Below are 67,673 nucleotides of genomic sequence, written 5' to 3' on the forward strand. Positions count from 1 at the left end.
GGGTTTGGTGGAGTTCCAATGTGGCAGAAAAAAATGAGGATGTCGTCTACATAGACAATGACAAAGTTGTCAAGGAATTATTGAAAGATGTCGTTTACCAGGTGTTGGAAGGTAGCTAGAGCGTTGTATAGTCCGAATGGCATAAAAAGGTATTCAAAATGACTAAACTGTGATCTGAAAGCCTTCTTCCACTCATCTCCCTCTCAAATTCGAACAAGATTGTAGGCTCCACGTAGATCCAGCTTAGTAAAGATCTGAGCAGTTCAGAATCTCTGGAAGAGTTCTGGGACAATAGGGAGCGGGTAATGATTTTTAATGGTGATCTTATTAAGAGCTCTATAATCTACACAAGGTCTGAGAGTACCATCTTTCTTCTCAACGAAGAATATATCAGCTCCAGCTGTGGAAGAAGAAGGGCATATGAACCCTTTTTTCACTGATATATTCTTGTAAGGCCTCCAGCTCGATTTCTGATATAGGGAATATCCGGCCAAACGGAATCTCAGTTTCTGGTAGCAGTTCAATTGGACAGTCATAAGCTCGATGGGGTGGAAGATTGTCGGCTTTTTTCTCATCAAAAACGTCCATAAATTCTTGGTAAGCTGTGGGGACATTCTGATGAGTATTTGGTATTGACTGAACAGTCAAACAGTTGGCTGAGTTGCTGTAAACAATAGACAGAGCAAAAGGATATTTCTTTCTTGATCCAATTTATTTGAGGACTATGGGCCTGTAGCCATGGAAGTCCCAGAATGATGGGGAAGATGGGTGAGCATATAACATCAAAACAGATGAACTCTTGGTTACCAGAATCTGTTATGGTGAGGATGGGTCTGGTTTCCTGAGTAACGGGTCCAGAACAGGGTAAGGAACCATTGGCTAAATGGACTTGAAAGCTTTGCTTCTTGCCTTGGAGGGGGATTCAAAGTCTTTTGGCCAGGGAAAAGTCCAAGAAGCAGCTGCATGCCCCTGAATCAACGATGGCCAAGAGCCGGACCTCCTCTTCCGCCACCTGTAGGGAGATAGGGAGGATAAGGTGAGAAGAGGAAGGACCAGCAACCTGAAAGTTCATAGGAAGTGGGTGGTGCGACTTACTAGGCCTCACAGGACAGTTACATAGAAAGTGGCCGGCTTCTCTGCAGTATAGACAAAGAATGGCCTGTCGACAGCGTTGCTTCTCATTGGGCGTGAGTGGAGAACAGACCAGATACAACTGCATAGGTTCATCTTCTGAGACAGGAGTGGAAGAAGAACTAGGCTGAAGAGAAGGAACAGGTGGAATCCTGGGTAACATCCAAGTACGACAAGAGGTTTGAGAGCATTCAGGCCGTCGCTCCTGCAGGCGCCTGTCAAGTTTTATGGCAAGTTGAATTAGGCCTTCTAGGGTGGCGGGTGTCTGGACTCCAGCCAGTTTGTTTTTGAGAGTTTCTGAGAGGCCTTGTCGGTAATAGTATTTGAGATCAGCCTCGTTGCTGAGCGCTGTGGATCATCATAGAGCTGTGCCATTGCTTCGAAAAAGGTGTCTATAGTGTATAATACAGGACTCTTTTGTTCAATCAAGTTATGGGCCCATGCTTGGGGTTACTCGGATAGCAGAGGGATGACGAACTCCACTTTCATAGACTCAGAGAAGAAGGTTCTGGGCTGGAGGGCTAGAAACAACAAGCAAGCATTTTTGAAGGCTCTGAATTTCTTCTGATTCCCTAGGAAGTGTTCAGGTGTAGGAACTCTTGGTTAAGGGGGGGTGCCACTGTTACTGCGGAAGTTGAGCTTGCCCAGTCTTGTGGAGAAGAGGATGATGCTGTATTGGAAGATGATGGACCTGAATGTATAGGAGCAGGCGAGACCGTCAGGTGCCTCAGACGACCCTCTAATTAAAAGTAGCCTTCCTGGAGTCTCTGTACTGCCTGAGTGAGGGCGGTGACCTGCTAGCACAGAGCCTCAAGTGGCATCTGTGCTCTGACATGGCTGGATTGTTCTATCAGGTACCTTTTCCGAGGCCAAGATGCTGAGAGAGGCTCCCCTTGCGGCTAAGTGCAATATATCCCTGAAGTGGTACAGGAGGTATAGGGCACAAAGAAGCATGGGTTGTCAGCAGGTTGAGAAGGCTTGAGCTGATGATCACTTGGAGACTTTGCTTGAGAAGATGACAAGGATTATTCTAGACACTTAGTAAAAGCCTGGCTGAGGGTAGAACACAGGAGAGCAGTTTGGAGGCTGTGGCGAGGCCAGCTGAGGGTCAATTACAGGTAAGTGATAAGCAAAGTCCGTGAACCAAGCCGGGGGGGGTCAAAGCATGGTAATCAGGCAGGTGCAGGTATAGCAAAGTCCATGAGCTAAGCCGGGGGTCAAACACTGGAGAGGAGATCAGAGCATGTCAGGAGGCAAGCTGAGGTCACAACAGGAATCACTTGGAAGTATAACACAGGTTCAGGAACAGGGAAGAGCTGGAGACAATCCAGCAACTGGGGTCAGACAGAGGCAGCCTTATATAGGCCAACAGGGGGAACCATCTGTCACATGATGCACCTATGACACCCATTTCTTCTCCTGGCAAGATTGCCAGTACTTCCATGGACTATTCTCTGACACTATTTCTCTGACAACAGGTTTACAAGATCTTCTAAGGCAGTGGTCATCAACCCTGTCCTCAGGGCCCACTAACAGGCCAGGTTTGCAAGATAACTGAAATACATCACAGGTGATATCTGCTGCTCAGTGATTGCAGTATTCTAGTCTGCATCTCCCCAAGGTAATGCATAAAACCTGGCCTGTTAGTGGGCCCTGAGGACAGGGTTGATGACCACTGTTCTAAGGCAGGCCAGACGAGTCTGTTGTCATTTCAGGCGGTCATACACAGCCAGTGTACGGTTGGCTGAAATTCAGCAGGAATTCCACCTGCCCGTAAACCTCCTGATTTGTGACATGCCCACCAGGTGGAACTCAACTTTGGCAATTCCGCAGTGGTTGCATATGCAGCAGAGGGCCGTCAACAAGTACATGTGTGAGTATGGCTCAAGGACAGGCTCAGGGCAGCTCAGCTTTTTTATCCCAAGCCAATAGCTGCTGATAAAGGATGCATGCACTGTACTGTCACTATTTGAGGAGGCGACAAGGATGGGGAGCCGTGACAATGCATGCATCAGTGACACAATCCCTCTTGTGTTCCTGCTGGAGCATACTCTGCGTGGCATTATGGACAGGGCACTTGTGACCCTGAAGACTCTGCTTCTCATGCCTCTGCAAACTTGCAGTGCATGGGCTCCCTTATGCCGCGTACACACGAGCGGACTTTACGGCAGACTTTGCCCGGCGGACTTTTCAACGGACTTTGTCTGCTAGGTGCGCTGGACTTAAAAACGGACGGACTTGGACACACACGATCACTCCAAAAGTCCGCTGGTTTTGAACGCAGTGACGTACAGCACGTACAACGGGACTAGAAAAAGGAAGTTCAAGCCCCACTATGACACCCTTTGGGCTCCTTCTGCTAATCTCGTGTTTATCTCATGTTAGTAGAAGTTTGGTTAGAGACGATTCGCGCTTTTCACACTTCAGCTTATTTCGATCGTTTTCTGCGGTTCAGTTTGTGCTTGTGAGGTTTGTATCTGCTTTTCAGTGCGTGTTGGTCAGTTCGTAACCTGCCTAAAAGGCCGTTCTGGTCCGCTCGTTCCTGATTTTCAGGTCGCTCTTCATAGGCCTTGCTGTTCTTCAGTGTGTTTGTTATAAGTTTGTTTGTTTGACCAGCCGACCGCTTTGAAGCCATGTCGCGTGGACGTACTCGTTCTCGAGTTCGTGCTGCGTGGGGACTTGGTGTTGGGGTTAATACTTTGACCCGAGTCCAGTCTATGAACAGGGCGAGGAGGAGTTCATGGACGAAGAATTGGTTGCGCCAGCGTGACCAATTCTCGCACATGCCTTTGCTCCGTGAGATCCGTGAGAATAATCCTGAGGATTTCAGGAATTATCTCAGGATGACGGACCCTGTTTTTGAGCGTCTGCTGGCTATGCTGACCCCCTATATCAGCAGGCAGGATACCTGCATGAGGCAAGCCATCACTGCGGAGCAGAGGCTAGTTGCCACTTTACGTTACTTGGTGACTGGGAGAAGTCTTCAGGACTTGAAGTTCTCGACAGGCATCTCCCCCCAGGCTCTGGGGATCATAATCCCAGATACTTGCACTGCCATCATTCAGGTCCTGCAGAAGGACTATATGAAGGTAAGTTTTATCCTTTAACATTACATGATATGTATTAAATGTTTGCTAATGTATTGTCTAAATGTCCTCCTTACCTAATTACCATGCTTGGAATATGCTTTGAATGTCCCCTTTATCTTCATGCATGCCTGTTTTTTTACATTAATCATTTTTTGCCCTACATGCATATTTACCTTCAATAACCTCCCCACCATGCAATCCTGGGTCCATTTATATCTCTAGCCTATAGTCCCATGAACAATGTATATTGTCAGCTCCATTGTACTGTTTGACCCTCCCCCACCCCCTCAAATGTTTGCAACTGTCAGGTGTGCTTTTAATCCAAATTAGAACCCCTCCCCCACCCCCTCAAATGTTTGCAACTGTCAGGTTTTTTTTTATCCAAATTAGAACCCCTCCCCCACCCCCTCAAATGTTTGCAAATGTCAGGTGTGTTTTTTATCCAAATTAGAACCCCTCCCCCACCCCCTCAAATGTTTGCAACTGTCAGGTGTGTTTTATCCAAATTAGAACCCCTCCCCCACCCCCTCAAATGTTTGCAACTGTCAGGTGTTTTTTTTATCCAAATTAGAACCCCTCCCCCACCCCCTCAAATATTTGCAACTGTCAGGTGTGTTTTTTATCCAAATTAGAACCCCTCCCCCCAGATTCAAATTGATCTAGTAATCTAGTAATCTTATAAGTGGGCCTTATGTTTTTTAGAATTAAAAGAAAAAAAAAACACATATTAATAATGTTTGACTGCTGTTGTTCATGAATGTTTTTGTATAATCTGATATCCAAGTTATGTTTAAAAGTACTTATCTTATTTTTTTTATTGTTTCACTCCACAGTTTCCTTCCAGTACACAGGAATGGCAGACTGTGGCCTCCCAGTTCGCTGACCGTTGGGACTTTCCCAACTGTGTCGGGGCGATCGATGGGAAGCATGTCCGTATTGTGCCACCACCCCAATCGGGGTCTTATTTCTACAACTATAAGGGGTTTCATAGTGTAGTTTTGATGGCGGTGGTCTCGGCACAATTGGAATTTATGTTCGTGGACGTGGACGTGGGGAAGAATGGCCGGATGTCAGACGGAGGAGTCTTTGCACAGACCAAGCTGTGCCAGCGTCTCCAGACTGGTGGCCTGGGATTGCCACCTGATGACCAGAATGTGGATGGACTCCCCTCAGTTTTTATCGCTGATTTTGCTCTCGGCGAGCACTTGATGAGGCCGTTCCCCCAAAGGACACTCACCCCTGAGAGGAGGGTATTTAATTACCGGCTGGCCAGAGCAAGAAGAGTTGTGGAGAATGCCTTTGGGATTCTGGCCAGCCGGTTCTGTTTGTTCCTCTCGGCCATAAATCTGGCGGACTATAAAATAAATCATGTGATACTGGCTTGCGGCATTCTCCATAATTATTTGAGAAGACATTCTGCTACATATATGACCTCTGTTGGGCCTGAGGCCGGACTTGTAGTTGACCAAACACTCACAGGCCTGGAAATTGACCATATTGGCTTGGCCCCCCAAACTGCACGTCAAGTGCGTGACCGATATGTTAATTATTTTAATGGTCGGGGGGCCATTGCTATTCAGTAAGAGCTATAATTTCTTACAAAAATAAAGAAAATAATTTTTTTTTTTAAATATCTTGTTTTTATTCTGGTTTGCATTTAGTTTTGTCTGTCTCCTAGTGCACTTGTAGTGGCAAGTGCATTTCCCTTTAGTTAATAAGGCCCTGTGTCACTGTAACCACACAAAAATTAGCAAAACATCTTATTGATAAATAATCAGTCACACACATTGTAGTAGTAAAAAAAAATTTCTGTGTGCACATTGAAAGGTGCATTTTTTGGAAAGGTGTTTTTTTAAATTTTTAATTTATTTATTTATTTATTTTTTTGTAAAAAAAATTTTTTTTTGTTATTTTAGGGATATTTCAACAAAAATAGACCTTGTTTACAAAATTACAATTAACAACAGTGTTTTTAAAAACATACAAAAAAAGAACTTACAAAGTTCAACATAACGGTGCTGGTGATGTCACCCTTGTAAAGCCTACAATTTGCAGATGATCAAAATTGGGTATTAACCACTTGACAACTGGGCACTTAAACCCCCCTTGTGACCAGACCAATTTTCAGCTTTCAGCGCTCTCACACTTTGAATGACAATTACTCAGTCATGTAATACTGTACCCAAATGAATTTTTTGTCCTTTTTTTTCATACAAATAGAGCTTTCTTTTGGTGGTATTTGATCACCTCTGGGTTTTTTATTTTTTGCGCTATAAATGAAAAAAGACCGCAAATTTTGAAAAAAAACGCATTTTTCTTAGTTTCTGTGATAAAATTTTGCAAATTAGTAATTTTGCTTCATAAATTTTGGCCACAATTTATACTGCTACATATCTTTGGTAAAAATAACCCAAATTAGTGGATATTATTTGGTCTTTGTGAAAGTTAGAGAGTCTACAAGTTATGGTGCAAATCATAAAAAATTGATCACACCTGATGTACTGACGGCCTATCTCATTTCTTGCGACCCGAACAAGTCAGGAAAGTACAAATACCCCCCAAATGACCCCTTTTTTGAAAGTAGACAATCCAAGGTATTTAGTAAGATGCATGGTGAGGTTTTTGATGTTGTCATTTTTTTCCCACAATTCTTTGCAAAATGAAGATTTTTTTTTTTTTTCCCCCCACAAAATTGTCATTGTAATGGTTATTTCTCTCACATGCCATGTATATACCACAAATGACGCCCCAAAATACATTCTGCTACTCCTCCTGAGTATTACGATACCACATGTGTGGGACTTTTTCGCAGCCTGGCCACATAGAGAGCCCCAACATGCAGGGAGCGCCATCAGGTGTTCTAGGAGCATAAATTACACATCTAATTTGTTGACTACCTATTACACTTTTGAAGGCCCTGGAGAACCAGGACAATGACACGTGACACTGACGTGGCACTGATGACAAATGGCACTGATACGTGGCACTGATACGTGGCACTGATGACAGATGGCACTGATACCTGGCACTGACACTGATGTGGCACTGATGACAGATGGCACTAATGACAGATGGCACTAATACATGGCACTGATGACAGATGGCACTAATACGTGGCACTGACAGATGGCACTAATACATGGCACTGACGGATGGCACTAATATGTGGCACTGATGACATGTGGCGCTGATGACAAATGGCACTGATATGTGGCACTGATGACACGTGGCACTGATGAAAGATGGCACTAATACATGGCACTAATACGTGGCCCTGATGACAGATGGCACTAATACGTGGCACTGATGACACTGATGACAGATGGCACTGATACGTGGCACTGATGACACTGATGACAGGTGGCACTGATGACAGATGGCACGTGACACTGACAGATGGCACTGATGACAGATGGCACTGATGACAGATGGCACTATGTGGCACTGATGACAGATGGCACTGATGACAGATGGCACTATGTGGCACTGATGACAGATGGCACTTATACGTGGCAGTGGGGACAGATGGCACTGGGGACAGATGGCAGGGCAGATGGCAGGGGCAGATGGCAGGGCAGGGCAGATGGCAGGGGCAGATGGCAGGGGCAGATGGCAGGGCAGATGGCAGGGGCAGATGGCAGGGCAGATGGCAGGGGCAGATAGCAGGGCAGATGGCAGGGGCAGATAGCAGGGCAGATGGCAGGGCAGATGGCAGGGACCGTTAACAGCGGGACACCTTTTTTTTCCTTTTTTTTTTTTTCTTTTACACTTACCGCCGCAGCTGTCTCTGTGTGAGGAGGGAGAGCCGGCGATGAGAGATGATCTCATATGTTTACATATGAGATCCTCTCTCATTGGCACCGCCGATCGCACTGTAAACGGCCGCTGTCATTGGCCGTTTACGGTGATCTGTGACTGGCTGTGTCCGAGGGACACGGCCAGCACAAAACTTCCGCGATGCGCGCCCGCGGGAGCGCGCAATGCGGAAGTAAACAGGAGGACGTCCAGGGACGCCCTCCCGGCAATTGAAGTCCGCGCTGTAGCCGTCTTTCGGCTATAGCGCGGACGCCTAGTGGTTAAAAAAGGTTCAAGTCAACATGTGCTATCTCCCATCATGGGGGAGCAATGTACGTGTTTTGTGTGTGCAATCCCTTTCTTCCTCTCACAAACAAACATTTTTATGATGAAGGGGTTGCAAACACAAAACAAGTACATTGATAGCCCCTGATGGAAGATAGCACATGATGACACACCGTGTGCATCTGCAAATTGTTTTTATTTTTTTGGAAAAAACTTAAAAAATTGAAGAATACACAAACTTGACAATGAAATGAAGAACATGATTGATGTTTTTAGGCAAAACGTTATTATATTCTGCCCAAAACATCAATCATGTTCTTCATTTCCTGTTGCATGGTGTCCAGCCGATTCCTCATGCTGTCAATTTGGTCACGCATTCGATCAATTTGGCCATTCCACAACATTATCTGGTCAATAAGTCTTTGTGCACTGTCTGTGCTAAACGGCTCTGCCGCTTGGCCTTCCACAACCAGAACCTCACCTAAAATGTGTGGATAAAAAAATGGGTTAAAATATGCACGCCTAAATAGATTTCCTTAAGCTGGGGTGTCAGTCACTCACTTGGTGGGGTTGAAATGTCGCACACTTCCTCCACCTCTCCTTCCTCCAGCTCGTCGGTTGGGCGTGGTCTTGGGCTGGGGCTTGGGGTAATGTCAGCTTCAGGCTGGTGACTTGGGGGGTCCTGGGATCCTTGGACTGTTGTCTGAGTCTTTTCTCCCCTATGATAATTAAACAAAAGGTATAGTTAAAACACAGTGATATTTCTTTTCTTAAAAATTAATATGAAACGTTGGTTATGAGTTAGGGACAATTGTCATTTTTTGGCCACAAAAATTTAGAAGACAGGATGAAAGTTCCCTCTGAACAACAATTAAAAATAATACACATTTTCATGCAAGTTTCACAGATGCAGACACCTCAATGATCTCCTATGTGTATTACCCCTCAAAAATGTATTTATGGTCACATAGTACACTAGCGCTTGTGAGTCCAGATGTGGAAACAGCTGCTGTGTCCTGTCCTTACATTACACTGAATCATTTTTGAAGAAGCATTATATTTTCAAACACATCTACACCACATCACCACATTTTTGGAATACGACAAATTCTCAAGACCTAAATGTATGTCCAACCCTGTACCATCGTTTTTGACGAAAAAAACCCGTCATTTTCATAGTATCATATGTATTTTACAAAGAACGGTCTTTACGAACGATGCTGTATAAATGAAAAAAATATGGATCAGCATGCAAGTTAAGTATCTCAATAGGAACACACAAGTACTTAATTTTTTAAGCAGCTTCTTTATTCGCCAATATTGTTCCAGCTCCCTACTTTTGATGTCAGACCACCGCTTCCTCAATTGTTCTTTCGACCGTTTAGTGCCAAATTTTGCTTCTAGAGCAGTGACAACTGAGGCCATTATTTTGTCCTTACGCATATTCGGTCGTGTATAAGGGCCTTTTTTCTCATCGTAGTCCTCCCTTCTCAATATGGACACCATCTCCACCATCTCTTCAAAAGCCATGTTGGTGGCCTTATATCTCCTCCTGGATGTGGATGGTTGTGGCTCCGAGCTTTCCTCCGCGCTACTTCCACTTAATCTCTCAGCCATCTTTCTCTATATACTCCCACTGCGCAACGAAGAGTGAAGGGGCAGGAACAAATCACACTAAAGAACGTCAGGGGCGCACGACGCAGGCGGAGCATGACACATGCGCAGTGTATATAAAGCTATTACGATGGCCTACGTATGTCCGTGCGGAAGTAGCGAGCGTCAGAAACGAAGGTAAGATTTAACGTGACGAAGGTAGGATTTAACGTGGGTGTGTGTGTGTGTGTGTGTGTGTGTGTGTGTGTATGTGTCCCCTAGATTCTGCCAAATATAATCCTGGGAGTTCTGACTGACATTACAGTTTTTATGTTGTGTCTTGTCTTTCAGCAAAAATGAATCCCTTTTAAGGAGGCTGATTTTTTGTCAAGATTCATTGATTTGTATCAGGAAAACAAAAACCTGTGGGAGGTCAAACACCCATTATATTTCAATAGAGATGTAAGGAAGGCAACACTGGGCACACTTTTGGAATTTGTGAAGACTCGAGTCCCCCAGGCAGACCTCAAGTTTGTGGACAAGAAAATTGGTATCTTGCGCAACATGTACAAGCGGGAACACAATAAGATCCAGGAGTCACTCAGATCAGGAGCAGCAGCCGACCAGGTTTATGTACCCAAGCTGTGGTACTACCAAAAACTGCGATTTCTAGATGACCAGACAGAAGCAAGGCAATCACTTTCGACCCTTCCCCCCACCCTTCCCTCCAGCCTTCCCTCCACCTCCACCCCAGCTGAGGAGTCCCAGGAAGAACTGGGCCCTTTCATCCTTGATGAAGTGGATTCGCCCAGCTTCAGCCAGGTATCCTTTTTTGTTGACTTTGTGATTGTGTAAATATTAATGATGTAAACGTCTCAAATTTTTAAGTGCTTCCAAAAAAATGACTTCATCACAAATATTAATATGTAGACATATCACTAGACAGGAGTGGCCAAAAATATACTTAACTTCAGATATTGGTGAGCAGCTGGAATAATGGTGGGGTCAAATAAATAGCCTTGACTATTTGTTTCAAATTAGATTTGCAAGTCATGAGCTGAAAATTGTGTGTGATTGCGTAACCCAAAATTACAACTATGTCCCTTTTTTTTACCCAGGATGAGCTCAGCCAGGAGGAGGCCTTGCCCAGTGGGAGAGAGGAGGAGGCCATGGCTAGGCCCAGTAGAAGCCGCACAGAGTGTCAGGTGCCTCCCCTCCGCATTATCACCACAAGGCCCAGAAAAATGACCCAAACTGAGGAGGAATCACTAGCCCTCATTCGTGAAGCCAGCAAAATCATCAGCACACCACCCAATGCAGAAGAGGCGTATGGGACACATATGGCCAGCAGATTGCTGGAACTCGAAAAGGGGCAACGCCTCCTATGTGAGGGTCTGATTTTTGAGGCCTATCAGAAGGGCTTAAGAGGGGAGCTTACTGCTAAAACATATCTAGCAAATGAAGCCACTCCTCCTCCTCCTCCTCTTGCCCCAAGTACACCACCAGAGGCACAGCCTCCGAGGAAGGCTGCAGAGAAGCATAGAGGGAAGGCTGCAGAGAAGCGTGCAAGGAAGGCTCCACGGAAGAGTCGAAAGTGATTGCCTGGCTTCTGTCTGGTCTGACTGTGCTCCCTGTGCTCCCTAGTCGCAAGATACCAATTTTCTTGTCCTAAAACTTGATGTGTGTCCTGGGGGACGAAAGGTTTCACAGATTCCAAAAGTGTCTCCAGTGTTGCCTTCCTCATGTTTTTTTTCCAAAAATAAATGGATTTTTTCCTTACCTTACATTATTGACTATGTGTTTTGATTCCAAAACGACATTTGGTTTGGGAGTAGGCAGGTACAGGTCAAAAAGACTATGTGCGTTTTTTCCAAAAGGCTAAATCATTTTGAAAATCAAGTGCAAAGTACTGGTGAAAAGTGCACTTTAGAAATTGCACTGCAAGTGCACTTGTTGGAAGTGCAGTCGCTGTAAATCTGAGGGGAAGAGCTGAAATGAGGGGAAGCTCTGCTGATTTTATCATACAATCATGTGCAAGAGAGGTTTTTTATTTTTTGTGGTTCCTTGCATGTGCCCCTCGGATCCACAGCGAATGCACTTCAAAATGCTCTTTCTGTGCAATTCCAAGTATAATTTGCACTTCTAGTGAAAAATGAATTTGCCTTTGGAAAATAAACCACCCTATGTCTAATTAACAAGGGACACCAACCTCATTAAGGTTCATTAAAACAACACAAAATATTAAGGTTATTGTGGTAACTTGAAACTCCAAAACTAAAAAAAAAAAATAAAAAAAAATTTGTATAATTTAGCACATATTGTAAAATAGATAGTGTTTAAATCTAAAAAAAAGAAAGATGAGTCCAAAATCTAATTTAATACTTCATTTATGGAGATCTGGCTTTTTAAATATATCATATTAGTCATGGCATGAGGATAAATCATGAAAAAAGTAGTTTGTGAGAACTCTGTGTGAATATAAAGCAGCAAAACAACTTCATTCTTCTCGCATTATAAAGAAAAAAAAAAGTGCTGTATTAAAAGATCACAGAAGAGGAATGTGCTAGCTTCAATACGAAGGCTAGTTTTACCAGACCGAGCGCTTCCATCTTGTACTTACTTCAGAGCATGCGTGAGTTTTGGTCCGTTTGACTAGCACACAGACGACCAATTTGTCCGCTAGAAAGCAGAGTCCATCGGATAGATTTGAAACATGTTTCAAATCTAAGTCCGTCCAACTTTTGATAAAACAAAGTCCGCTGGAGCCCACACACGATCGAATTGTCAGACGAAATCCGGTACGCTGGACCAAGTCTGCCGTAAAGTTCGCTCATGTGTGCGCGGCATTATTCTTCAAAGCCTGCAAAAGAACCTGAAATTTGTGGCATGAAGGAGAAGGATCATTATTGGTTGGCAACCCTCCTTGACCGCCGTTACAAGGGGAAAGTCTCGGAACTCATTCTGCCCTCGCAGAAGAAGTACAGGATGAAATATCTTGAGAACACCCTCAAGAGAAGTTTATGTAACACCTTTCCAGACTCTGGTAGGTTACAGTCTTATGGAAAAGCTAGTTTTGAGGCTTCTGTTGGTCAAAAGAGGAGCGGTGGAGAAGGGGGCTGCCTCAGTGATGCATTTCAACATTCTTTTAAGTCCTTGGCTGTTAGCTTCAACATCCCATCAGCAGAGGAGCGGCGGAGAAGGGGGCTGCCTCAGTGATGCATTTCAACATTCTTTTAAGTCCTTGGCTGTTAGCTTCAACATCCCATCAGCAGCGTCTGCATCATATTGTGGAAGATTATCTAGGGGCAAAAACAGACATGGAGAGCTTTCCAATAAACGATCCACTGGGTTTCTGGGTCATGAGAATAGACTACTGGCCAGAACTTGCCCAGTATGCAATTGAACTGCTGGGCTGCCCTGCATCCAGCGTGCTTTCAAATAGGCATTCAGTGCTGCCGGAGATTTTGTGACAGATAACAGAACGTGTCTTTCCACAGACTCCGTTGACCGACTGACATTTGTGAAAATTAATTAGTCCTGGGTTGGCAGCACCTATCAAGCCCCTGATGCGATGTTGCTGATTAAGTTTTATTGGGATCTCGAATCTCTGCAACACTGGCTAGGCTGCCTAGCTTTGTGGGTGTTGATTTTATCTTGAAGTAAATTTTTATTTTATAGGTCTCATGGGCACAATTAACACCCAAGGACCAATTTTTCCACACCTGTTTGACAGGTGCATCAAATAGAATTTTTTACAGCAAGGCCAGTGAAGGCACCACCAACAACCAAATTTTTCTGCAACTGTGTGACAGGGGGATCAAATTACTATTTTTTACAGCAAGGCCAATTCTGGCTTTTATCAAGAGTACTTCTAGAAGGTTATAGGGGTGAAGGTACCACCAACACCCAAAAACCAATTTTTCCACAACTGTGTGACAGGAGTAGGGATGAGCTTCGAGTTCGAGTCGAACTCATGTTCGAGTCGAACATCGGCTGTTCGCAAGTTCGCCGAACAGCGAATAATTTGGGGTGTTCGCGGCAAATTCGAATGCCGCGGAACACCCTTTAAAAGTCTATGGGAGAAATCAAAAGTGCTAATTTTAAAGGCTTATATGCAAGCTATTGTCATAAAAAGTGTTTGAGGACCCGGGTCCTGCCCCAGGGGACATGGATCAATGCAAAAAGAAGTTTTAAAAACGGCCGTTTTTTCAGGAGCAGTGATTTTAATAATGCTTAAAGTCAAACAATAAAAGTGTAATATCCCTTTAAATTTCATAGCTGGGGGGTGTCTATAGTATGCCTGTAAAGGGGCGCATGTTTCCCGTGTTTAGAACAGTCTGACAGCAAAATGACATTTCGAAGGACAAAACCCATTTAAAACTACTCGCGGCTATTGCATTGCCGACAATACACATAGAAGTTCATTGATAAAAACGGTATGGGAATTCCCCACAGGGGAACCCCAAACCAAAATTAAAAAAAAAAAAATGACGTGGGGGTCCCCCTAAATTCCATACCAGGCCCTTCAGGTCTGGTATGGATATTAAGGGGAACCTAGCGCTAAAAAAAAAAAAAAAAAAAACGGCATGGGGTCCCCCCAAAAATCCATACCAGACCCTTATCCGAGCACGCAACCTGGCAGGCCGCAGGAAAAAAGGGGGGACGAGAGTGCGGCCCCCCCTCCTGAACCGTACCAGGCCACATGCCCTCAACATTGGGAGGGTGCTTTGGGGTAGCCCCCCAAAACACCTTGTCCCCATGTTGATGAGGACAAGGGCCTCATCCCCACAACCCTGGCCGGTGGTTGTGGGGGTCTGCGGGCGGGGGGCTTATCGGAATCTGGAAGCCCCCTTTAACAAGGGGACCCCCAGATCCCGGCCCCCCCCTGTGGGAAATGGTAAGGGGGTACTTACCCCTACCATTTCACTAAAAAACTGTCAAAAATGTTAAAAATGACAAGAGACAGTTTTTGACATTTCCTTTATTTAAATGCTTCTTCTTTCTTCTATCTTCCTTCATCTTCTTCTTCTGGTTCTTCTGACTCTTCTGGTTCTTCCTCCGGCGTTCTCGTCCAGCATCTCCTCCGCGGCGTCTTCTATCTTCTTCTCCTCGGGCCGCTCCGCACCCATGGCATGGGGGAAGGCTCCCACTCTTCCCTTCATCTTCTTCTCTTCTTCTTTTCTTCTCTTCTTCTCTTCTTCTCTTCTTCATTTTCTTCTCCGGGCCGCTCCGCACCCATGCTGGCACGGAGGGAGGCTCCCGCTGTGTGACGGCGTCTCCTCGTCTGACAGTTCTTAAATAACGGGGGGCGGGGCCACCCGGTGACTCCGCCCCCCTCTGACGCACGGGACATGACGGGACTTCCCTGTGGCATTCCCCGTGACTCACTTGTCTCACTTCCTGTTGTCTCCCTCAGTTTGAAAGTAGGAGTCGTTTGTAAGTCGGATGTTTGAAAATAGAGGACCATCTGTATATACTATACAGCCTGCCCTATACACTCTGTATAAAATTGGGCCTTAGGTGTTGGTACCAGAACACTGTAAGCCCTCACGGTTACTCTTGGTGGGCGCTGGAACAGGCCCTGCTGCAAAATATTATATCAAGAATTGTAATTACACGCCCCTGTTAAACAGGGGCAGAAAAATTGGGTCTTAGGCAGTGGTGGTGGTGGTGGTGGTGGTGGCACAACACTGTAACCCCTCACATATACTCTTGTTGGGTGCAGGAACGGGCCCTGCTGTGAAATATTGGATCAAAAATTGTAATTACAATACAGTGTAGCCGTAGTGCAGTTGCTACTACTTTTCTGGTGGTGTACACAGTACACAATACAGTGTAGTGCGGTGTTGCAAAACAAAATATACATCATGCCCAGAAGGCCACCAAGGAGAGGCAGATGCTCACAGCAGGCCACTAAAAGAGGGCAAGCAGGTTCTGTGTTTACAGTCAACAGTGCTGGTCATGGACATGGTGCATCCTCTGCCGGTGGCCGTGGGGCACACTTGTCCTTTTTTTCTGCTGCTGGCCCGTTATTGAGCCAGAACATACAGAAGAGTTGGTGAGTTGATAACAAAGCCGTCCTCATCCTCCCCATCCTCTGTCACCCAGGCTCAGAGTAGTTTTCCTTCCTATGCAGCCAACAAAGCGGCCTATTCCACCAGCTCCTTGTCCACAGTCACTCCTTCAGTAGGCCAACCATCATACATGGAGGAGTCCCCCGAACTATTCGGCTACAGTGTCGGGTACATGCTGCTGGAGGATGCGCAGCGATTTGAAGGCTCCGATGTTGGTTCCCAGGTTGAGGAAGGGAGTAACGTGAGCCTAGAGAGAGGGGGTGCCCAAGAAGGACAAGAAACAGGTAGTCATGTTCCCCCTGCTGCAGCATAGTGCCAAGTTTGCTCCAGTGATGAGGAGGTAGGGGATGATGAGGTCACTGACTCTACTTGGGTGCCTGATAGAATAGAGGAGGAGGAGGAAGCACAACTCCAACAAGGCAGGGTGTCCTCTAGGGGGCAGCTTAGGGGCAGCTTAAGGGCAGCCACCCTACTGCATCACACCGCAGAGCTCTGCAGGTGCAGGGCGCTGCTGACTCCCCACTGATTTTGAAAAGTTCCTTGGTGTGGGCCTTTTTGGACACATGTGCAGCAGATCGCACTGTTGCTGTTTGCAACCTATGTCTGAAGCGGATCAAGCGTGGCCACAACAGCAGCCGCTTGGGCACCACATGCTTGACCAGACATATGTCGACCTCCCATGCAGTCTTTTTCCCGTATATTATATTTGAGCTTTAATATCTCTCAGATATGATTTGTGTTAAATGAGAGTTCTTTGACCATGAATGAAAGCTTTAACACAATAACAACATTTCTTGGTGAGTAGTTGAAAGTCTATCTAATACACAACCATCCAGAGGCGGCTCTCTAATTAGGCAAATTAGGCGGCCGCCTAAGGCCTCGCACTCACAGGGGCCTCGCGGCCGCCTAATTTGCCTCTGCTCGATCACTGGCCTGACCAACAGGCTCCAGGTGCCATCTGTAAAAGCCGTGCGGGCAGCCATAGGGCACACTGGGCGGGCCGCAAATCCATGTCCAAATCCAGTGTGGGCTGCTCCTGCCCACGCCGCTCATTTGGCCTCTCCGCGTCTGACCGGCTGCCTGTTCGGGTCAGGAGTCTGGCCAGGCGGCGGAAACTATTCCTGCCCTATGACTGTCTGTGAAGGGGAAGGAGGAGCTCCGGTGGATGGATCCCATTCCAGCGCCTGCTGCAGCGCAGCCTGGACGACCGCCCAGAGAGACTGTGAGAGTGCCCGGCCGTGCCGCCCTCCTGTGTGCCTGGATAGGAGGAGCGGGGGGGGGACAGCTGCATATAGAGGAATTGATCTTTTCATGTTCCTCCTGCAGCCGCTGAATGACCACTTCTTCTGCGGGCGTTCATTGGCTGCAAAAAGAATATGGAAAGATGAATTCTTCCATATGCAGCTGTCCCCACCGCTCCTCCTATCCAGGCACACAGGAGGGCGGCACGGCTGGGCACTCACGTTCTCTCTGGGCGGTCGGCCAGGCTGCAGCAGGCGCTGGAATGGGATCCATCCACTGGAGCTCCTCCTATCCAACTCTTTTACTGCCCCATGCTCCCTGGCTCCTCCCAGTTCTCCCTGCATATCCCCTCTGCTCCCTGGCTCCTCCCCCCAGTGCTCTCTGGTCCCCTGTGCTGCCTGGCTCCCCCACTGTGCTGTCCAGTCCCCCCCCCCACTGCTCCTCAGCTCCCCCCCATGCTCTCCCCCTCACTGTGCTGTCCAGTCCCCCATTCCTGTGCTCCCTAGCTCCCCCACAGTGCTTTCTAGTCCCCCCCACTGCTCCCCAGCTGCCCCCCAGTGTTCTCTGGTCCTCTTTGTGCTCCCTGGCTCCCCCACAGTGCTCTCTGGTCCCCTCTGTGCTCCCTGGATCCCCCCATGCTCCACCCCCCCCACTGTGCTGTCCAGTTGCCCCCCACTGCTCTCCACCTCCCCCCAGTGCTCTGTGCTCTCTGGCTCCCCCCAAACTGATATCCCCCCACAGTGCTCTCTGGTCCTCACTGTCTCACCCCATACTCTCCCCCCAGTGCTCTCCGACCCCCCGTGCTCCCTGGCTCCCCCTACAGTGCTCTCTGCTCCCCCCAGAGCTCTCTGCTCCCCCCGTGCTCCCTAACCCCTCCCAGTTCTACCTGCACCCCTCAGTGCTCTCTGCGCCCTGTGCTCCCTGGCTCCCGCTGTGCTTTAAACTTCCCCCCGTGCTCTCCAGCTCCCCCCTTGTGCTTTCCAGACCCCACTTTTCTCCCTGGCTCCCCCCATGCTCTCCACCCCACTATGCTATCCAGCTCCCCCCCAGTTCTTTCCAACTCCCCCATCCCCCCTATGCTCCCTGGCTCCCTCCATGCTCTCCACCACACTGTCCTATCCAGCTCCCCCAGTGCTCTCCACCCCCCACCCTCCCTATGCTCTTCTGCCCCTCCCCCAGTACTCTGGCCCCTATGCTCTCCATCACCCCCCCATGCTCTCTGCCCCTGCCAGGCCCTTCACTCCCGCCAGTGCACCCCCCTAGTGCTCTCCAGCTCCCCCAGTACTCTCTGCCCCCCTGCTCTCCACTCCCCCAGTGCTCTTGCCCCCCACACTCTCGCCCCCCCCTCCCTCTGCTGCTTTCAGCCTCACTCCCATGCTCCCTGCCACCCCTGTTCTCTTTTCTGGCCCCCTCACCCCAGGGCAGCTCTGCTAGGTTCCCCCCTCTTTTCACTCCGGCTGCTGCGGGGGTCTCTCAGGCTGGGGAGCGGGGAAGGGACTGCTATCATGGGCTGCTCAGTCTATTTTATGTCCCAGTCCGGGCCTGGCGGGCAAGTTGAGCAGCGAGGCTTGCAAGGATCGATAGTCCTGGAGGGAGAAGAGCTCTAAAGACCTCCCAGGACTGGAGGACAGGCTGACTGGGGTTGGAAAACGAGGACGTGTGGAAGGTAAAGGTGACCAGGGACCACTCCATCTCACAGCAAACAGATCCTCTGGAAGGAGCAGGATACTATCCCCACCCAAAATGAGAATGGACCCTGCCTGCTGCTGGCCGTCGTGAACATCCTGCTGGCATGGAAGGTACCGTACCAAGCATCACACACAGCTTCCCACAGACAGGCACTGCAGACTGGGACATGGTACACAGGAGGGGCTGCAGACAGGAATTGGGCTAGAGATCTCTCTCTCCCCCTTCCTCCCTCTCTCCCCCTCCCTCTCCCTCATCCTCCCTCTCTCTCCCCCTCCCCTCTCTCTCTCTCTTCCTCACCCTTCCTCTCTCCCTCCTTCTCACCCTCCCTCTCCCCCTCCCTCCCCCTCCCTCTCTCCCTCCCTCTCTCCCTCCCCCTACCTCCCTCTCTCCCCCTCCCTCTCTTCCTCTCCCTCCCTCTCTTCCTCTCCCCCTCCCTCCCCCTCTCTCCCTCCCTCCCTCCCTCTTTCCCTCCCTCTCTCTCTCCCTCCCTCCCTCTCTCCCTGCCTCTCCCTCACTCTCTTCCTCTCTCCCTCCCCCTCTCTCTCTCCCTCCCCCTCCCTCACTCTCTCTTCCTCTCTCTCTCCCTCCCTCTCTCCCTCCCTCACCCTCCCTCTCTCCCCCCTCACTGTCTCTTCCTCTCTCTCTCCCTCCCTCTCGCTCTCCCTCTCTACCTGCCTCTCCCTCACTCTCTTCCTCTCTCCCTCCTTCACCCTCCGTCTCTCCCTCTCTCTCTCTCGCTCCCTCTCCCTCCCTTTCCTCCTCCCTATTTCCCCCCTCCCTCTCTCTCTCCCTCGATCCCTTTCTCCTCCTCCCTCTCTCTCCCCCTCCCTCTCTCTCTCCCTCACTCCCTCTCCCCTCCCTCTCTCTCCCCTCCCTCCCCCTCCCTCCCCCTCCCTCTCTCTCTCTCCTCCTCTCTCTCCCTCCCCCTCTCTCTCCCTCTCTCTCTCTCCATCTCCCCTCTCTCTCCCTCCCCGTCTATCCCCCTCTCTCTCTCTCTCCCTCTCTCCCTCCCTCACCATCTCCCCTCTCTCTCCCTTCCCATCTCCCCTCCCTCCCCCTCCCTCTCTCCCTCCCTCACCATCTCCCCTCTCTCTCCCTTCCCATCTCCCCTCCCTCCCCATCTCTCTCTCTCTCTCCCTCTCCCCCCTCTCTCTCCCGCCCTCTCTCTCCCCCTCCCTGTCCCTCTCTCCCCCTCCCTCTCTATCTCTCTCGCTCTCTCTCCCTCCCCATCTCCCCTCTCTCTCCCTCCACATCTCCCCTCTCTCTCCCTCCCCATCTCTCTTGCTCTCTCTCTCTCTCCCTCTTTCACCCTCCCCTCTCTCCCCTTCCCCCTCTCTCTCCCCCTCCCTCCTTCTCTCTCTCCCCCTCCCTCCTTCTCTCTCTCCCCCTCCTTCCCTCTCTCTCTCCTCCCTCCTTCTCTCTCTCACACCCTCCCTCTCTCTCCCCTACCCCTCTCCCTCTCCTCCTCTCTCTCTCCCTCCCTCTCACCCTCCCTCACCCCCATCTCCTTCTCTCTCTCTCCCCTCCCCTCTCCCTATTTTCCTCTCTCCCTCCCTCTCACACTCCCTCACCCCCCCCTCTCTCTCTCTCTCTCTCTCTCTCTCTATCTGCGTTGGGATACCCCCACTCTCGTTCCTCTGTGGATGTGGAATGATTCAGTGACACCCACTTCCCACTCTCCAAAGGCACAGGGGAAAATCCTAGAGGGGTTGTCACCTTGCTGGGTCCCAGATGTTTTATTGGCTGCATATGTCTGATGGGTGAGGAGGGTGCCCTGGAAGTGGTGCTGATCGCCTGTGTGCTAGATCCACGCATCTTTCTGCAGTCATTTTTACTTGCTTGAATTTTTTTATCCATTATGAGCGTGAGTGGGGCCTCATGTCTAAATTTTGCCTAAGGCCTCACAAAGCCTAGAGCCGCCTCTGCAACCATCTATCTATAGTCTACAGCAAGAAAGAAAATATTAGGTTAAAACAAGAGGAATTACATGAAGGAATACAGAATATATTCCTGAAAACATTAATCTGCAAACATATCTAGTTACATACAAGTAAAATGCAGACCTTTCCCATAATTACCCTTTGCACCAAGGTTCCATCCATTCTGATGGTTGCTCTCCTATAAACGTGTATGTTTCCCTCCCATCTAGTCTGTGTATATCATTACATGCCGATGCCTCATTGGTTGGCATAGCGTGGCTCTGATAGGTTTGGATCCCATTGTTTGTATACACAAGCCTAGGCACTGACTTGTCTGCTCTACCAGAGATTTTGGTGAAGATAATATGTTCCGCCCTACATAGCTACAAGCTAAATTAAATATATTAATTAAATATAAATAAATTAAATATATTAATTAAATATAAATAAATTAAATATTAATTTAATAGTGTAGTGTAGTGTATTTTAATATTATAAAATACACTACAGCTAACTGAATAATCTGCCTGCCTGCCTGCTCATTCTAAATGACACTCTCTCTCCATCCACGCCAGCAACAACACACTACACAAGGCTGACGTGCAGGCAGCCTTAAATAGTGTGGGCGTGGACTTAGTCCCCCTGAGCCATGATTGGCGAAAGTCACCCTGCCTTTGGCCAATTATGGCTCTCTTAGCTGAGGGTGCTGTGATTGGCCAAAGAATGCAGGTCATGGTGCATGCTCTGGCCAATCATCATACAGCAATGCACTGCGTTCCCGCAGTGTATTATGGGCCATTATGAGCCACTTGAATTTGACGCGAATGGTCCATAATGTTCAGTGTTCGACGAAGGGGTGAACAGCTAATGTTCAAGTCGAACTCATTTTCAACCCGAACAGAAAGCTCATCCCTAGTGCTGAGTCTGCTGACCATGCTGTATAAATATTATCTATTGATTTATTTTGCTGTCTCATAGAGGTGAGCGCTGCACATATTTTGCTCGGTTAGATTAATGAGATTTATATTAGAGTTACAACCGCTTTTGTTTTTAGTTATAGTAATAGTTAGAACCTAGTACTTTGGGAAAAGTCCCCTTATATTTATCTATATTAGTGGGAGGACAGTTGCCCCTAGAATTGGTGGTCAGTGGGGGTAAGAGTACCTGTAAGGAAAGTCGGCCTGCACATATCACTACATGACTGTACACATTGAGTTGTGACCAGATGTGGGCCTCTGCATAAGCATGAGTATACAGGTGTGTCCTTCACACCATTCATGCATACAATTGTGTAGGCCTGGCATCCATGTGTGCTTGTATACATTTGGCATGAAATATTCTTGTCTTGTCCAAATAGTAATGTAGTTTTCAGCTGTTTGATCTGACCTGTGTGTCTGTGGATATGCATTACTGACCTGGATTTTGTTCCTACTTTAGAACTACTTTTCTGTTACTTCCTTGATTTCTACTGCTAATCTGGCTTTGCTTCCTGACCATGCATCTGCCTGCCATATTTTTACCTCGCTCCTCACCTTCTACTGACTCTGGATTCCTTCTTGACATCACCACTGCCTGCTGGCTTGCATCCTGCTCTGCCATTTTGTTCTGACTTTGGTCACACCTTGAAAACAGTACTTGTCTGTTGTACTAACGTCTTCTGTTCCCTACAGTCTTCTGTATTTCCCATAACAAAGCAACATTGCACCTAGATCCAGCATCAGAGTCCCAGCCAGTCTGCCACTATCAGCACTCATGCCCCTCTGTTGTCCTTGTGTGATCTTTTGCCACTTCCAGGTTCACTTGGGCTGGAGAAGCAACCAACTCATTCTTCAATCAGGTACAGTGCCCCTAACATTGTTGGTTAGTGGGAAGAAGAATATCCTCTGGTGCCATTAAAAGGAAGAGTGACTTTGAGATTGGTGGCCATTGGGAAGAAGGCTGCTGACAATGGCTCCGCCAAGTAGTGTTAGAGCTAGAACCATACAGACACTGTTGGATGGGCGATCAATCCACTCAACACTGCAGGAACTATACATGTACTGTCAGATAAAAGATGAATCCGACAGGTGACAGATTTAAGCTGCGGTTTAAACCTGAACCCCTTTCTCCCTGTGCTTATGCTCGATATCTAACACCATCCTCCTCAGTATGGCTAGCTTTATTAAGTTATAACTCAAGGTAATTTTTTTTGTTCAATTTTAGATTAGAAGTGGAGAAGAATTAGAACACCTGTGACATTTTTAATGTTACCCCTGTTAAAGAGATTCACCCCCCTCTATTTGAGGCTACAGCGAAACGCTCCAGTTCTGAAAGGGCATCCATGAACATCCTCCCAGAACCACGCCTCCTGCGTGCCCTCTGCATAGCGCATCGGGTGTGCTCTGTGACCGCTGTGTCTTTTGGACACACCTGATCACAGATCGAGGTAAGGGGCCAATCACAGCAGCCCTTTGCCATGTGATCTGCTGTGTCCAATCACAGCTGGTCACATGTAAACAGACTTGCCGGTTATTGGCAGTCCTTTCCTCACATACTGTCTCTGTGTGAGGAAAGGAGAGCCGATAACTGGCAAGACGGACAGTACATTATTTACACTGATAATCAGGGCACTGATCATCAGTGCAGCCCCATCAGTGCAGATCAGTGCAGCTTATCAGTGCCCATCAGTGCAGCTTATCAGTGCCACCTATCAGTGCCCATCAGTGCCGCCTCCTCATCAGTGCAGCCATATCAGTACTTCCTCATTTGTGCCCAACAGTGCAACTTATCAGTGCCTATCTGTGCAGCTTCATCAGTGCCCAACAGTGCTGACTCATCAGTGGCCATCAGTGCAGTCTATCAGTGCCCATCAGGGCAGCCTCATCAGTGCACATTAGCGAAGAAGAGAAATGACTTATTTGCAAAATGTTATAACAAAAACCTTTTTTTTCAAAATTTTCAGTCATTTTTTCATTTGTTTAGTAAAAAATAAAAAACCCAGTGGTAATTAAATACAACCAAAAGAAAGCTTTATCTTGAAAAAATGTCTTAAAAAAAATGATAAAAATTAAATTTGGGTAGAGGGTTTGCATGCCTGCGCAATTGTCATTCAAATTGTGAAGGCATGAAAATTGGCCTGGGCAGTGAAAGTGCTTGGAATTGAAGTAGTTAACAGAGCGGACACTGGAGCTTGATTTGGCTGCTCAGCATGCGCTTGTGTACCCAAGTGCTTCCATGTGTAAGGGTAACCTGAAGGGAAAACCTTTTTTCTTTTCTCTTTGGGGCTGGTGCTTCAGCTGAGCATTAAGAGAGCCCGACACTCCCCTTTCCTGACAAACACCCAATCTATGCTCGTCACACTGGAAGGTCTCAGCAAGTAGTAGGAGATGAACAGCGCAACATTAGAAACATTAAAAGTTTAGGTTGCCATAAAGCCCCTTTCATTAGTAAAAACCCCAGACATTCCTAAAAGCACCTCTGCCTAATAAAAAACATCAACCCTTCATATTTTCCATCCTGGCAAAGCCATTTCAAGGTTTAAAGGGAAATAGATCCATTGAAAATCCCTCAGTAGTATTATAACTGAATGAGACAGTTGTTTAATTTTTATTAAAATGATAAAATAAAAGCCATAAATTATTCTTAGGTAAATTGTGGCTTTTAATGTAAAAATTAGACAACTGTCTTAATGATAATGCTAATGAATGAGACATTTTTTATCACATTTTCAAGGGATGAATGTCCTTAAATCGTGTCCCTAATGCATGATTTCCTGAAAGGTGACTGTGTGCATGTATGGTTAAATGTGTGCATGTACTGTATGGATATGTGACTGTAGGTGACTGTGTGCATGTATGAGTAAGTAACTGTATGCATGTGTGCTTATATGACTGTGTGTGTGAATGTGTGCATGTTTGGGTAAATGACGATGTATGTGACTGTGTGCAGCTTTGGGTAAGTATTTGGGTAAGAATATTATATAGATATAAGCATAAATGGTAAAGAAAACAGATATATTATCCTCTAATGTCCACGTCTGAATTTGCAGAAAAGGGAGTGAATATGCATAAAGAGAACTCCAGTAGTGCCTTTCTTGTAATGATGCTGAATCTTCTATATAAAAAAAAACAGTGTTGGGGTAAAGCTATTGTTCAATGATTAATGCTAAAAAGTAAATGGATGAATAAAAAAAACACCCTTTGGCAGCTGGTTGACAATATAAATCTGTCTGAATTGTGTTACACCCTCTGGCAGCCGATTGACAATGTAATTTCAGCAACCAGAAAGGGTAATCCAGCTTACCCAACTTACTCCTATAGTTGATATAGTTGATTGGACGCTCCTGTTGACGTCCAATGGCGAAACGTGTAGGGCGGGGCCACGAACATCTTACGTCACCTCCGGTTTGACTAATAAAGTCTACTGACGGCATCCATCCACCCATATTTTCATGCTTATAAAATTTACATAAAATGTGAGTACAACTTTTTAAACTAATAAACAAAGGTTTTAAAAAACGGTTTTACCCTATGGGCATCCCTTCTCTACTACATGATGAACATACAAAACGCTGCTAACAACATTTAAAGCACAGACCAGGACTGCCAGGGATTGCTACACAGTGGCAGATACTGTGGCTGTGCAGTACCCCTGTGGGGGTGTGAGGCTATTTGGTGAGTGCATGCACATTAGGAGCACGAATAAGGAGCACCATCACTAGCTGGCACCTGAACAAGTAGTTTTTCCTTTTTTTTATTTTTTTTGGGAACTACAATACTGTTTTTCAGTAAACACTGGACTATTTTTCTAGAGCACATGTCACTTTGTTAAACAGCTTATTTGGCAGCACTGGACACTTTTTGAGCACTAAGCACTTTTTGAAATATGCACTTCTATTAAGATTTTCAAATGTTAATTATACTAACTGTGCAGAATGCATTATTAATTAATGACATCATTGTTGAACAGTATAGGTCTCAGTTTGTACATATCTTTTTACTGATTAGACAGCCAGGGGGTGTAACACATTTTTGGACACTTTATTTAAATCACTTAAACCACTTTGAATATCAACTATAGGAGTAAGTTGGGTAAGCTGGATTACCCTTTCTGGTTGCTGAAATTACATTGTCAATCAGCTGCCAGAGGGTGTAACACAATTCAGACAGATTTATATTGTCAACCAGCTGCCAAAGGGTGTAACACAATTCAGACGGATTTATTTTATTCATCCATTTACTTTTTAGCATTAATCATTGAACATGAGCTTTACCCCAACACTGTTTTTTTTTTATATAGAAGATTCAGCATCATTACAAGAAAGACACTACTGGAGTTCTCTTTATGCATATTCACTCCCCTTTCTGCAAATTCAGACATGGACATTAGAGGATAATACATCTGTTTTCTTTACCATTTATGCGTATATAATATTCCCTCTTTTTAGGTGAGTTTAGCCATTAGAGTATAACATACTTGCACATTGGTTTATGGTATCATACCCTGTCAGGAGTGTATACACACAGGCATCTACAATTTTTTGACATTTTCTCACCAATCACATTTTGCTTCGAAGCACTGCAGAGGGTGTAACACATTAGTTTTTATAAAACACTTTCTTTTTTAGAACAGCACCACACCTACACTTCCCTTTATATCCACCATAGTACACTCCACCTAGGTGGAGGTGCACTTGTAGAGGCAGCAGTTCCTTTTTTTCTTTATATTTATTTTTCTCCTTGCACGGATTTACTTATATATTACTTCAATATTTTAGTATGGATTCATGAAGAATTGTTCTTGCCAAACCAATCTATTAACCTTCTATGAGGAGGTGAGTTGCCATCCAGATAAAGGAAGGCCCGTAAACGTGGTGTATCTGGATTTTGCAAAAGCCTTTGACACAGTTCCCCATAAATGTTTACTGTACAAAGTAAGGTCCGTTGGCATGGACCATAGGGTGAGTACATGGATTGAAAACTGGCTACAAGGGCGAGTTCAGAGGGTGGTGATAAATGGTGAATACTCGGAATGGTCAGAGGTGGGTAGTGGGGTCCCCCAGGGTTCTGTGCTGGGACCAATCCTATTTTATTTGTTCATAAATGACCTGGAGGATGGGATAAACAGTTCAATCTCTGTATTTGCAGATGACATTAAGCTAAGCAGGGCAATAACTTCTCTGCAGGATGTGGAAACCTTGCAAGAAGATCTGAACAAACTAATGGAGTGGGCAACTACATGGCAAATGAGGTTTAATGAAGAAAAATGTAAAATAATGCATTTGGGTGGCAAAAATATGAATGTAATCTATACACTGGGGGGAGAACCTCTGGGGGAATCTAGGATGGAAAAGGACCTGGGGGTCCTAGTAGATGATAATTCTCCCACTCTACAAGACTCTGGTCCGGCCGCACCTGGGTTATGCTGTCTAGTTCTGGGCATCAGTCCTCAGGAAGAATGTACTGGAAATGGTACAAAGAAGGGCAACAAAGCTAATAAAGGGTCTGGAGGACATTAGTTATGAGTAGGGATGAGCCGAACACCCCCCGGTTCGGTTCGTACCAGAACCTGCGAACGGACCGAAAGTTCGCACGAACGTTAGAACCCCATTGACGTCTATGGGACTCGAACGTTCGAAATCAAAAGTGCTCATTTTAAAGGCTAATTTGCATGGTATTGTCTTAAAAAGGGTTTGGGGACCCGGGTCCTACCCCAGGGGACATGTATCAATGCAAAAAAAACGTTTAAAAACGGCCGTTTTTTTCGGGAGCAGTGATTTTAATGATGCTTCAAGTTAAAAAAAAAGTGAAATATTCCTTTAAATATCGTACCTGGGGGGTGTCTATAGTATACCTGTAAAGTGGCGCGTGTTTCCCGTGTTTAGAACAGTCCCTGCACCAAATGTCATTTTTAAAGGAAAAAAATCTCATTTAAAACTGCTTGCGGGTTTAATGTAATGTCGGGTCCTGGCAATATGGATGAAAATCAGTGAGACAAACGGTACCCCCCAGTCCATTACCAGGCCCTTTGGGTCTTGTATGGATATTAAGGGGAACCCCGCACCCAAATTAAAATAAGGAAAGGTGTGGGGCCACCAGGCCCTATATACTCTGAACAGCAGTATACAGGCGGTGCAAACAAGACAGGGACTGTAGGTTTGTTGTTAAGTAGAATCTGTTTGTCATTTTGAACGGGTACATTTTTAACGTGTTTAGCTCCAGCCAAAATATCTTTTTTAAGCTTTTTGGAAAACATAGGGAAGGGTTATCACCCCTGTGACATTTGTTTTGCTGTCTTTCCTCCTCTTTAGAAGATTTCACCTCACTTTTTGTCCCAATGACAAATGTTTTTTGAGAATTTGGGGTTTTTTGTGGAACAAGGATTGGAAAGCATCAGTGGAAAGGAGAAATGTTTTTCCCATATTAACTCTTACAGGAGAGAATTTCCCTTCCTAGGGGTAGATTTCATCTCACTTCCTGTTGTCTCCTTCCGTTTGCAAGTAGGAGTCGTTTGAAAGTTAGATGTTTGAAAGTAGGGGCCTGCCCTATATACTCAGCAGAAATTTGGGTCTTAGGTGTTGTTGTGGCCACAACAACGTAAGCCCTCACAGGGCCCTGCTGTAAAATATTAGATCAAGAATTGTAATTACATGCCCCTGTTGAACAGGGTCAGAAAAACTGGGCCTTTGGTGGTGGTGGTGCTGGCGCCACAACACTGTAAGTCCTCACTCGCTCTTGGTGGGTGCAGAAATGGGCCCTGCTGTGAAATATTAGATCAAGAATTGTAATTACATGCCCCTGTTGAACAGGGGCAGAAAAATTGGGCCTTTGGTGGTGGTGCTGGTGCCACAACACTGCAACCCCTCACAGACACTCTAGTTGGAACACAGGAACGAGCCCTGCTGCAAAGTATTGCATCAAAAATTGTAATTACACGCCCCTGTTAAACAGGGGCAGAAAAATTAGGCCTTAGGCACTGGTGCTGGTGCCACAACACTGCAACCCCTCACAGACACTCTAGTTGGAACGCAGGAACAAGCCCTGCTGCAAAGTATTGCATCAAAAATTGTAATTACACGCCCCTGTTAAACAGGGGCAGACAAATTGGGCCTTAGGCACTGGTGCTGGTGCCACAACACTGCAACCCCTCACAGACACTCTAGTTGGAACGCAGGAACGAGCCCTGCTGCAAAGTATTGCATCAAAAATTGTAATTACACGCCCCTGTTAAACAGGGGCAGAAAAATTGGGCCTTAGGCACTGGTGCTGGTGCCACAACACTGCAACCCCTCACAGACACTCTAGTTGGAACGCAGGAATGAGCCCTGCTGCAAAGTATTGCATCAAAAATTGTAATTACACGCCCCTGTTAAACAGGGGCTGAAAAATTGTGCCTTAGGCACTGGTGGTGGCGCCCAGAACCAAAAATGTTCTTACAAGCTATCAGCGTGATGATTGAGGAGGAAGAGGATAATTACTCAGGGATAGTCACTCAGCATCAGCAAAGGCAGTCTTTGAAGGGATCTGAGATTTCAAAAAAAATTATTCCGTTACATCAGCATCAGGTGCTTGGTAGCTGGTGGTGATCCAAGACTGATTCATTTTTATGAAGGTCAGTCGATCGACCAAGTCGGTGGACAGACGCATCCTGTGATCGGTTACCACGCCTCCAGCAGCACTGAATGTGCGTTCCGAAAGAACACTGGATGCAGGACAGGCCAGTAGCTCAATTGCATACTTTGCAAGCTCTGGCCAGTGATCCATCCTCAAGACCCAGTAACCCAGAGGATTTTCGGTGGGAAAGGTGTCCAAGTCTGATCTTGCCCCTAGGTATTCCTGCACCATGTAAAACAGACGCTGGTAATGGTTGCTGGAACCGATCATACCTTGGGGCTGCGGACCAAAAAATTGTCTGAACGCATCGGCCAGACGGCCACCTTCTCCACCACTCCTTCTTTGACTGACCGAAGCCTCAGCAACACGTTGTCCAGAAACAGGAGTTTGTAACCTCCCAGTCTCTGGGAACGCGTTGCACAGACCTTTCTGCAAGGCCTCCCGAAGATGTTTCATCCTCTGCTCCCTCTGCGATGGCAAGATAAGGTCCGCAACCTTACCCTTGTAACGTGGATCAAGGAGGGTTGCCAGCCAGTATTGGTCCTTCTCCTTGATACCATGAATACGAGGCTTTGCAGGATCAGGGAGGCCATGCAGCGTAGGTTTGCTGAGGCATTCGGTCCGGAGTCCTCTGGGTCACTAAGGACGACATGGTCCGCAGCCACCTCCTCCCAGCCATGTACAAGTCCATGTGTTTCTTGGGACTGATCCCTTAAAGACTGCTGCTGATGCTGAGTGCCAGGCTCCACCTCCATACTGACACAATCTTCCTCCTCCTCCTCCTCCTCCTCCTCCTCGTCCTCTTCCTGTGTGATCGGCGGGCAAGCAGGAACACTGTCTGGATAAAGGGGGCCTTGAGAGCTAAGAAAGTCTTCCTCTTCCTGCCTCTGTTCTGCCTCAAGTGCCCTGTCCATTATTCCACGCAGCGTGTGCTCCAACAGGTGGACAAGGGGGACAGTGTCACTGATGCATGCACTGTCACTGCTCACCATCCTCGTGGCCCCCTCAAATGGTGACAGGACAGTGCATGCATTCCTGATCCTGAACAAGTTCCCCTGACCCTGTCCTGGTGCCATAGTCGCACAGGTACTCATTGATGGCCCTCTGCTGCATGTGCAGCCGCTGCAGCATGGCCAACGTTGAGTTCCACCTGGTGGGCATGTCACAGATTAGGCAGTTCTTGGGCAGGTTAAACTCCTTTTGGAGGTCCGTCAGCCGAGCACTGGCATTATATGACCGGCGGAAATGCACACAGACTTTCCTGGCCTGCCTCAGGACATCCTGTAAGCCCGGGTACCTGCCCAAGAACCGCTGCACCACCAAGTTAAAGACGTGAGCCAAACAGGGCACATGGGTCATTTGTCCCTGTCGGAGGGCAGAGAGGAGGTTGGTGCCATTGTTGCAAACCACCATTCCTGCCTTAAGTTGGCGTGGCGTCAACCACCTCTGAACCTGCCCCTGCAGAGCTGACAGAACCTCTGCCCCAGTGTGGCTCCTGTCCCCCAAGCACACCAGCTCAAGCACCGCATAGTATCTTTTGGCCTGCGTACTTGCGTAGCCCCTTGAACGGCTACGGAGCACCGCTGGTTCCGAGGACAAAGCACAGGAAGAGGCCATGGAGGAAGAAGAAGAGGAGGGGGTGGAGGAGAGAGGTGTGTCACAATCATTAGCATTTTGGAGGCGTGGTGGCGGAACAACCTCCAACACTACTGCACCTTGTCCTGCATCCTTCCCAGCTGCCAACAGAGTCACCCAATGCGCTGTGAAACTTAGGTAACGTCCCTGTCCATGCCTGCTGGACCATGAGTCAGCGGTAATATGCACCTTACCGCTGACCGCCCTGTCCAGCGTGGCATGGACATTGCCTTCCACCTGCCGGTAGAGAGCCGGAATCGCGTTCCGTGAGAAAAAGTGGCGTTTGGGTACCTGCCACTGAGGAACCGCACATTCCACAAACTCACGGAAGGGGGCAGAGTCTACCAACTGAAAAGGCAGCAGTTGAAGTGCTAGCAATTTTGCCAAGCTAGCATTCAACCGCTGGGCATGTGGATGGCTGGGAGCAAACTTCTTTCGGCGGTGCAGCAGCTGGGGCAGGGAAATTTGCCTGGTGCAATCTGACGTCGGTGTACCAAAAGCAGATTGCCCACAAGTACTTGGCTGTGACACACCTAATTCTACATCTTCATTCCTCTCATTGCAGGTCTCAGAGAGGACTGAAGGTATAGTGGGGTTGGAAATCTCAGCTAATGAGGAGCAAGGAGAGGTCCTCTTTGTTCTTTGGTGTGGGTCTTTTAGATACGCTTGCCAACGAACTGCATGGCAGGTCAACATATGTCTGGTCAAGCATGTGGTACCCAAGCGGGAGATGTTTTGGCCACGCGAGATACGCTTGAGACATATGTTGCAAATAGCAGCGGTGCGATCTGATGCACTCGTCTCAAAAAAGGCCCACACCAAAGAACTTTTTGAATAACGCGCAGAGACTGCAGCGCCCTGCACATGTGGAGCTTTGGGGTGTGATGCAGTCAATGTGCTGCCCTTATGATGTGCCACCTCCTCCTCCTCCTCCTCTCTCCTATCAGGCACCCACGTTGAGTCAGTGACCTCATCATCCCCTCCCTCCTCATCACTGGAGCAAACCTGGCAGTATGCTGCAGCAGAGGCTTGTGACTGTCTGCCTCTCCTTCTTGGCCTTCCAGACATACTAATGGCCTGTAGCTTCACTAAGCTGGGATATATATATATATATATATATATATATATATATATATATGTACTGATACTGCAGCTAGCAAAATCAGCTGCCTGCCTGTAGTATGAGAACACCACCAACCTTCTACAGGTAGCTTTAGCTGAACACTGTGAGGTGGACGCACCCCACTAACTTGTAGGTTTAGCTGAACACTGTGAACAGGACTCACCCCACTAACTTGTAGGTTTAGCTGAACACTGTGAACAGGACGCACCCCACTAACTTGTAGGTTTAGCTGAACACTGTGAGCAGGACGCACTGCACTAACTGTAAATAGTCTAGCTGCCTGACTGTGGTACTAATAGGATCAAAAAAACACCAGTAATTTTCTTCAGGTAGCTGTATATACTGTAACAAGACAAGCCTGCCTGTCAGTAAGAAGATAAAAGGAACGGATCTAGTTGAACACTGTGAGCAGGATGCACCCCACTAACTTGTAGGTTTAGCTGAACACTGTGAGCAGGACGCACCCCACTAACTTGTAGGTTTAGCTGAACACTGTGAGCAGGACGCACTGCACTAACTGTAAATAGTCTAGATGCCTGACTGTGGTACTAATAGGATCAAAAGAACACCAGCAATTTTCTTCAGGTAGCTGTAAATACTGTAACAAGACAAGCCTGCCTGTCAGTAAGAAGATAACAGGAACGGATCTAGCTGAACACTGTGAGCAGGACGCACTGCACTAACTTGTAGGTTTAGCTGAACACTCTGAGCAGGACGCACCCCACTAACTTGTAGGTTTAGCTGAACACTGTGAGGTGGACGCACCACACTAACTTGTAGGTTTAGCTGAACACTGTGAGCAGGATGCACCCCACTAACTTGTAGGTTTAGCTGAACACTCTGAGCAGGACGCACCCCACTAACTTGTAGGTTTAGCTCAACACTGTGAGGTGGACGCACCCCACTAACTTGTAGGTTTAGTTGAACACTCTGATCCTTCTTCCAACATATGGTCCTAGATAACGAAGAATAAATCTCCCTATTGGAATCTTACCAGATCAAGCTGTGACACAAGCATATATCAATGGATCATCTGTGGCTCCGGATCTCCCCACGGGATACAACACACTGGATCTGTTTGCTGGTGGGATGGTCGGATGTGTAATGTAAACAAGCATCTCCCCGTTCTGCCTAATGACACTGTCACTGATCACACTCCCTGTAATCAGGAGCGGTGATCAGTGATGTGTCACACACAGCCCCTTCCCCCCACAGTTGGAATCACTCCCTAGGACACACGTAACCCCTACAGCGCTACCTAGTGGTTACCCCTTCACTGCCAGTGACATTTTTACAGTAATCAATGCAATTTTTTAGCATTGATCGCTGTATTAATGCCAATGGTCCCAAAAATGTGTCAAAATTGTCCGATGTGTCCACCATAATGTCGCAGTCATGATAAAAATCGCTGATCGCCGCCATTACTAGTAAAAAAAAATATTAATAAAAATGCAATAAAACTATCCTCTATTTTGTAGACGCTATAACTTTTGCGCAAACCAATCAATAAACGCTTATTGCGATTTTTTTTTACCATAAATATGTAGAAGAATACGTATCAGCCTAAACTAAGGAAAAAAAAATGTTTTTTTTATATATTTTTTGGGGATATTTATTATAGCAAAAAGTAAAAAATAATGCATTTTTTTTTCAAAATTGTCGTTATTTTATTGTTTATAGCACAAAAAATAAAAACCGCAGAGGTGATCAAATACCACCAAAAGAAAGCTCTATTTGTGGGAAAAAAAGGACGTCACTTTTGTTTGGGAGCCACTTTTATTCCTAATGCAAGGAATGTAAACATCCCTTGTAATAGAAAAAAATCATGACAGGACCTCTTAAATATGAAATCTGGGGTCAAAAAGACCTCAGATCTCATATTTACACTAAAATGCAATAAAAAAATAAAAAAATACATCTGTCATTTGAAAAATGAAAAAAAAATGGCCCTTTAAGAGCTATGGGTGGAAGAGATGTTTTGACGTCACTTCCGCCCTGCAATGATATGGAGACAGGTGGGGCTATCTTCCCCTCACTCGCCTTAATGTCTAGCCAGGAGAAGGACCCGATCGTCTCCGCCGCTACCAACGGCTCCGGTAAGTGGCGGAGGGCCCCGGAGCTCGACGGGAGAGGGGCCCTTTCTCCCGCCGCCGATAAAAGGGATCTCGAGGTGAATCCACCGCAGAGACCACTTATATCTGAAAGAGGACCAGCTAGCTGCTGCCATAACAATGATATTTCTCTTCAAAATACCGACGTAAAACTCCGTAAGTGGTTAAGCTGCGTAGAGGGTTATTTGCTGTAAGAGCGGCAAGGATGCGGAATTTCCTTCCACAGGTGGTGGTCTCAGTGGGAGCATCGATAGTTTCAAAAAACTATTAGATAAGCACCTGAACGACCGCAACATACATGGATATATGTGCAATACATATATTATACAATGTAATACATATAATCACACACATAGGTTGGACTTGTGTCCTTTTTCAGCCTCACCTACTATGTAACTATATCTAGAACAGACAGCTAGAAGAGGCGGCAAACTATTACCTGATTCTGGTAGCAGATCTATAATGGCTGAATTGTATCTACGCAGTATGCTCTTCCACCAACGAAAATGCCAAAACAGGACAAGTAATCCTTTTTGTGGATCCCTTTGGAGTGCTACAGAAGTAAACTGTGGGCCTGACCTTCTACACTAGCTTGGTATGACCCACTTTGTGAATTTTGTGAAATCTAGAAAGTGATGCTGGTCCTTCATTGCCTAATTAAAGGCTAGAGCTAGCCCTGGACCAAGCTGTGTTGACTTATGGACCGCCCACTGTATATATACGTCATTACTTTAACGTTATATACCGTGGTTATGGCAGCAGCTGCATAACCCTAGTTTTTTTTAAACAGTGGGTGATCCTCTTTTACATAAAAGTGGTCCCAGCGGCGGATTCGCCACAGCGTCGGTAGTGGCGAAAACTATCCAATCCCGTGAAACGATAGGCAGGACGTTGAGTGAGGGCAAGATGGCTACCACTCAACCATATGCCCTTGGAGGACTGGAGTAATGTCTGACGTCACTTCTGCCTAATGGCCTTAAAGGGCCAATTTTTTTTATTGGTGAATGTAAAATTACATTTGCTTTTTTTGTGTAATGTAAATGTGAGATCTGAGGTTTATTTGACGTCAGATCTCACAATAAAGAGGACCTGTCATGCTTATTTCTATTAAATGTGATTTTTACATTCCTTGTAATAGGACTAAAAGTGATAACATTTTTTTTTAAAGGGACAGTGTAAAAATAAAAAAAATTAAATTAAAACAAATAAGAAAAAAGAAAAAAATTGAAAGCAACCCATCCCTCTGAGCTTGCGTGCAGAAGCGAATGCATACATAAGTCACACCTACATATGTAAACGGTGTTCAAATCATATGTGAGGTATTACCATGATCATTAGAGCGAGAGAAATAATTCTAGCAATAGACCTCCTCTGTAACTCTAAACAGGTAACCTATAAAAAAATTGAAAGCGTCGCCTATGGAGATTTTTAGGTACCATAGATTGTCACCATTCCACGAGCATGCGCAATTTTGAAGCATTACATGTTAAGTATCTAGGGTAACATCATCTTTCACATTCTGCAAAAAAATTGGGCTAACTTTTTTTAAATTAATGAAAGTGTATTTTTTTCCCAAAAAATTAAGTTTAAACACTGCTAAATACAGTGCGACATAAAATATTGCAACAACCTCTATTTTATTCTCTAAGGTCTCTGCTAAAAATGTATATATAATGTTTGTGGGTTCTAAGTAGTTTTCTAGCAAAAAAATACTAATTTAACTTGTAAACAACAAATGTCAGAAAAAGGCCTGGTCTGCAACTCAACTGCAGTGATTTCCAGTGAGGTTTCCAGTGAGGTTGCAGACCTAGCTGTGTGTCCTGCTACAGTTCAAAAGACTGGCTGATTTCAAATACAATTCTCTTACAGTTCAACTGTGTACTGTCTGCCTGGAATACAGCTTTAAAAAGACTTGCCTCCCTAACCCACACTGAATTAAGTGTTTCAGCTTGACGTATCTTAGAAATTTTAAGTGCCTAATTTGAATGCAAGTGAGAATTTCTCCCATTGCCAATCTAGCCTAACCAAGACAACACAATTCTTTTCTAGGGTTTATGACAAGATGAAGTCTTTGTGGAGCCGTAAATTTACCCTAATTTTCCTATTCCTAAACATTATCATTATAAGCGCCATTACTCATTATCGAAATCTAATGGTTGTGGTAAGTCTTTTGGTTCTATAGGTTCTTAATAGAAATGTATGTGTACTTGCCAATTACCATTATGTAGCGCATGCTCCGTAGGAACCGCTGGTGAAAGGGATTCCCCACCCTGCACAGTCAGGCACACCAAATTTTTCACAGGCTTGCTTGAGACAGGAAACAGTTCATGTAGCTTTGTTTTGTTTTTTTATTTAGTGTTTTTTTATGGGGATAGGGCTATTATGGGATGCCCACTTGACTGGAACAAAGTCTCTTCAGGGACACTTTAACTATATACACTCAACATATACTCCTCTTCCCCCAGCACATTACTTGCTTGCAGAACAACTCAAATCCAGCTGGAACACCATTTGCAAGGCACTCAGCCAGATCAAGCAAAGACCCTTTTACAGGCAGGGACTGCGGACCACTTTGGTGTGTAGAAAAAGTCCCAGTGTCCAGCTACATTCAGTGTCCAGCTACGTTCCTGTGGCTACTGATCCCAGCACCACCTCTTCAGGCACTGCCAGCCCATCTGGCTGCAGCTATCCCTTTCACTAGCCACCTGGCTACTTCCCACAGTCCTCCCAGACTGTCTCACTCACCAGCCACCGACTGTCTTCTCCTTGGAGATCTCCCGGATGTGCTCGCTGGCTCCTGCTATCCTCACTCTTGCTTCTGTGCCTCTGGACAGGACTCCTCCATGTGTCTTGAGAGGATCCCTCCAGTACCCGAGTCCCAGTCCCGAGGTCACCCCCCCAGACTAGGGGGCTACCTCAAGTTCCTCCAACAGCCTCCTCAGCACTCTATCTCCAGCTCCGACCCGAACTCCACACTGCCCCTGCTGGCCTGACTCTGAGTATTTAAGAGAGGCCTACCCCCTGCCAGCCCATTGCTGGGGATTGGCTGGGGCCCTCCTTAATACTCCAGGCAGCTCCTCCTAACCTCCCTCCCATTCTTCTGGAAACTTTTCCAAGGTTCCAGCAAGTAAGGGGGGCTGCCAGCCAAGCCAAACAATTCACCTACATTACAAAAAACCTATGTTATGTACAACCTAGCACTCTACACTAGAGGGTGCTACAATTACTTTACAGAGACCCTGGTTTTGAAGATTCATACCTAGATTTATTTATTGTGCATAGATTTACCTGTCCTATGAAAATCCAAGGGTTGATATAGAGAAGCCACTGACTGCCTTTGCATCCTTCGAGCCATGGTGTTGGTCAAAGCAGAGGACATCATTGTTTTTTTTTTAAAAAGTGTCTCTACCTACTCCTCCTGAAAGACATCACACTGTGCAAATGCAGTAAGAGGACTGTAAACTTGCACGCATCTTCTCTGTTGATTACATTTCACTTACCCTTCAGCAATGAGCAGGTGCTTCAAGAGGGGGACCCTAAAATGTGCCCTGAGTTCCTTAGTACCACTGGAAGCCAAAAGGAGGTACATATTATTTGCACCCTACCCTGAATTTAACAAAAAAGAAGACTCATCACACCTATCCCCCTCCCCTATTCACCTGTGTCCTGGTTTGCTTGGAAAGGAGCTCTGAAAAGCTTGATCACTGATCACTGTAAAATAAGATGATCTCAGCGAATGTTGGATTGTTGCGTCCGAGTTGTTTTTAAAGTGTAAAGGTGAAGTAATGACACCCTGCCAATATTACCCAGACTCAGACAAAGATTAAAAGACAGGATAGGAATGAAAGTGGGAGTTCACTTATTAAGGGATGTTCCAAATGGGCTTTGGTGGCTTTGGCCATTCTCCACCCAGCGGTACCTTTTTTTTTTTTTTTTTTGAGCTAGAGATTACACAAGCAGGTATCAGCAATATCTTTTTTATCCACCCAGTAAAGGACAATTTTGTCTGCCATGCTTGAGGAAGGTTTTCATTATCTGAAATCCAGTCCAGTGAATACTTGACCAGGTTCCGAGAGATGTTTGTATACTTCTTCTCTTGGGCTGCTGGATCCCTTAAGGAAGCACACACTCTAGTCTGTAACTGCAAATTACTTTATGCTGAGGGGTTGTACTATGCTGAAGCATCTACATAACCACAAAAAGTTAGTTTAATACTTGACTTTTGCTTTATAGATTGTCCCAGCTAAGCCTACTGAAACTGTACAGAAAACATTCTTTAATGGCACGGCCCCAACAGAAGATGAGATTAGGATTTTTAACAAAATATCTGCTATTATCCCTACCATTACAGTTACAAACTTTGACAAAACAACAAGTGGCAAGAAGAGCAGAGCCTTTCTGTATAATACAAGACAGAAATATTGTGTTGGGGAGACATTGATTGTGCAAATAGAGATGTTTGACCATTTAGGTAACAAAAAAACCTACGGAGGAGACTTTATAAAAGCAAAAATATTTTCAACAAATCTTAATGCTGGAGCAACAGGCAAAGTTGAAGATTTTAATAATGGAACATACCATGTCTATTTCACTTTATTTTGGGAAGGGAGAGTTTACGTATCTTTAGCTCTTCACCACCCCAGTGAAGCTGTTTCGGCACTGTGGAGGGCAAGAAACCAGGGCTATGGCCTTGTTTACTTCATAGGAACCTTTATAAATGGAACGCAACAAGTCAAGACCGAATGTGGATTTCAACTAAATGGAACAAAAGATGTGTGTGAATATAGATACGAAAAAGAGAATGAATCATACTTTTGTACCAAACCAAAGAATTTTGATTGTCAATCAATAGCAATTCTTCAGTCATTCAACAGGGATTTTTCATTTCTCAACAGCCTAGAGAAGACCCTTGTTAAAAGGTAACTTTTACGTTTTGAAATGTGTTTCTTTTTTAATATTTGGATTCAAACCCTTTAGAAATGCTCTTTTGAATTTTAGAGCTTACAACAATGAAGAGAAACATGTCTCGAGCATTCTTTACAGGATTTAGCTTACTTTAGGATGTACACTTAGCATTTCATGCTTGCAAAAGTTTTACTAATTGTACTGTTGGTTTTGAAAGTACTGGTTGGTCCTTATTCTGAACTAGTGCAGAGATAAAGCTTACCATATGCTATACAATCCAATTATACAATCTTCTTTGGATCTATACCCTACAGTGTACAAATAGGTAATGTAAATGACTGCCTCACTGGATAAAAATTGGATGAATTGTTTAGGTTTGTCCTTATATTACATAGTTTTGGTAAATTTAAGGAGACTGTGCGAACTCTGTACAATAAGATTGTAGTGGGTACACCATAAGGCCTAAAAATGGCCGTTAACGAATGTATATGATATTGCATATGTTTTCTTAAAGAACATTTTTTTTTAAAATGTTAAAGTACAACAAAAGGCAAAAATTTTTCGTTTTAGATTCAAATAGGGAGGGTTATAACTCATCTGTGTTCCATTGGGGAGATTTCCCTTCACTTCCAGTCCCATAGCCAAAACAGGAAGTGAGAGGAAATCCTTCCAAATTAAGGGATTCCCTGGTGATCATTAGAGCTATTGTTCCCAATGGAAGATTTCCCCTCTATTCCTGTTTTGGGGAAAGCCTGAAATTTGGGATTTTCTTTCACTTTCTGTGATAATGGTGTACAGGTAAAATAGAAAGAGTAAATCTGGAAACTGGAAACATTGCATATACATTTTCATTTCAAAGTAGCAGGTGGGGCTCTAGGCTTCTTGTCATGTGTTTACCACACTAAAATTACCTGCTTTTCTGAAAAAAAAAAAACAGATTTCTCTTCACAGAGCTCAGTAGGTCAAGCTGAAATTAGCATTTATCAAGGAGAAGCAGTTACACAACACACAGGAGACTAGAAGGATCACCAAGCATCTTGAGATTTTTGTGTGTGACATTCTATAAAAAAAAGAACATATGTTTTAGGTAATTTTCATATACTTTAAGTTTGTGATCTCCCAGAACACCCAGCTCCTTCTCCATCATTGACTAATCCAGATGTAGATTAGATTGTAAAATACATACATGTTGTAAGCCCCCAAGTTTAAGTAGCACTTACTCCGAAGGAGCAGATGTTGCTTGGGTCCCCTGATTCTGGGTGACAACAACCATTCAGGCAATGCCATACCCTTTGGCACACCAAGGCTAAATTAGTTATAGCAATAATCAATAACAGATCATAGGTTTATACAACACCACAAATAACTGGAAGACCAAGTGTCTCTGCTCCCGAACCCTTAAGCTGGCCATACATGGATCGAAATTTAGCTGGTTCAGCAGGGGCCAGAATTTTGATCCACGTATGGGCAGGGTGGTCGTAGAGAAGTCAATCTACCAATTGACTTCTCTACAGCCACCTTGTCAGATTTTTGCCTCTCAATCAGTGCTGCCGGCTATAGCCAGCAGTGCTGATTAGTGTATTCTGAAGGCAAAGAAGTCTCCCCGCTGTCAGAATACAAAGGCTCAAAAGAAAGAATTCCCCCATCCACATTGATTTTGTGGATGGGGGAACCAAGTCATTTTTTTTTTTCGCTAAACTAGCTGGTTGAAAGAAAAAAAAAGACTTATCTATGGGCTGTCTTGAAGTAGAAAGGTCCTAAATAAAGAGGTGGTAATGAAAGCTAAAAGTCCTTCAGTCTCTCCAAAGCCCTCTACCTAGCCAGTGTAGTTTAATTATTGGGGCCCAAAGTTCCTGTGTTGAAGTGTTCAAGTTTAAAGGGGATCCCACAATACAGGGTGTAAGTACCCAAATTGCATCCTAAAGTATGGTGACACTGTCCTTTTAAGAAGAGGGCAAGGGAGTTGTGGTCAGTGGCCTCTCACCACCAAGCAGTCTGTGATTAAGCCCCCCCAGCCCGGTCAATGTGACTGTAGCCAAGGGAGTGCTGTGTTACATTTTTCAACAGTAAACCTCATTTGCCACATAGATGCTTAATCAAACAGTACATCCAGGTCAGTGTAGACATCTTAAGGCATCAGCATACCAATACGTTTTGGACAATTTCATACTACCAACTTTGTGGGAACAGTTTGGGGATGGCCCATTACTGTTCCAACATGACTGCTCACCAGTGTACAAAGCAAGGTCCATAAAGACATGGATGAGCGAGATTTGGGGTGGAAGAACTTGACTGGCCTGCACGGAGTCCTGACATTAACTCGATAGAACACCTTTGGGATGAATTAGAGTGGAGACTGCGAGCCAGGCCTTCTCATCCAACGATCAGAAACCATGAATCAGACTGAGACAGAAGTACAGTTAAACCTCACTTGTTTAATAATAATAAAAAAAGGTAAACAGAGTAAACATAGTCAAAACATAACCAGAGTGCAAGAATGGATAGTCAGACAAGCCAAAACGTCAGGGAGCCAGAGATGAGTGTAGTAGAACAGCAAGCAGGATCTGGAGCCAGAAGCAATGTCAGCCAAGCAAGTCTTCAACAGGAACACAGGAGAGCATCTCTAGGGATGTGACCAAGGCAAAGGCAGAGATCATCTGGGCTGGACAGCTTAAGTAGGCAGGACTGACGAGCAGGATATCATTAACAGGTGAGTCTCTGTGGAGAGATAGGAGCTGGCAATTAGCCGACAGCTGAGCAGCCAGCTCAGAGAAGGAAGGGCTGAGCCCAGCCCTGACAGTACCCCCTCCTCAATGACCCCTCCCCCTTGGAGGACCACCAGGCTTGAAGGGAAAACGTCTATGGAAGTCACGGAGGAGGACAGGGGCATGTATATTCAAGAATGAGACCCAAGAGCGTTCCTCCGGACCGTACCCTTTCCAATGCACCAGGTACTGTATGCGCCCACGGAACCTACGGGAGTCAACAATGGACTGTACTTCATACTCCTCATGGTTCTCAACCTGTACAGGGTGAGGACGAGGCTCTGAGGTGGTAAAGCGGTTGCAGACCAAAGGTTTTAATAAGGAGACATGAAATACATTTGAGATACGCATATTAGAAGGAAGGTCTAATACAATGGTCATCAACCCTGGCCCACTAACAGGCCAGGTTTGCAAGATAACTGAAATACATCACAGGTGATATCATTTGCTGCTCAGTGATTGCAGTATTCTAGTCTGCATCTCCCACAGGTAATACATAAAACCTGGCCTGTTAGTGGGCCCTGAGGACAGGGTTGATGACCACTAGAAAAAAAGAGAGAGAGGAGCGCCCCTAAGTAAAATGCTTTATTCAATGTGATAAAAGGAAAAATAGCCACTTACATATTGGCAAAGAACAAGGCTCTCCACAAAACGATAACTGATGGTGGGCTGCAGATGGAGCGCAAGCTGGGGAGGTGTCGCTAGTCCGTGGCCGCAATGAGGGCAGAGAACCGGGCCGGGAACAGCCGCTCATGCAGAGAGGGAGAGGACAGCTTACAGAGCCAGCGTGTGACGTCAGCCAGGTAGAAGGAGACACAACGTGTTTCAGAGCATGCGCAACGGCCGTAAAGCGCATGCGCGCTCCTTTCTCAAGTGTGATGGCAGAGAATAGACGGGAAAGCATTTATGTGTGTGCGCCGGCTGCAAAACAACACGCAGCTGGCCAAAAAGGGGAGCTCTATATGTGGCATTAATAAAAACAAGACATAGCACGATATAATTGGGAAACATAACTCCAAAATTAGATAAGACAAGAATGGCAATAACAATTTAAGAATTAAAATAGAATTAAAATGATAAATTACTGATAGAAATCCAGCTGACCTACCCTAAAAATAGGTATGAAAATGAGAATAAAAATAAGAATTGGAAAAATAAATGAAATAAGAATGAAAATAAAAATAAAAAATAATAATAAATAATGGGATTATAATGAAATTTAATAAAAATAATAATATAAAAATAGTAGTGGGAAATGGGAAGTAATGTATGAAAGTAATATTAATGAAAACTAAAATAAAAATGAAAATAAATATAAAAATAAAAATAATAATAATGATGAAAATAAAAATAAAAAATATAAAAAAAATAAAAAAAAGTATAAAAAAAATATATTAAATAAAGGATAATAAATAATATATTAAAAAATTGTGAAATGTGAGAATGATAATAATAATATAATATTGTCAAAGATAAGAAATAAAAAAATGAGGGAATTTGGCAAAACTACAGTAAACACCTAGGTGTAGAGTGTAAGTAGTGTAAAATAATAATCCTAAACTGAGTACATCTAGGTATACATATATACACACAGTTTCCATCTGTAACACAGCAAAAACAGCAAAAAGTGATTGAACAAATTATATGCATATATATATATATAAAACAAATGCATTACAGATAACAATAAGGGTAAAAAATGAATTAATCTCGAGTTCCTCGTTTAAACCATTGGGGGCAAGGTTGTCCAAGGTATATATCCAGAACGTCTCGCGTTCAAACAGTCGCGAGAAACGTTCCGCTTCGGAGGAGCCCCTGGGTATGGACTCAATGACCCAAACCCGAAGGCCCACAGTGGACTGGGCATGATGTTCCAAAAAATGGCGTGGTACGCTATGTTTGTCACTGCCCAGTTCAACAAGGCGGCGGTGCCCACCAAACCGTCGCCTTAACGGAAGAATAGTGCGACCGACATATAGCATCTGGCAGGGGCATATGAGACAGTAAACCACATAAACACTAGAACAGTTATGAAAATTTTCAAATGAAAAGACCCTACCCTTGTGGGTAAAGCTCTTTTGTCCATGATTGACAAAATGACAGGTCTTACATAGAGGTTTGTTACACCTATACATCCCTTTAAGGGGAATAAGGCAGAGAGGATTCTTCTTCTTCTTTCTTCTTCTTCTTCTTCTTCTTCTTTCTTCTTCTTCTTTCTTCTTCTTCTTCTCAAAAATTTGCACTTTTGATTATCCATGTTCGTGTCCCATAGACTTTAACGGTGTTTGCGTGTTCGAACAAATTTTTTGCCTGTTCGCAAGTTCTGGTGCGAACTGAACCGGGGGGTGTTCGGCTCATCCCTACTGACCACCAATGTAAGGGGGACCTTCACACTGGCTATTAGTGTGAATGAAAGGATTTTACATCAACAACCAATAAAGGGGAATTTCTACACTGGCCACCAATGTAGGGGGGATTTACACTCACCACCAATTTAAAGGGGGCTTCTACATGATCCACCAATGTAAGTTTGGATTTTTTTTATTGATTACCAATATAAAGAGGAGTTTCCACACTGGCAACCAATGTAATGGGGATTTACACTGACCACTAATGTAATAAGAGCATTCACAGTAATAATCACCAATGTAAGGAGGCATTTACACTGACCACCAATGTAAGGGGGACCTTCGCACTTGGCATTAGTGTGAATGAAAGGATTGTACACCAAGCCTCAATGTAATGAGAAGATTTACACTGACCACCAATGTAACAGACATTTAGCCTGCGTTCACATTTGTGTGTGTCGGGAACGCATGCAAAATCGCTTTCCTGACACCACAGAAATGTGCTGCTCTTTAGCAGAGACACAGCAGTGCCATTAATTGTTAATTACACCCTCATGCATCTGCTGAGATGTGGGTATTCACATCCACCAAAATTCACAGTGCTGTGGCACAATGTTATTTTGAAAAAAGGGTTCCACCACCAATTTGCTTACCTTTGCAGAACAGGCTGATGTTAGGCTTAATGACCACAGTTGTAGGCCGGACTCTCAAGTATGCCCCTTTTCCTCCCCAGTGGGCAGCATTCAGCAGAAGTGATGGTGATGCATGTCGCCTCTATTTAAATATCAATGCCACTGGTCTGCGGCTATTTTCATATTAATGCTGCCACAGTTTACCTATCAATGCTGGTTATTTACATGTAAACACAAGGTCTGCAGGTGAGTCATCTGTACATGCCAAAAGGACAGAGCTGGGCATTAGTAACAGAATTTCACACTGAGATATCAGGACACAGCATGGGACTAAAACTTCAAAGGACAAGGGAATTTAAACTGGGATAGTTGGCAAGTATGAGGCAGCTGCTTTGGGCCCCACAACAATGATGGGGCCCAGGGCAGCTGCCCCTTTTGCCCTGCCTTAAAGACAGCCCTGCATGTGGGGGACACAGCAAACATGTGAAAGAAGGTGCTCTGGTCAGATGAGACCAAAATTTAACTTTTTGGCCTAAAAGCAAAGCGCTAGGTATGGTGGAAAACTAACACCGCACATCACCCTGAACACACCATCCCCACCATGAAACATGGTGGTGACAGCATCATGTTGTGGGGATGCTTTTCTTCAGCAGGGATAGGGAAGCTGATCAGAGTTGATGGAAATATGAATGGATGGAGCCAAATACAGGGCAATCTGTTAAGAAAACCTGTTATGCCGCGTACACACGAGCGGACTTTATGGCAGACTTTGTCCTGCGGACTTTTCAACGGACTTTACGACGGACTTTCCGAATGAACGGACTTGCCTACACACAATCAACCAAAGTCCAATGGATTCGTACATGATGACGTACGACTGGACTAAAACAAGGAAGTTTATAACCAGTAGCCAATAGCTGCCCTAGCGTCGGTTTTTGTCCGTCGGACTAGCATACAGACGAGCGGACTTTTCGACCGGACTCGAGTCCGTCGAAAAGATTTGAAACATGTTTCATTTCTAGGTCCGTCAAACTTTTGGGGAAAAAAGTCCGCTGGAGCCCACACACGATTGAATTGTCTGACGGACTCCAGTCCGCCGAACCAAGTATGCCCTAAAGCCTGGTCGTGTGTATGCGGCATTAGAGTCTGCAAAAGACTTGAGACTGGGTGGAGGTTCACCTTCCAGTATGACAATGACCCTAAACATACAGCCAGAGCTACAATGGAATAGTTTAGATCAAAGTATATTCATGTGTTAAAATGGCCCAGTCAAAGACCTAAATCCAATTGAGACTCTGTGGCAAGACTTGAAAATTGTTGTTCATAGACGCTTGCCATCCAATTTGACAGAACTTGAGCTATTTTGCAAAGAAAAATGTGCAAAAATGTTACTCTCTAGATGTGCAAAGCTGGTAGAGACATCCCCAAAAAGACTTGCAGCTGTAATTGCAGCGAAAGTTGGTTCTACAAAGTATTGACTCAGGGGGGCTAAATACAAATGCACACCACACTTTTTCAGATTTTTTTTGTACAAAATGTTGAAAACCATTCATTATTTTTCTTCCTGTTCACAATTATGTGCCACTTTGTGTTGGTCTATCGGCTCTTCTCGGCCACTTTCGGCTTCACTCGAGCGCCGCCCGAACCTAGCCGAGTGTACTCGGCTAGGTTCGGATAGCTCCGCTCACAGTCACGCCCATCCCGGGCGGGACTACGAGTGGAGCCGAAAGTGAACGAGAGCCGCCGAGAAGAGCCGAGGACCGGCTCTGTGTATTTCGGCACCGGCGGCGCCATTTTCAAATCACGGTCGGCGATTTTGAAGCCCAGGATGGCAGGGGATCACAGGATCGAAGGCTGCACTGGGGCAAGGCTGCACTGACAAGGCTGCACTGGGGAAGGCTGCACTGACAAGGCTGCACTGGGGCAAGGCTGCACTGGGGAAGGCTGCACTGGGGAAGGCTGCACTGACAAGGCTGCACTGGGGAAGGCTGCACTGACAAGGCTGCACTGACAAGGCTGCACTGACAAGGCTGCACTGGGGCAAGGCTGCACTGAGAAGGCTGCAATGATGGGCATTTAAATGTAAGTTTTTTTCCCTTCAACTTCCCTCCTAAAAGTTTTTTTTCCTTAAAATTCCCTCCTAAACTTGGGGTGCGTGTTATATGCCGATAAATACGGTATTTGTTTTAACCTTTACTTTCTTAATGTGCATTTTCTATTTTTTAGAGAGAATATTGCAGTTAATATCCAAAAGGACTTTGAATATATTGATGTATCCACATGTGCAAGTATGTATTTTTAAACTGCCATTAAATTAATTTCATCTTTTCTCTATCATTAAAGTATAAGTGCACTTTTAAACAAGTTGCACTTGGATTTTTGTCCTGACCTAAACCTTCTCACCCTTCCACTCCTCATGTAAATACTTCAATATGATGGCTGCAGCCTCCACTAATTGTTCGCATTCTGGCCGCACCTGAGCATATTTTGGTGATGGTGTAATTTTTTGTCTTGACTGACACTGACCAACCTGTTACTGGTAAACACAGAAGGAGGTACAGGAAATTTCCTGCCGGCATTTGTGTTTACCAGTGACAGCCTGCCCCTTAAGCAAGAGAGCAAGGTGCAGCATGGTGTGGTGGACAGTGAGTATACAGAGTCCAAGTTAGTCAATAAAGTTATATTGTAGAAATGTTTAACACAACTTATTCAGGCCTGGCGGGTAGGCACACCCGTATGAAGCCATTTATGAACAGTGACAGCGGTATGAAGACTTTAGGATGCTGACAGCGCCTGCACGATGAGCAGCTTGCGGTCTGGCCAATCCACATCCAAAGGGAGGCTTCCTGAAGAGAAGTAGACGTAGTCCCTGCACTGGCCCTACTCCACTGGAACCTTTCCCTAACTCTAAACACTATCCCTGCCAAACGGCGAACCAGTCCCTACACTAGCCACTCGCATAAAGCACATCGAACCAGGGAGCCAAAGCCTTAAATAGACTCTTCCTGACCCAAAAAGACCTCTGGAATCACATGGGCCGCCAGCATCCAGTCCGACAGCTGTCTTCTTGTGACCGCAGGAAGTCATAGAGGAACCCAGTGCCTCAACTTCTTTCCCCTTCTGCATTGCTGCTTTGATTGAGTGTCACCTGCAGTGGAGAATACAGACTGCACCTGCCTACACCCCCCCTTTCTTTGACAGATGCTGTCCTCAGCATCGCAACACAGCAAAGAACAACACATAACAGCACAAAACATAATCACAGTAATAACAGTAACATTTCAAATAACATAATCAGAGTACTTTGCAGGGAGTTGTCCTCGGTTGGATCACGTTGGGTGGGGGACCTCACTGTTTTCACCTTCTGAACTCTCATTTCCTGATTGGAGCCCCGAGGCCTCAGGTGGTTGAGGGTCAACAGGGCCCTTCACCTGGGCCATAGGCTGCACCCTTGGAAGCGTCCAAAGAATCTACAGGACTGGCAGCCTCTGTCCGTTGATGCATCGGGGGTACTCTCCTCCTCAGGTTCCACTGCAGGTACAGCTTCCTCTCCAGCAAGCCTTCAGAAGAACAGTTTTAAGAAATTTAAGGGAAATAGTAGAGTACTGCTTAGTGACAATTAACTATTCTAGATTTTCTCTGTAAAACAGGAAATCTTCACTTTCCTGGAAAAGGTCCACTTCAAAACTTTTAGCTAAGGTTTGACTGTACTTTACATGTTCTGAAATCTTGACAATCTTGACATTCATTGAACATATGAACATCAAAAATGCAAGAGTACAATAATATATATATTTTTTTGTTGTTTTACCAGGACCACCATCAGCACCGCTAGGAGAATGCAAGATAGGAATGGACTCCCCATTTCCCAGCGGCTTTGTGCTGAAAAATATCTGGAATCCTGCTTTTTGTAAAATCAAAAACTTTAGTACTCAGGAACAGATGTACACTTGTTTACAGGACAAAATGGTCTATATTTTGGGAGACTCCACATTAAGACAATGGTTTAATACTCTGACAGGTACATTAAAAGGTATGTTTGTCTACCTATGTACTTTATATGATAAGGTAAAAAAAATTGCATTTTTACTATTTTATCTAGTACAGTATGTTAAAGCGGAGTTCCACCCAAAAGTGGATCTTCCACTTATTTGCTTCCTCTCTGGTGCCATATTTGGCACCTTTTAAGGGGACAGAGGAGAACAGGTACCTGTTTTTGACATGTCCCTGTCCCCACTTTTGGGAGACGGCGCCACGGCCAATTAGAACTTCCCTTGGAAGTTCGACCCCCATTCCTCCTTCCTCTGCCGCCGGGCCAATTAGAAAGCACAGCGCTGTAGGGAACTGTCTGTAAAGCCGAAAGGCTTCACTGCCAGTTTCCCTTAGTGGAGTTGGCAGTGGCAGCACCCGACAGCTGATCTGAAGATCGGCTGGGGTTCCGACATCGCAGGCTCCCTGGACAGGTAAGTGTCCATATATTAATAGTCAGCAGCTACAGTATTTGTAGCTGCTGACTTTTAATTTTTTTTTCCCCTGGCTGGAACACCTCTTTACGTATATTATTGCAGAGTGTAATACTTTGTTGTAAATACCCAAACAAAACAAAAAAGATCCCCTATGATGGACTTTTCAGACACACCTAATTTAAGATTAAAAATATTTGAGAGTATTTCAGTAAGAAATGTTATTAATTATTAAACACATTAACTAAAATATACATATGAGGATAGAGTGTATTGTCAGTTCATAACATTATCACCATATTCTAAAATGACAGATATGATCCTCTTGCACCGTTTCGGAGTACAGATATCTCCTTCTTCAGGGGTATATATTGAAGAGGAAAATATATCTATAATATAATTTGAAAAACAATAAGTATCTAATGATATTGAAATACATTGTAAATCACAGTTGTAACTTTCGTTTAAGGATACACTTACATATATTTCTGGTGACGTGGTAAATTAAACTTCCATCATATTACATTTAAAAACAAGAAAGATATAACAGAGGGAACTGTGCTTGCTGACTTTATACTTCAATAGCACAACCATCAAAGGAGTTTTTTCAAAGCTGTGTAGTATATAAATCCCAGGGAGCCAACTCTCTGCCCCCTCCACATCCTACAGAGGGGGAGTGGCCAGAGGAACTCGCTGGGGTCAAATATAGAAAGGTCCCGCAATAAAAGGCATAAATCATTCTAGGGTATAATAATAATCAAAATAAAAATAATAAAAAGATGTATTTATATGTTGTTATTAATAAATATATCCTTTAATGGTATTCTTATATGAATATTTTTATGTGTACCTGAATATTGCAGATGACAATAAGCCAAGGCAGGAGAAGGGCTCTATTGTAGGAGAGCTGACCTCAACTAAAAAAAGTATGATAAGTTGAAAATTGATTAATTGATTGTTGGACCATTTTTGGAAAAAATGTAAACAATATAAAATGCTGGAGAGGAAAGAATATCGTAGAAAGGAAAAAAACATGTATTTATTCCTATATGGTATTTTGGTCGGCCATATATTTTTATATTAATCTATTACAGATAATATATAGACACTATCGCATTGTTGAGTAGAGGCTGAATAAATAAGCCACAATTTGTGTTCGTTAAATATAAATAGAATAGCAGAATGGTTCAAAGATATTCTTTCCAAAAGGGTATTAGTTTCAAAAAGGACACCGCCCACTGACACACACAGCTTCACCAGCGGACGGTGCATGTCCGCTGCAGTAGCAAGATGGAGCAAAAACGAAGATGTAATCACGTCTGTAGCCTCACATAAGCCATTGCGGGTTAATTAGCCCAGGCGGCTTAGTGTGCCGGGTGGTCCTAATGGCCTCTCTGTGGAACAAGGGGGAGCAAGAAGCAAGACTGCAGAGGGAACAATACCAAACACCAAAACATCAGTCACATATGTAAAACATACAAAATGCATGTAATATAAATATATACTGTATTTATTGGCGTATAACACTCACTTTTTTACCATGAAAATCGGGTGCAAATAGCGTGTGCGTGTTATACGCCAATACTTCAATTTTAGCTGCCTCGGAAGGGACAAGGAGGGGGGCCGGACGAGCGCTGTCAGATTACATACAGTGAGAATCTCCTGTTTACTTGGCAGGCTCTGTAATAGGAAGTCCTGTCTCCTGGGCCACCATTGGACCACTGTTCTGTCTATCATAGGAGATTCTCTTTGTATGTAATCTGTCGACGCTCGTCCCGCCCCCTCCCTGTCCCCTCTAGGCTGCAGGTGGACGTCAGTCAGGCTGCACTGATGGCAATGGTGAGGCTGCTGCATTGAAGGCAATCGTGAGGCTGCATTGATGTGGATTGATGAGGCTGCAGATGGGCACTGATCCTTACTTTACTCCAAAGTTCCTTATTTAAAATTTTTGTTTTCGTATATTTTTGGATATTGAAGAAGTCTTCAGCAAGCAGCACACATATTTTTAGACAGCATTAAAACTTTTTACAACAGGAAGATATTGTTATATAGCAGTGTATCAAAAATACAGAATATAATACACATAGGTAAATGGAAAAAGATAGGGGGCATAGTGGTTACCGGTTATATCTAAACATGTTATACATCCCAAACAGAACAGGGTTAATGATTTCTCTATAAATGTAGAGTCTAGATTATCAATATATATAGTTTATTTTTCCATTCTTCCCAATGAAAAGCCCTCAAGGAATGGTTTAAAGCAGACAGCTTAATTTAACCCTGGTGACTGTGTAGCTTTCAACTTATGGATCCATTGGAGAAGGACCTTGTTCCAGTCCCCTCCCCTGGAGCTGGGGTGTATACGGTCCAGGATCAAAAATGTAACATTTGGAAAGTTACCGCCATGTACTATTTTTACATGACCTTCCAGAGGGAGATCTGAGTTGCATACCTGCATACTTCTTATATGTCTGTATGCCCTCCTCCAAAATTCTAGTTTCGTTTTTCCGATATATAAACAACCACAGCTACATTGCAACATATATATCACTCCAATTGTTCTGCAATTTGCGAAATGTTTAGGATAAAAAATTTGACCATTTGGAAGGATAGGATTTTTTTGAGTAAGCATAAATTTACAGTAGTTACAGGTCCCACACATGTAGATTCCTGTATATTTACAATGATTTTTACTTGATTCTCCTTTCAATTCGCTATTTACAACCCTATCTTTTACAGATGTAGCTCTTTTAAAAGCAAAAAGGGGTGTAGCGGGGACAAATTGTCCCAATGATGAGTCAAGTGTTATGCCCCGTACACACGGTCGGATTTTCCGATGGAAAATGTCCGATCGGAGCGTGTTGTCGGAAATTCCGACCATGTGTGGGCTCCATCGGACATTTTCCATCGGATTTTCCGACACACAAAGTTGGAGAGCAGGAGATAAAATTTTCCGACAACAAAATCCGTTGTCGGAAATTCCGATCGTGTGTACACAAATCCGATGGACAAAGTGCCACGCATGCTCAGAATAAATAAAGAGATGGAAGCTATTGGCCACTGCCCCGTTTATAGTCCCGACGTACATGTTTTATGTCACCGCGTTTAAAACGATCGGATTTTCCGACAACTTTGTGTGACCGTGTGTATGCAAGACAAGTTTGAGCCAACATCCGTCGGAAAAAATCCTAGGATTTTGTTGTCGGAATGTCCGAACAAAGTCCGACCGTGTGTACGGGGCATTAGTCTGTGCCAGTATCTCTCTACAATTGTTTTAATTTTTTCTTGTTGATTAGTATATTTTGTAATAATTCTTAGAGGATTGGCATCTTTTTTGGTTTCTGTGCATGGAGTAGTTTATTTCTAGGTTGTATAGAAGCCTGTTTATATGATCTTTTTAAAGAGGCATGAGAGTAGCCTCTGAGCAAGAGTCTAGCTCGTAGTTTTGCCGCTTCTATTTTGTAGACACTTTCATTTGAACAATTGCGTCTTATCCTTAGACACGGACTATATGGTATTGAGTCTATTAAGGCCTTTGGGTGGAAACTTGAGGCATGCAGTATCGTATTGCCAGCTGTGGGCTTTCTATATAGTCTGCTACAAAGGGTACCTCCCTCTCCTCTATAAACTTTCACGTCCAAAAATGTGATGCGTTCCCTATCATAGGACATTGTAAATCCTAGGTTAAAGTCATTCTTGTTCATTCTAAATAGACATTGCTGAAGCATATCTGGTGATCCATTCCAAACGATGAAGATATTGTCATTGTATCAATACCATCCCAGGATCTGGTCCGTATATATCGACAAAGCCTCATCTGCCAAAAACATTTTCTCACACTCCCCCAGATACAGGTTGGCATACGATGGGGCACAACAAGTCCCCATCTCAACCCCCTGCATCTGGATGTAGTGGGAGCCATTGAAAGTAAAGACATTATGTCCAAGAATGAATTCTAAGTGACAGAATGAATTCATTATAACTTGGATCTGAGTCTCCTGCCTGTTATAAAATATGTTTAATGGCTGCCAAGCCTTTTTCATGGGGAATTGAACTGTATAGTGTTTCAACATCTATTGTGGCTAGCAATACATGATCAGGGATGCATAGGTTGTCAATGATTTGTAAGAAATTAACGGTGTCTTTTACATAAGACGATAATGATACAACATATGGTCTTAAAAATGTGTCTATTATTTTACTGGCGTTTTCACTAATTGCGCCCGTCTTTGAAATAATGGGTCTTCTGGGCGGGTTTATTACATCCTTGTGAATTGTAGGGAGTGCGTAAAAGGTAGGGACTCGAGGGAAGTTGTTCCTAATAAAGTTCCATGTATTTTTTGTGATTGCATTATTCAGATAGGCGGTGTCTACTAATGCATTGAATTCTTTATTATATTTCTCTACAATGTCTGCCGGGATGCGGTGGTACCAATCTTGTTTTTTAAGAATTTTATTGCACATATTGATATATTTTTCATTGTCTAATAAGACAATATTGTCGCCTTTATCTGCAGGTGTAATAGTGATTTGATTATTATCAGAAAGTTGTTTTAACGCCAGGACTTCTTTCTCTTCTTTAAGCTTGTGGGACATTTTGTATGCATTTTTAATTTTTCTAAATCTTTGTTTACTAGTTTAGGAAAAGCGGCTAGCATTTGGGTTAGTACTGTGCGCTGGGCAAAAGTCAGATTTTTTCTTCAGTGACGATTTATTAAAATTTTTTTTTGTAGATCGACTCTGTTCCTCCACTAATTCTAAAATCCGTGGAAGATCGATACAATCGATGAGATCTGCTGTATCATTTTCCTCAAGGGGGTCAGACAGATTATATGATGAAAGATTGATTACATTTAAGTCAATCTTATAGCGCTACTTGTGTGTATGTATTGAGATTGGGCTGTAATGGCCTGACACCTGCTAGAATTCGTTCTAAAAAAGAAGAATCACTAGAGATTAAATCTAATGAATCAGAGGATGAAATATTGCATTGAGAGATAGGTTCTCTCATTTGTGATTTCTGTGCAGGAGGAACACCTTCTCCCAGAGTTTGTGCATTATCTTGTACCATAGAGTTGGTCGGAAATAATTCCAGTGTTTGTGTAGTAGAGTGAGATGGTTTGTGAATATTGTTCAAACTTGTTTTTTGGCTTACTGGACTTGTGTAGGGTCGCCATAATATTGACGTTTCGTGCTTTGTGCATTTTGTGCTTATAAGATGCCTGAGAAGAAACCAATAAAGGGTTAGGCACCTGTTAGGAAGAAACAGTGTTGTACTTGACTAAGGTTTCCTTTATTATTGATGTATTTATTTTGGGTCCATTTATAGGCCCTTCCATCTTGGAATGCATTTTTATCCCGTATGAATTTATGTCCTTTTTTAATTAGTATCTCTTTATTATAAACCTCCAGATGTATTTTTAATTTATCCTCCTTAATTATTAGGGATTTATGAGTTTTAAATTGTGGCAATTTTCCACATAAACTAATAATGTCTATATCAAGGGCATTTGATCTTTTATTGTATTCTCCTATTAAAATTTCCATTAAATTCTGTGAGCAAGTCTGCAGTAAATACCCAAATTAAAATTCTAAATTTTTATAAGGTATTCAACTTATGTAAACCGTTGAAACTTACAAGGACATGATAACTTACTAATAATGTAATTATGTATTTTTGACCGAGAAATAAACTAGGCTTAAACTAGGCTTATCCCAAAGTGGTTAGGGTCCTACATACTTTCATCTCTGCTGGAATTATTCAATTAAATTATTAGAGATCAGCCCCTTTTACCAAAAAGTGATGTAATCCCTTGTGTCTAGTGGTAACTTAGCTGTTCCTCATTCCTTAATCATTGTGCAGAGGATCCACTCATATCGGGGTTTAGAAACTGACAGGTTAAAAAAAGAAAATTAAACAAAATGCCAAAATAACTGAAAAAAATGGATTCATTTGGGCCAACAAAAAGAAATTAATGCTTTCCATAGAGCAGACTTCTATATTGTAAATATGGAGCTGGACTAAACATTGCTTGCAGAAACTCTTGCCTAATCAGTCAGGTGCTTTATTCAATGATATCTAAACTCAAAAACAAAAATATTGTATGTAGCACTGACCCCCGAAGAAGCTGCTGGTATTTGATTGGGCCTGTACTCTGCTCTTACACCCCCAATAACTTGACTCAATCCCTTTGACACAGCTGTGTTGTGTAGTGTTGATGTGAAGCAAATAGTAAAAGACAACCCCACAATGTGCAAATAAGTAATAATATAACTTTGTTATTACCTGGGCATCTGATGCTTCACCTGCTGAAAATAAGAAGAACAGCACTCCACACCAATGGTCTTAACCAGGAACGAAATTTTACTGGAACTGGTATGGAATAATTATTACAGTATTTGCACTGTCACACAAACGTAATGCAACAGCCTAAAAGGTTTTTTTCACAACAGTCTGTACACATGAGGTTATCTTAACTGACCCCTGGAAGTGCGTCTCCAAGTGGGACTAATGCCCAGAGTGAAAACACCTTAACTCTGGGCACCTTCCAGCACGTTCTGGTAACCACAAGAAGACAAATGGTTTTCCATAAAGCACGATACAATTCCTAGGGAGCTCCCCCTGCTTTATAATGCAGTCCCTCTGATAATCAATAGGATGCAAGGCCTTATAATGAGAGATGCAGTCTTTTCTTTCTTCTGTCTTCTGCTAGCTATTTGTGTGGTACTAATTGTAATCCAACAGTGGAACAAACCAGGATTAAAGGAAAATTGATGTTGGAACTATTCTTGTAGTGCAGTACACCTGCAACTGCCTTCGGTGCAATTTGGCTTTTAGTAACACAGTGTCAGTAGTACAGTGAAGGATAGGCTTTAGGCCTGTTTAAACTCAGTCCTTTTGCTTAAGATCTTCTCTGTGGGACTACAGGTCCCAGCAACACTGTGTTATAAACTTCGGTGTAAAAAAGTGCGTTAATAAATTATGGGCAGCAGCCCTCTCAGCCAACCAGGTCTGGAGAATGAATAGAACAGCTCCACTCCAGTGCACTCAGTCTTGCTCCTCACCAGCTGGCGCCGTTACACCGCTCTGCTCTGCGGGATGAACCGGGACCTTCTGATGGCTCCGACGGGTGCTTCTGGATCCTTCCCAGTTCTGTCACACCATCTTTCCAGCTCGCAGGTACAAAGCAGAGTCGCTGATCGCGCCGCTCCGCAGCAAGTGTAGGCCGCGCTCCCTGGAAAACTCCTCACAGGTCCTTGTAGGCAGGCCACGCGTCCAGAACAGACACAAGATGGCCGCGCGGGGCCTTTTATAACCTACCCAGCATGCAGTTCAGTGCTGAGTGTCTATGGGTAGGTCACTTGGCATTGTGGGTAGGTAGGTCATTGTAAAATGTAAACAAACAGTCACTTCCTCTAACATTTCTCCATGTTCTTGAAATAGAAAATAAAATAAAGTCCATTTCACGTTTTGGCCACTAGATGGTGCCAAATACCAAAGTATGCACATATTACATTAAAAAGACAGGCAAAAATTATCAGCGCTACATTGTATATTGCAGTTTATCAGTCCTCAGATGTAGTGGCTGCATTCGTTTTCTTTCTTAAGGTTAAGAACATTTACAGCAAGTACAGAAAATTCTGGTTAATTATATCAGAAAATGAATTGTAGGTCCTGTGATAGATATGATTTCAAAGCACAAATAATATTATCTTCCTTATGTAAACGACTAATCTTTTAAAAATTTTTTAACTAATCTGTTTTTAAGGTATTTATTCAATGAACAATTTATTAATTTTCTTTTGCTTTATTTCAATCTACCATACAGGATTGAAAAGATTTAATCTCCATAGAGCTGGACTAGAATCTCTGCTCATGGCATCAGATCAGGAGAAGAACATTCTGCTTTATTGGAAAAAGCACAGCCATCCTTTTGTTGCAAGCCACTTCTATACAGTCAAAGATGACAACTATATGAGTCGGGAAATAGACCAGCTGGCTGGTGGTCCACACTATGTTCTTGTCATCAGCATGGGACAGCACTTTCGACTTTTTCCCATCTATCTGTTCATTAGAAGGGTTCTCAATGTCTACAAAGCTGTACAGCGCCTCCTTGTACGAAGTCCAGACACAAAGGTTATTGTTAAAATAGACAACACCAGAGAGATCGATGCAGATCCTGAAAGACTCAGTGATTTTCATGGATATATCCAGAACCTGATACTGAAAGATATATTCAGCAACCTTCATGTGGCTATGGTTGATGCCTGGGACATGAGCATTGCTTACCCTACAAATAATGTACATCTACCAGAACATGTAATCAGAAACCAGATATTCATGTTTCTAACATATATTTGCTGATTAAAAAATCTACATGTGAAACTGCTGCATAGCAGAATGTACTATTTCTAAGGCCCCTTTCACACAAACGTTCTGATCAGGCCTGCTTGTCAGTTTTTCAGACCTGATGGACCTGATCAGACGGTCCATTCATCCCAATGGACCGGCAGACGTAAAGGGTCTGGTGTCCGTTTACACCTGTCTAGCTCAGTTCCGATCCAGTACGCTAAAAATAAATTGATGTGGATCCATCTCCCTCTGTCTAGGTCAGGGGTAGGCAACCTCGGCACTCCAGCTGTGGTGAAGCTACAAATCCCATCATGTCTTTCCCTTTAGGAGTCATGCCTGTGATTGTCATGGTCTTGCAATGTTTCATGGGACTTGTAATTTCACCACAGCTGGAGGGCTGAGGTTGCCTACCCCTGGTCTAGGTGGATTTGATCAGTGGTCAGTGGGTAGTAAATAAACAGCAGAGTCCATTTACACCTGGCCGCCCATAGAGCATGTTGTAAATAAGTCCGACACGAGTACTTTCAAATAATACGATGATCAGAAGCCTTCAGAGTCCCATCCAAAGAACTCGGTCCCTTTCTGTCATAGCAAGGATAGAGGCACTTCACCTTTCAAGCATATACTGTATATCCAATCCAGTGGCGGCTGGGTGGGGCAGCAAACATACCCCAGGCCAGGTCCACACTTATCCCTTTCAGGTTGCGGGCGGCTTCCCTGGCTTTTCCTCCCGGCCAATCCATTCTTAAGACCCGTTTCCTGTCCTGATTGGCCAGGAGGAGAAACAGGAAGACATCAGCGAATGATAAATCCCTAATGTCACAAGTGGGGGGGCTCGGGGCACAGTGCTCTGCGCCCCAAGCCCAAACTTTTTGAAGCCAATTAGAGCCTCAGGCTCTAATTATGTGCTTCAAAAAAAAAAAGCTTGTAGAAATCTATGCGTCTGATGCCCCACATGGAGATTAGGGGGGGCACCCATTATGGACGGGCCGCCACTGATCCAATCTATATTATACACCTAGGTGGCGACCATGCATGCAATCATGTATAGTATATTCTAGACCCATTCTTCCATAGTATTGTGTCAGCAATCAAAATCTTTCCTTAAAGAGGAAGTAAACCCTCAGCAAAAAAACAAAAAACCCTGCAAGACAAAGGCATAATTAGCTAGTATGCATAGCATACTAGCTAATTATGTATTACTTACCTCAGATCGAAGCCCCCGCATCGGTCCACGTCTCCCCCTCCGACCGCCGACATGTTGTCCCCAAGTGACTTCCGGGTATCGTGGCTCCAGCGCTGTGATTAGCCGGAGCCGTGATGACGTCACTCTGCGCATGCGCGCAAGAACGGCATAGTACAACTAAAGCAACGGCATATAGTGCCATTGCTACAGTTGTCTTAAGTGCGCATGTGCCACATGACGTCGGCACATGCAAATACAGGGATATCTCCTAAACCTGCATGGTTTAGACAATATCGTTGTTAGCTACAGGTAAGCCTTAATATAGGCTTACCTGTAACATAAAGTTGTAAACAAAGGTTTACAACCACTTTAATATATAGCTTTTTCCAGTTGACTTAAATGTAGAGCAATCTGATTGGTTAGTTTTACCAACACATTTGATCTTCTTCATGCTTCTTGGTCTATAAAAACTGTAGGCATAAATTTCAATTGAAGCTGTGTTTCCTATATTGACTTGCTGACCGGCCCATAGTAAAAATATGTCATTACTTTGACATTTAATACCGGGGTTTTGGCAGCAGCTAGCTGCCAAAACCCCGGTATCATTTTTTACTATGGCCCGTTCTCTTTCACATAAAAGTGGTCCCGCAGGCAGATTCACCGCAGGGTCACTTTTAGAAGTGGCAAAAAGGGAGGCAAGAAGGGAGACATCGGTGAAGCCTGGAAGCGATCCGATGTGGCCGTTGCGGCAACGTCTGACGTCACTTCCGGTTCTTGAGCCAAAAACAAATCTTTTTTTTTTTTTTTTTTTTTTTTACAATGCAAAGAAAAAATGTTTTCTTTTTCTTTTAAAGGTAAATGAGAGATCTGGGGTCTTTTTGACCCCAGATCTCTCAATAAAGAGGACCTGCCATCCTTATTTCTATTACAAGGGATGTTTGCATTCCTGGTAATAGGAATATATGCAATCAAAAATAAATAAATAAATAAATAAAGGGACAGTGTAAAAATAAAAAATAAAAAGTAAAATAAATAAGAATACATTTTTTTAAAGCGCCTCATCCCTGCATGGGCAGAAGTGAACACAGACTTAAGTCACACCCACATATGTAAACGTTGTTCCAACAACACATGTGAGGTATCACTACGATCATTAGAGCGAGAGCAATAATTCTAGCACAAGACCTTCTCTTTAACTCTAATCAGGTAACCTGTAAACATTTTTAAAGTGTTGCCTATGGATATTTTTAAGTACCGTAGTTTGTTGCCATTCCTTAAGCGTGCGCATTTTTAAAGCATCATCTTTCACATTATACAAAAAAATTGGGGTAACTATTGTGTTTTGTTTTTTTTGTCAATTTATTAAAGTGTATTTTTTTTTTTTTTTTTTTTACAAAAACATTGCATTTGAAAGACCACTGTGCAAATACTGTGTGGCATGCCACGTTCAAAGTCATTTAAGTCTCATTTCTTCCCCATTCTGATGCTTCGTTTGAACTTCAGCAGGTCGTCTTCACCAAGTCTAAATGCCAAAATGCATTGAGTTTCTGCAATGTGATTGGCTGATTAGCAATTTGTGTTACCATACCAAGCAATTGAACAGCTGTACCTAATAAAATGCCCAGTGAGTGTATATATAAATACATATTGTACATTTTATACCTACAGGGCAGAGCGGCTCCGTTCACATGCGCTCTGCAGAAACTGAGCAGACATAAACCTGTCATCCGCTCACTCTGCTCTGATCAGCAGGGGATCAGCAGAAAGATCCCCTGCTGATCAAAATGGTGTCCGCCCTGTATGATAGGTGCCTAAATGTGAAGTGGAAATGTTGGTGGTATGGTAACATGCATCTCATAATCTATTTATCTTAAAAGTACAAGAGAAAAGAAAACCACAACAGCAGTTAAGTGTCCAAGTATGTTTATTTCCTCAAGATCTAAAAAAAAAATTCAATAGATTTTGGAGGTTTCGAAGTGCCATCTTCAATAAGGCTTAATATGCTGTTTAAGATGAAGTAATACCAGAACTAAAAGATTAAACAAGATTTAATATGCTTATGTTAAAAAGCAGGCATTTGACAACTAGCTGTTGCAGTTCCCCTGAGGATTGCTTTGTGTAACAATAATCTCTGCACTCCACTTCATATATCTCCACTCTGAACAGAGAACAGAAAGAAAAGTGCTGAATGGACTTTACTGATTGCCACCTTTAACACCAAACATAGGAAATGAGTACTTAAAAAATGTATAAAAATACAAAAGTTTATTAACAACGTGAATCAGCTAAAATGTTAATGATGTAAAAACATATAGATCTCAAATCCATCAAACGTTGTAAATTGCATTTCCAAAAAACATGGAGGCAGTGGTCTAAATATGCTGAAACCTGTAATTATATGATCCAATAGAATCTGATACTTAGGTACTTCCATTTATGGGGCCAAAATACAGGGTTCACTGATGGATCTCTACATGTTTCGCCAACAGGCTTCTTCAGGAGATCATGCATGCATAGAGTTAGAGCCAGAGCCTATAAAGTGTCCAGTCCCCAAAGAGGTAGGGAGAAGGGGACCCCCAGAGCAGCCCACAGATCTGGAGGCAATACAACAGGGCCAATATGGCTACAGGAGTAGCCTCATGGGGCGATAAAACAAATGGTGAGTGGTGAATGGTGAAGGCAGATAACCAAAAATCGATAGCCAAAAAGGATAACTAAAAACAATAAGGACCTATCCAGGGCGCTGGTGAAATTCAGTTACATAACGCCTTATACTTATAAATTCATCATCAAATTTTTCCAGTTGCGTGTCAATAGAGCGCTGCACCAACCACCTTTGAAGATGTATATCCACCTGTCTACCTATAGTTTCCGTGTCTACTTATCTTTTGAAGCCCATAGATATCAGCAAAAAGTTAGACATGCAGGCAACCAATCAGGCTCTACAAATTTTCTTATCAGCAAGGGAGCAATAATGATGTTCCCCACAACAGCAGGAGAGTGGCTCACAGGCCACCCATGGACAAGAGACCATCAACTGTCATCTTATGTTGAGGATTAGCCTTAGCTAGGATTGTGGGGCAAAGTAGGCAAATACATCTACCTGCATAGTAATATCTGCTCCTGAGAGATACTAAAGAAGTTCTAGGTCAACTTATAGTTGTAAACTTTTGGGCCACTTGCACACGGCTGTAAAAAATGAGATGAATGGTAAAAGAAAAAATGAGATGCATAGTTATCTATGGAATAATGCACATGGCTGAGTAAAGATCAGTAATACAGCTTTGAGCACAGAGCTGTAAAACAAAAATGTAAAATTTTACATTTGAGTACAATAATTTACTCCCATACGCATGTTTAGCCATCTATAAGCATGATTACGTGTGTATAAATGAGTATATTACAACACTGGCAATGAAGAAGAATTTTAGTTGTCCATATGCTTACACACCTTTACACGCCTATACTCAACATTACTCAGGTTTTTACACACAGTGCGTTTGATTTACTAAAACTGGAGAGTGCGAAATCTGGTGCAGCTCTGCATAGAAACCAATCAGCTTCTAGGTTTCTCTGTTGAGGCTGTTGAACAAGCTGAAGTTAGAAGCTGATTGGCTACCATGGACAGCTGCAGAGATTTTGCCCTCTTCAGATTTAGTAAATCAATCCTTGTTTTTTTCCCCAGAGACTGTCAACAAGTTCCTGAGCAAATCAAAAAATTCTGATGCCCGTGTACAAGAGGCCTAAATCCTACAGTATATTCTACCTCTGCCTAAGGTGATATGTAAAATGCATTTAACAAACTCTCCATAAGAATGTGTGGAGAACACAGAGGCTGGTGACACTTGAAGCTTAGCTTTCAAAATCCTTAATCGTGACAGGTTCACCATAAGCACAGATTTTTAAATCATTTGGTAATGACTAGACTGGAGAAAAGTCAGGATGCGTCACCTAGAGTATATCCTGGGATTACATCTCTGTGCGCCCCATAATGCAAATTATGCTTTCCAAGTGCAATGGTAGCGAGAGGTGGATTTCCTAACTTTAAAGTGTTACTGAACCCAGGACCCCGCATTCACTATATATGTGTGGTGGAAGGACTTGATAGAAGATAATTACACCCCTGGAATTAAAAAGGACTTGCTGTGGCACACTTGATGTCTTTTTGATCACGATCACAGACACTTTGTACATGTGTGTGAACTTTTCACAGAGTTTTTGGTATAGTCACATAGGGATTGTGTGACACATAGGGATTGTTACTAGCATTTGATGGTTTGTATTTTTCATTTTTTGTGTTGTCACTACACAGAGATTGATACAAACTATAAGAGCAGTATTGGCACTTAGTCACTTTATGTACTTTGTTTTTGGTGTTTTTATTTTCATTTATATTTATATTTATATGACTTTTTTTAGGATACACTTGTAATAGAGGTGTTCACTAAATTAGGTAATTCACTGTAAGAGGTGGGAATAGTTTTGTAGGGAGCGCCACGGTTTATTTCTTCACGTGGGGTGTATTGCACCAGTGACACGTCACAGATTTAAATATTTATATTCACTATATATGGTCTCCCACCATACACAGGACATGGAAATGCAATTAATTTTAGTAAATATAAGCGGCTAAATACCTTTTTTTCATCAACAGTATTTATCAGTCTTGTAACTTCTATCAGTGCCTGGTCAAAGCTTGTAGGAGGAGTTTTCATTCACCTCTGACTGTCCTATGAGGCTGCATGACCCCTGACATTCTGTTTGAACAGTGCTAATTGGCCCTGTGCTAATCACATGCACCCTCCAAAAAAAACAAGAAAAAAACAACCCTGTAGCAATACACACTAAACTGAGCATATGCAGAGTGTCCCCGAGGCTCTGTACTATCAGGAGATGGATTGGGGACCGTGGAAGAAGGGGAGGATCCGAGAATACAGGCTCAAACTTCCTTTTTACACAATGCAGAAGATTAACCCCTTAGGTTCCACAGTGAGTATAACAAGCATGCGTTACTGCATATACAGACTGATTTTACTGTTGTGGATTTAGTAACACTTTCATTTTCTAAACTTTTTATGCATAAATTTAGGCAAAAATGTATTCTGCTACATGTCTTTGGTAAAAAAAAAAAATCCTAATTAGTGTATATTATTTAGTCTATAGGAAAGTTATAGTGTGCACAAAATATGGTATTTACAGTATTTTTGAAAATTGATCAATCATTCCTCGAGGCTCTTAAAATGCCAGGACAGTACAAATACCCCCCAAATTACCCAATTTTGGAAAGTAGACAGTCTGAGGCATTTAGTAAGGGATATGGCGAGTTTTTTGAAATTGTGATTTTTATTTGTCACAATTTTTTGGAAAATAAAGAAATCAGATTTTTTTTCCACATTTTTTATTTATATACCGTCACCAGAGCAGTACAGCTTCATGATATGACTCGTGTAGCAGTGATCAGGGACGCGGACTGGTGACAGCTTGTTAAAGAAAAAACAACTAAAAAACATTTTCAAATAATTTTTTATTCAATATTTTAAATATACACTTATTTTTATTTTTTTTAGCATAATTGTTTTTTTAAAAATGTTACTATTTTTTTTGGAAAATACTTTCATTAGAGTAGTTCAAAGTGACCACAGGGATTTAAATTCATTTTTTACACTTTGATTGCTGGTACAATGAAGATCATATTGATTCATAACAGCTTTGTTACCACTGTGATCACATGATCGCCGGTACCCGAGTAATGGGATTCGCATTCTGCTGCGTCTGGACAGCAGCCATGTGGGGAGAGCGCCCCCCTGTGTCTGTACAGGCAAAATGACACACGGATATGTCGATTTGCCTGTACATGCTGCCCACCCGCAGTAAATGTACTGTGGGCAGTCGGCAAGGGGTGAGAGTGTGGTAAGGAAAGAAGCCTGCTTGAGAGGGATAGTGTTTAGCACAGGGTCAGGTTCCAGGCAAGGAGTGATAGCTCACGAAAGGCTCCTTCTTCACAGTATACACTCTGAAAAGCAAGTGCGAAGGCTTGAGGCTTCCAAGAAGGGATACTAGCCCTGGAAATGAAAGCCATCCTCTGGATTGCATATACCAGTGCAGAAAAGCAGTTATCTGTGCTGTTGCTAGAGTGTGCCAATTTTCAAAAATTATTCCCTCCCTCCCTACCTACATCCTTCTATCCTAAAAATCGTGTCATCTACTGTACAAATAAATATATAAAAATTTAGTACAAAAACCCCACGCTATTATTTATAAAAAATACACCACCATAAAAGATTTAAAAAAATATATAATAAAAACCGTGAAAGAGAAGCTATCACTCCACAGTGCAATCACCACACTAATATCAATAAATGTAAACCTACTAACAGTAAAGCACTCCCTGATATATATTACAAATGTAGACCCAAATGTGCATATAAGCAATGCCGCTCATAAATTACACTTTCATCTTTTTCTGTACATGATTTATGACGATTGTATAATTTATGAGGGGTGTTGTTTATATATGCACATTTGAGTCCACATTTGGTAATTTATAGTAAGGAGCACTTCACTGTTAGTAGGTTTAAAAATAAATATAAAATAAAAATAAATAGAAACAAAAGGACCAACACTCTGTATATGACAGAACAGAAAGCTCTCAGCCAGATTAAAAAACTATACAATTGGCTGCAGGTGGGATCTATCCTAACAGGGTGTGTGGACTTGATGTGATGGGTCTGTTATATTAAAATTTTATTTATTACTCTCACATCATGGACCGCACATCAAGTTATTATCAGACCTTTAGATTTCATTTTTGTAGAAAAACTTCTTATGTATCCCATCCATCTTGGCTTTGTTAAATATTATGGCAGCTGTATTCCAATTAACAACCTCATCTTAATCTTTTTTTTTCTCTCATTAAGGGTTTATTGTATAAATGTAAAATTACAAAATTGTTATCTTAATCTAAACTAATCCCATTTTACAAATTTCCCCAATAGCCTGGATTTCATTTCCAACCAAAGGTCGTCTAAACCAGTTACAATATATCTATATTATTAATAAAATTGTTAAACTCATATTAGAAATTAAAACTCAAGTGATAATCTCAATATCACACCCTAATTCTAATACATATCCAGAGATATATTTCCTTAAATTAGGACATTTTCCACTATCAAAGGATATTCAATTTGTGTAATACACATTTAAATGTAACCTTCATTTTACCATGTTTGGAAAACATATTCAAAATAATTGTGATCACATTGTTTATCATTAGATTAATTAACCTGGCACATTTTGTTATAAATGTTTTGTCTAAAAAACTGAAATTGGCATGGTGTGCTTCCAGCTTATCACTGATCTCTCATCCCAGCTACATTATTTCATGAGAGCGCAAAGGAGGAGGTCACATCTGCATACATGACACACATGGGAGATAGAACTAAAGGTCCCTGCATTCACACACATACACGAATATCTCTCTAAAATCGCTTACATTTTTCCCATTTGTACACAACACATGCATATCATTCTCTCAGCTTCTTTTAACTCTCTTAATATCACCCGGCTTAAATTCTGCTTTCCTTATTTTGTTCAGATATCCTTTGCATCCCATGTATTGTAATCCCATACTTCACATACTCTAGCTTCTATGATCAGACGGGCAGCCATAGTGCTCATCCCATCTTCCCCCTCTGACAACATATAAAATATTCTGTTTTAACTCTCATTTCTCTGTCTTAACTTTACTAGTTGTAGTGCCTGACCCCAAATTCATCCCACAACTTAACATCAAAATGTCCCTTTCTGTCTAGTGTTAACCGCCTCAATACTGGGCACTTTCACCCCCTTCCTTCCCAGACCAATTTTCAGCTTTCAGTGCTCTCTCACTTTGAATGACAATTACTCAGTCATGCTACACTGTACCCAAATGAAATTTTTATCATTTTGTTCACACAAATAGAGCTTTCTTTTGGTGGTATTTATTCACCACTTCATTTTTTATTTTTTGTGATATAAGCGAAAAAAGAGCGAATATTTTGAAAAAAAACCAAAATTTTCTACTTTCTCTTTTAAAAGAAACCAAAAAAATTTAATTTTGTCGAAAATTTAGGCAAAAATGTATTCTACCACATGTCTTTGGTAAAAAAAATCCTGATAATTGTATGATCATTGGTTTGTGTGAAAGTTATAGAGTCTACAAGCCATGCTACGCATTATTGAAAATGTATCAATCCTAATGCACTGATGGCCTAATGCACTGATCTCATTTCTTGAGGCCCTAAAATGTCAGGACAGTACAATAACCCCCCAAAAGACCCCTTTTTGGAAAGAAGACAGTCTGAGGTATTTAGTAAGAGGCATAGTGAATTTTTTGAAGTTGAAATTTTTTCCCCACAATGCTTTGGAAAATTAAGAAATATAGATTTTTTTTTTTTTCTTCACTAAATTGTCATATTTACAAGTTATTTCTCACACACGGTGCAGGCATAATTGCAATTACACCCCAAAATACATTCTGCTATTCGTCCTGAGTATGGCGATACCCCATGTGTGAGACTTTTCCACAGCCTGGCCACATACAGAGGCCCAACATCCATATAGCACCATCAGGCGTTCTAAAGGCATAAATTACACATTTCATTTTCTGAGTACCTATCACATTTTTGAAGGCCCTGGAGCACCAGGACAATGGAATTACCCACAAAATGACCCCATTTTGGAAAGAAAACAACACAATGTAT

General features: G+C 43.5%; 1 protein-coding gene across 1 annotated transcript; it reads left to right on the forward strand.

Moving 5' to 3' along the window:
- The first annotated feature begins 22,308 nt into the window (after positions 1-22,308).
- LOC141114266 (NXPE family member 2-like) lies at positions 22,309-57,779 on the forward strand. The gene is made up of 6 exons (XM_073607851.1): positions 22,309-22,654; positions 36,327-36,438; positions 38,511-39,196; positions 47,154-47,215; positions 48,742-48,960; positions 57,220-57,779. The coding sequence occupies exons 2-6, from the start codon at positions 36,340-36,342 to the stop codon at positions 57,753-57,755; spliced, it is 1,602 nt and encodes a 533-aa protein (XP_073463952.1). The 5' UTR covers positions 22,309-22,654; positions 36,327-36,339; the 3' UTR covers positions 57,756-57,779.
- Positions 57,780-67,673: the final 9,894 nt, after the last annotated feature.

Source organism: Aquarana catesbeiana, linkage group LG12 (genome assembly GCF_042186555.1).
Source record: "Aquarana catesbeiana isolate 2022-GZ linkage group LG12, ASM4218655v1, whole genome shotgun sequence".
NCBI classification, from domain to species: domain Eukaryota; kingdom Metazoa; phylum Chordata; class Amphibia; order Anura; family Ranidae; genus Aquarana; species Aquarana catesbeiana.

What these genes read in the sequence shown, in the direction of transcription:
- LOC141114266 (XM_073607851.1), top strand. Translation starts at nt 36,340, where the DNA reads ATGAAGTCTTTGTGGAGCCGTAAATTTACCCTAATTTTCCTATTCCTA. An exon ending in ATCGAAATCTAATGGTTGTG is followed by an intron (nt 36,439 to 38,510) that starts GTAAGTCTTTTG and finishes TTTGCTTTATAG; the next exon opens with ATTGTCCCAGCTAAGCCTAC. An exon ending in GAGAAGACCCTTGTTAAAAG is followed by an intron (nt 39,197 to 47,153) that starts GTAACTTTTACG and finishes TCTATTTTTTAG; the next exon opens with AGAGAATATTGCAGTTAATA.